Below are 72,089 nucleotides of genomic sequence, written 5' to 3'. Positions count from 1 at the left end.
CTCCTCTACTACCCACCTTCCATGTAATACAGATGATCTCCTCTAACCCCAACTCAAAGCCACCGCTTTCCTGCTCTCCTCCCACTCTCCTCTCCTCCTCTCTCCTGAGTTACAGTCTATCCCCCACTACTCTGTAATTACACAGCTCACGGTCCACGCTGTACCCAGACCTCAGCATTCCTCCCCCGGCCACCAGGACATGAAAGGCTGGGCCCAGCTGGTCTGGTCCATCAGGGAAAATGGATTCCAGATTGTGGTTCCTCCCTGTAAAGAGTGGCAAACGTTTGTTCTTCCGCCACATGAGGGTTAAGAGGGTTACAACACAGCTAGGATAGGCCGCCATTACTGTACTTGTGGACTGACAATCACATCCTGGGGAACCAGCTAAAATGCCACTGAGAGAGTGTGTGTTTGTGTGTGTATATGTGTGTTGGCACCGACACGAGAGAAAGAGTGAAAAAAGGGTGTGTGACGGCTGATATCTCAAGATCTTTCAAAAGGCAAGCCAACACAATTACGAGCCAACCACATTGTAAGGAAATATTTTGCTTACTCACCACTGTAAATCAATTACTGGTAAGAAGCCTTTACAGCTTTCTTTACAACGCTTGTGAAAGTCATGGAATATGAGCAAGGCATAAAGACTTCATTGCTGTAATTGACTCAAAATAGTAAGTATTGCAATGCTTGCAAAGATAAGTGACGAGCCAATCAACTATTACTGTATTGATTACCCAGAAACAATATTCTGTCTCCAACTTATGGAAAACCATGAAAGACATAATAGCAATAGGCAGCCTAATATAAGCCTAATACTGTATTTAATGCAGAATATATAGGTGTGCGTGCGTGTGTATATTACAGATGCCCTGCCATGATAACCTGCTCTGTGTGTCAGAGTTCAGGCTCTCTCTATGCTTTACTTATGTAAACAATCAGAGCGTAGGGTCAGCTGCGGCGGCTCAGGCCACAATGTGGTGGACTACAGGCTCCTTTAGATCAAAGGTCATACTGTATATAGTCAACACAACACCAGGGGTTCCTAAGGTGGGAATGACAGGAAGGAGAGAAAGAGAACTGAGAGAAAGAAGGGATAATGACAAGACGCACAAAGCGGTTGTATTCAGGGTGGGGGTCAGATGAAAGCGACCAGTTGAATGTTCAGCACTTTGCTGTACTTGTGTTCTGAAGTTGAGGGTCGAGTCATGGGTTGAAAGTTCAACACTTGCTGTACTGTAGTGGTTGACATGTTCAACTTTTTATTCCTCGGGGGCCTTTAAGTACAGCAATAGTTAACAATCGTTGGATTTATATACACTGTAGCTCTTTTCAAGAGCTCAAAGCTAAGGGTCCAGAAATTGGTGGAAAGTTACCGTAGAGGGTGACAAGTCCTCGTCTAGACTAATGTTAAGCATCATTTTAAAAAAATGCAGTGGCTAGCATACAGTAATGGTTCAGCAATTGGTTGAAAGTTGAACACTGACTGTACTGTAGTGGGTTGACAAGTCATAGGCCATGCTTCTGTTAAGCATCGTAACAAAATGCCATCAAGCAGGAGCTTACTGTAATGATACAGTGTTTAGTTTGCACCTCATATGTTCTATGACCTCAGTTTGGGACTGTAAATAGACATGCCGGCAAATACTCTGCCCTGTAGACAGGATTGTGTATGTGTACGTGTGCACGCACACTTCAGTGTCTGTCTATGTCTGTCTGTGTCTGAGTGTAATGGATGGCATGTCTTATTTCTCAAGCAGACAAGACGTTTGGGTGCTCAGCAAATTCTCCAGTGTTAAATCAACACTGAGAGTCTTACATTTAACACAGTGTCTATATGGCTCCACACTTTTCAGTATTACATTAACACTGAGAGTCTTACATTTAACACAGTGTCTATATGGCTCCACACTTTTCAGTATTACCTTAACACTGAGAGTCTTACATTTAACACTGTCTATATGGCTCCACACTTTTCAGTATTAAATTAACACTGAGAGTCTTACATTTAACACAGTGTCTATATGGCTCCACACTTTTCAGTGTTAAATTAACACTGAGAGTCTTACTGTCATGTTTTGTCATTGGTTATCATGTCTTGTCTCTGTGCTTCCCTTCTATTCGTTTCCCTCTGCTGGTCTTATTAGGTTCTTTCCCTCTTTCTATCCCTCTCTCTCCCCCTCCCTCTCTCCCTCTCTCGCTCTCTCTCTCTATCGTTCCGTTCCTGCTCCCAGCTGTTCCTCATTCTCCTAACTACCTCATTTACTCTTTTCACACCTGTCCCCTATTTTGCCCTCTGATTAGAGTCCCTATTTCTCCCTCTGTTTTCCGCTTCTGTCCTTGTCGGATCCTTGCTTGATGTTCGCTGTTCTGTGTCCTTGTTCCGCCCTGTCGTGTTTTACCTTCTTCAGATGCTGCGTGTGAGCAGGTGTCAATGTCAGCTACGGCCGGTGCCTTCCCGAAGCGACCTGCAGTCTGTGGTCGCGTCTCCAGTCATTCCTCTCTACTGACGAGTGGATTTCAGTTTTCCTGTTTTTGCATTTGCCTAGATAATATCCAGGATTATCGCTTTTGTTTAAGACTGGAATAAAGACTCTGTTTCCGTTAAGTCGCTTTTGGGTCCTCATTCACCTGCATAACACTTACATTTAACACTGTCTATATGGCTCCACACTTTTCAGTATTAAATTAACACACGGCTTAGTGTAAAGCCTTATTTGCATATTTACTAGAGTGCCTTGAATCTCCAGTGAATTTTCGAGCTACCACCCATGACTGTATTTGTTAGTGACAGAGACATGGTTGTTGCATTCATCCATTTTCAATCCTGTGGCATTCATGAAGTGAGATCCTAAGCGAATATGTCATCATTCAATGAAATTATTTGACAACACATTTCAAAAGGCCTTTTTTGAGGTCATAGTTTTACCCTAATACAGTGGCCTGAAACTCATGGCCACTGGGTTTCTTGCAACACCATTGAAACATCATGCCAGCAAGTCACACAATGCTTTCCTGTAAAGTAATGTGTAATTCCTATTGGATTCCAACCACAGTGGGAATATCTAATATTTTTTATTTGTATTCACCCAAAACCTGCATTCAGAATGACTGCTGGGTTAAGAAGACTCAGATATGAGAATATCTAAAGCAGGGGTGTCAAACTTATTCCATGGATGGCCTAATATTAGTCTGCTGTTTTTTTGTATTTAATTTCATTTAAGACATAGACAACCAGGTGAGGTGAGTTCTTTACTAGTCAGTGACCTTAATTCAGCATTTCCCAAACCCGGACCTCAGGACCCCAATTGGTGCACTTTTTGTTTTTTTGCCCTAACACTACAGCTGCTGATTTAAATGATCAAACTTGATGATTAGTTGATTATTTGAATCAGCTGTGTAGTGCTCTGCCCCAAGGACAGAGTTTGGGAAATTCTGCCTTAATTCATCAATCAAGTACAAGGGAGGTGCGAAAACCTTTACAAGCTGACCAGACCGCACACATGCGCATCCCCGTGCGCCATCGCGCGCATGTTGATTTTATCCCCCCACACCAGACGCGATTTGGGCCCTGTTTCAGAAAGCGGGTTTAGTGAAAACTCAGACTTAGTTGACTCAGAGTTGAAGGAAACTCTGGGTTTTCGGTTTTACAAAGCCAGTTCAGCTTAACTCTGCGTCAAGTTACTATGGCAACAGACTCTGTGAAGCTAACCTGCTCACTGGCAGGTTTTCTTCAACTAACCCTGAGTTTCTCCTCCTCTTCAGCTGAAGCCTACAGACTGAAGGAGGTGTCAGAGATGTCATGTCCTTTTCTTGAAGAGCCAGTTGATATTGAATAAAAAATACTCCACAGAAATCTCAGTCAGGAGAGGGTGATCAGACCCAGCTTGGATGTGTTTTCATACCCTGATGATTATCTGCTTGAGCGTTTACGTTTTTCTGCACATCGATCATTCATCTGAACAACACATCGTGGACATACTCTCAGTTCAGAACAAATTCTTTGTGTTGCTCTTTGTTTTCAAGCCAACGGGAATTTTCTATATAACTTCGGTGATGCTGAGCATATTTCCAAGGCAACTGTCTGTCGGGCTGTCAAATGTGACTCTTGCACTGAAAGGTTGACTGTACACTTTTGTGGTGGTCCCAAGTCACAGACCCACAAGACTCATCAAAGAAGAATTTCACAGAATTGTAGGCATCAGTCTAAGCAATAGTTCATTCATTTAGTATGAAGCTTTGAGACTTGAAGCACGAACCAGTTAAGTTGATATATTTTAGGGTTTCCAGGTGTGATTGGCTGCATAGATGGCACTCATATTCCTATCACAGTTCCTTCAGTAAATGAAGGAGTTTATGTGAATAGGAAGTCTTTCCACAGCATTAATGTGCAGGTAGGCCTACATAATAGCCTTTAGCATTCCAATTGAAAGATACTTCACAATACAGCTACTGCAGCTAATTACTGTTCTGCACTGTGAAGATCATACGCGATGCAGACCACATCATCAGCAAAGTGGAAGCAAATTGGCCTGGGTCTGTGCATGACTCGCAATCTTTTTTGTCAGTGTACACTGAGCACTAGATTTGTCCGTGGTGAGTTAGAAGCACGGTGGCTAGGAAAACAGGAATACCACGTCAGTGACTCAACCCACTCAAGTTAAGCACCCCTCCTAGGAACGGCATGGAAGAGCACCAGTAAGCCAGTGACTCAACCACTGTAATAGGGTTAGAGGCAGAGAATCACAGTGGAGAGAGGGGAACCGGCCAGGCAGAGACCGCAAGGGAGGTTCGTTGCTCCAGTGCCTTTCCATTCACCTTCACACTCCTGGGCCAGATTACACTCAATCATAGGACCTACTGAAGAGATGACTCTTCAATAGAGACATAACTTTTTGATGCACCCATCCCGTTACTGGGATCATTTTCACCAACATCCACTGAATTGCAGAGCGCAAAATTCAAATTAAAATTACTAAAAATATTTCATTTTCATGGAATCACAAGTGCAATATAGCAAAACACAGTTTAGCTTGTTGTTAATCCACCTGGCATTTCAGATTTCAAAAAATCTTTTCGGCGAAAGCATACCAAGTGTTTATGTAAGGACATCTCTCTCAGCAGACAAAACATTACAAACAGCTTGCAGCCAAGTAGATTTGTCGCGAAAGTCAGAAAAGCAATAAAATTAATTGCTTACCTTTGATAATCTTCGGATGTTTGCACTCACGAGACTCCCAGTTACACAATAAAAGTTCCTTTTGTTCCATTAAGATTATTTTTATATCCAAAATACCTCCATTTGGTTGGCACGTTATGTTCAGAAATCCACAGGCTCGAGCGGTCAAGACCGGGCAGACAAAAATTTGAAATAGAGGTCATAGAAACATGTCAAACGTTTTTTATAACCAATCCTCAAGTTGTTTTTACAATATATAATCGATAATATTTCAACCGAGACTGTAGCTTAGTCAATAGGAGAGAGATAGAAAATGTCTGCTCCAAGCTGTTGCGCATGCAAAACGCTGCTGGCACACAGCCATCCAATCACGCGATGTGATCTTTCTCGCTCATTTTTCAAAATAAAAGCCTGAAACTATTTCTAAAGACTGTTCCCACCATGGGGAAGCCATAGGAAAAGGAATCTGGTTGACATCCCTTTAAATGGAGCCAAGTCAGGCAATGGAACAGAGAGCTTTCAGGAAAAACAGCACTTCCGGGTTGGTACAGCTTATATAAATATCTTATGTGAATCCATAACGGCAGACACATTTTGAGGACTGATAAAAAACTATAAATATTTATCTGGCTTCGGTACACTGGCAATGGTGTTTGGCATGGTGGGCTGGGGAAGCAGAGTGCTTATGGCGAATGGCCTTGACCTGTCTGCGTGATAAGATAAGTTGTGTAGGGCTCGTAGACCTCAACAACCAACTATGTGGACCTCTTACAGAAAATCAATGGAACCGCAAGCAATGTTCTCTCAAAAACATTTCAGCACTGAGCATTTCATTTCATATATTGACAATTCTATATTTAGTAACAGAGTGTTTTCCAGACAAGGGTGGCATAAATGGCTACCAGATTGAGTTACTCACTTTGCTAACGTCAGCTGGCTTACGTTAGCTAAAGTTAGTCAAAGATGGAACAAATAGACAAACATGTTTACTCTGCTGAAGGTAGCTTACCAGTCTAGCAGTGACCATGGCATATGTGAACTTGATTGTCAGTGTGTATCCAAAGGTAGCTAGCTATATGATTTAGCTGATGGCGTTCAGAGTTCAATACAGGACCGTAACGTTAGCTAACATAGCTAATTTACCTAGTCCAGCTAACGTTGTGTTACCTCTAGAATAAATAGTAAGAATAATTTTCTGTGTTTTTGTGAAGGGAGAAAAAGATGGTATCGCATCACTTCTCAGCTGTCATCTAAATTGAATCCCCATCCATTCAGCCTGAAAATCTTTGGTCACTGTAAGCATCATTCTTGGTAGCCGCAAACTACTGGCAGCATCTGAGTATAGCTCTGGTAGGTAGAACGGTGAAAGATAACTAATTTTCACGTTTGTTTGTAATTAGCACAGGCAGACAGAACACTACATAGGGCTGATTTTTAAATGTTTTAATTTGATTTATTTAACCTTTATTTAACCAGATAGGCTAGTTGAGAACAAGTTCTCATTTACAACTGCGACCTGGCCAAGATAAAGCAAAGCAGTGCATCACAAACAACACAGAGTTACACTTGGAGTAAACAAACATGCAGTCAATAATAGAATAAAACAAAATTGTAAAAAAAATGATGATGAAAAACATTAGTGAAAATAAAGCATAAAAAATAATTGCCTAGAGAAGTTCTGAGATTGCTGTATGTTGGTTGTTCAAAAGTAAACAATGCCATGAACCAAGTTTGTGGGCACGCCCCATCTACCTAGCGGGGTGATGTCTGCATTCTCTGTGAATAATGGACTTTGTGGTTCACTATCATCAGACGAATACGTAGTCGAAACTTCCCGATTCTACCAGTGAAATGAAAAAGTGCTTGTTCTGGCTTGTGGATTGGACAATTTGGATGTTTATGACAAAAATGTCATGTTACTGATATAATAATGACTATTTGCGGTGGCAGAGCCAGGGTGAAATTCCCCTTGAACATTTTGGTAATTTAGCAGACGCTCTTATCCAGAGAGAATTATAGTCAGTTTATTAAACGTGTAAACAAGAAGATACCAGAGTCACGTTACCATTGTCGAGAATGTTGTACTCAAGTGGTCTACATTTGTTTAAGAAAATACAAAATACCTGTATTATAATTAACAAAATAGGCTACATGAATTGTAGTTCAGGCCAGTAAAATAAACATGACAAAATAGGTATTGAAAGTACTGTAACCACTTTGCTTCCAGTCATATTCTGTACATTTGAGGAATGCTGCATGTTATTGTAGTCAGGTGTTCCAGTAATATGTTGTGCATGTGTGTTAAATACGTTAAATGTTCTGTAAGTCTACAATAATTTACTGGCTACTGTGCTGCCAGTAATTTACTGAAAAGCAGAGAGATGCTGCAAGGAACATGCAACACACACACACACACACACACACACACACACACACACACACACACACACACACACACACACACACACACACACACACACACACACACACACACACACACACACACACACACACACACACACACACACACACACACACACACACACACACACACACACACACACACACACACACACACACACACACACACACGCACACGCACACACCATTTATCCTTACAGTAAAAGGTTTCTCAACATAAAGTTTGCATCACTTGTTGTAATCCTTACAACTAAAGGTTTTACTACACCAAGGTTACATAAGCGTTTTGCGTTCTTGTCTCACAAGCTCTTGTGTTGGGTAGGACCATGCACATATAGTACACCATGTACTGACAGTAGCCTGGAGCTTTCTCTGTCCCAACACACATGCAAGCAGTCCCAGTGCACAGGACATGAAACTAGTCCTGAACTATAAATATGTCCTCCACAGAATTGCCCACATCATGGAGAACACAACATTGTCATTGTATTCTCTCTGGGATGTTCTGTTTCATTGATTTGCAATATCTGTGTGGTTGAGAGAGTGTGTGTTTGTGTTTAGTCTGCATGTGTGTGCAATGACCTAATTAGGTTTATGATATGAGAAATGATGAGGGTGGATCTAAGAGGGCTGTGAGTCAGACAAACAGACAGACAGACAGACAGACAGATAGATAGACAGACTTGGTCAACCATCAGACAGACAGAAAGACAGACAGAAAGACAAACAGAAAGTGACAGAGCTCTCCGGACCTCAGCATTCGGGCGCTGGCTTCCTCCTCTCGTCTCTAGCAATTGACCTGTGTCTGGGGCCTGCTCATAAATTTGCTGATGCTGACAAGAAAGCAAATTGTACACAGCCAACCCTGTACAACACAGGAGGTTGGTGGCACCTTAATTGGGGAGGATAGGCTAGTAGTAAGGCTAGGTCAAAAAAGATGAAAAATTGTGTAACATGAACATATGATGTGAACATGTGAAGTCGGCTGTGCGGGGGGGGGGGGGGGGGGGTCTGGGTCAGTGGCCTGGCGGTAAAAGGTAGCCATGAGGGAGTGTGCGAGAATACGAGTGTGTATGGAGAGGGGGCTGTGTAGGATTGCTCACACCACAAGATAATTAGCTTGAAGGAGTGGTGTGTTTTTTTGGCACATTATCCCTTTATAACCACCACCAATCTCTACCCTCTAGCCATCACCAGCTAGGCTTTCGCCACTCATTCTTAGCAGTAATACCCCACCAACTTTTTTCAGCCTTTTCTTAACACTACCTATTAGCTCCTTGTTTTTTAAAGAAAAACACCTTTTTTGTCCATTAAAATAACAAAAAAATGATCAGAAATACAGTGTAGACATTGTTAATGTTGTAAATGACTATTGTAGCTCGAAACGGCAGATTTTTTTATGGAATGTCTACACAGGCGTACAGAGGCCCAATATTAGCAACCATCACTCCTGTGTTTAAATGGCATGTTGTGTTAGCTAATCCAAGTTTATCATTTTAAAAGGCTAATTGATCATTAGAAAACCCTTCTGCAATTATGTTAGCACAATTGCAGAAGGGAGAGGTACAGTGTGAGGTACCTCACTAGGAGAGGTACAGTATGTATTACTCTTTGCTATAAATGTTGAAAGGTGTTATACAGTAAGGCTACTAAAGTACAATCTCAGCCGGGGCTGACACAAACACCTAGGTTCAGTCTGTCCCGGACTCACAGCCCCCGCCCCCATCACACACACACACACGCACACGCACACGCACACGCACACGCGCACGCGCACACACACACACACACACACACACACACACACACACACACACACACACACACACACACACACACACACACACACACACACACACACACACACACACACACACACACACACACACACACACACACACACACACACACACACACACACACACACACACACACACACACACGCACACACGCACACACGCACACACGCACACACGCACACACGCACACACGCCTAGGCTCAGACTGTCCCTAAATCTCTCATCATGATGGTGATTTGTGACAGGACTGTGTGTACAGTGCAGTACAGTCTGGCCTGGTTAGCAGAACAGTGTTATCCTCCTGTGACGGCCCCCTGGACCTCAGGTAATCAGCCACACACCACAGGGAACACTGTGTCCTGCCCTACAAGTTCACACACAATCCTACAAGCACACACAGTAACACATATAGGAACGCATAGAAACATAAACACAGCACACTGCTGCCTCCCTGTTAACACTAAGCCACTGAGTGTAACACACTGATGTCAGTCATACCCTGACTGGCTGGATGGCTGCTCAGTTCAATAACATACTGTACTGTACTCAACAGTCTAGACACACCCAACCACTCTGTTTTGTTTATGTCTCTCACACAGTACAGTACACCACTGACACACACATGGGCATGAACATACCCATACAAACACAGGGGGATGCACATGAACACAAACACACAACCCCCATTTATTATCATGCATCTTTGATAAACTGTACATTGTATTCGATCAAATAGAGCAAATGTACCAATGTTACTGATTCGTGTTATTAACAATGTGAAGTGCTTGAGCTGTAATGGCTCTGACCTTTGTTTTCCAACAACTATTGCAGTATTAAGAGGTCCTTACAGCATATCCTGGAGATGTTGTTTTCACTTTGACTTGTACCAGTATTAAGGTTCCTACACAACAAATTGGCCAGTGTTATCTCGTGTTGATTTTTCATAGTAACATTTCTAGTGTTGATTCAGGAGTTAAATTCCCTCTGTAAGTGTTAAATAAACACTCATTTGTGTAAAATCCCTAGTGTTGGTGTTAATAGCCAGTGTTTTGCATGTATATTGATTGATTAACGTTATATAAATAACATACATTTTTCTCAACCAATCCAATATGTTACTAGGACTAATTGTAGCTGTTACTAAAATGGTTGTTCCAGTTTAGAGGCTTCATATTTTAGTCCTCCCAACCCTGGCAGTTATTCCAAATGTTGGATGTCCCCACTCTGGCTGGATTACACATCACTTTGCAAGATACTTAATGTGACATGCAGGCCTGATGTGGCATGTTTGTAACTACCCATCCCGGATCCGGGAGCATAATCATCAACTGACACTAATTAGCATAACGCAACGGACATAAATATTACTAGAAATTATTCATATTCATGAAATCACAAGTGAAATATATTGAAACACAGCTTAACCTTTTGTTAATCACCCTGTCATCTCAGATTTTGAAAATATGCTTTACAGCCAAAGCAAGACAAGCATTTGTGTAAGTTTGTCGATAGCCTAGCATAGCATTATGCCTAGCTAGCAGCAGGCAACCTAGTCACGAAAATCAGAAACGCAATCAAATTAAATCGTTAACCTTTGATGACTTCGGATGTTTTCACTCACAAGACTCCCAGTTAGATAGCAAATGTTCCTTTTTTCCAAAAGGATTATTTTTGTAGTCGAAATAACTCGTTCTTAATAATTAGTTCTTCACGTTTGGCTGAGAATTCGACCGGAAATTGCAACAACAACGCCGAAAAATATTCAAAATTAGCTCCATAATATTGACAGAAACATGGCAAAGGTTGTTTATAATCAATCCTCAAGGTGTTTTTCAAATATCTATTCGATAATAGATCAACCGGGACAGATTACTTCTTAGTAGGGAAGAGAGAAACAATTGTCCTTTACGCACAAAACACTCTGAGAGACTTCAGCTGACCACTGACGCAATGTTGACGTTCAGGCTCATTTTTCAAAATAAAAGCCTGAAACTATGTATTCTGACACTAGACACATTAGGGAAGCCATAAAAAAGGAATCTGGTTGATATCTCATTCACTGCTCAATAGGGATGCATGGGAACGCAGAGGTTTCTAAATAAGAGTCACTTCCTGATTGGATTTTTCTCAGGCTTTCGCCTGCAATATCAATTCTGTTATACTCACAGACAATATTTTTACAGTTTTGGAAACTTTAGAGTGTTTTCTATCCTAAACTGTCAATTATATGCATATTATAGCATCTTGTCCTGACAAAATAGCCCGTTTACTTAGGGAACGTTATTTTTCCAAAAATGAAAATACTGCCCCCTAGATTCAAGAAGTTTTAACAATTGGTTTCAGGCCACTGCATCAGCATAAAACTAGGCCCTCAACATAAGGCCTTATATGGCCTGTGAGTTTATCCCTTATTCATCTAATGGGAAAACAATAACATCTCCAAGACGTTGTTTTCCCATAGATGAATAAGGGATACACTCACAGGCTTTGCTACTAACTCAGTTGCACTATGTCCTAGTATGCCAGTTTGTCCTAATGTGTCCTTACTGTTATCTAAGAAAGGGCTTGTCCCAATATGTCCTTTACTGTAGTTTAGATTTATCTAAACGGTGCCCTCAGTTTAAACCACACACATGGTTCAGTGTCTCCTCTTTCTCTCTCTCTGGTTCATTGTGGAAGAGGGGTGCAGTTGTGGTGCTGGCTGGTTCCTGCCAGGAACTTGCTAAGACAAACTCTGTACCCCCTTTAACCGCACACCCTGGATGGCCCTTTGCTCACACACACACACACACACACACACACACACACACACACACACACACACACACACACACACACACACACACACACACACACACACACACACACACACACACACACACACACACACACACACACACACACACACACACACACACACACACACACACACACACACACACACACACACACACACACACACACACACACACACACACAGAGCCCCCCCACCCTCAGTGCATCTCGTATTCATGCCCAGCCGTCTGCCCTTCCTCTCCCCTCCAACACGACCAGGCAGCTCACACCGGAAACTCAGCATTCTTCCTTCAGAAAGAGCTTCCTTTGTCTCCAGAACAGAGAGGCCTTTCTCTGCTCCCAGCCCACTGAAGAGGGAGAAAGAGAAAGAGAGAGAGAGAGAGAGAGAGACGTGACAACAAGAACCAAGACACCAGTCAGAGGATGTTTAAAATATGCAGTTATGCAGGATATTGCAAGGATGCAGGATATTCATTTGGTTACATCATCCTGTGTGAGAGAAATAAAGTGGCATTACTTTTCACACACTCCTTTTTTTCATTTCATTACTTTCAGACAGCCTTTTTTCCTTAAAAGAGCAGCCTTTTGGACTCAGCGAGACGTGAAAACTGCTACAGTGGAGCCTGGATGTCTAGCCATAGCAGAACAAGGAACAAGCAGTGATTCTGTCTCACACAGCAAATTGGCCAATGTTACCTAGTTTTTTTCCCAATCTATATTCTGCATGTACATATGTAACAGTATAACTTTAGACCGTCCCCTCACCCCTAACCGGGCGCGAACCAGGGACCCTCTGCACACATCAACAACTGACACCCACGAAGCATCGTTACCCATCGCTCCACAACAGCCGTGTCCCTTGCAGAGCAAGGGGAACTACTACTTCAAGGTCTCAGAGCAAGTGACGTCACCGATTGAAACGCTATTTAGTGCGCACCACTGCTAACTAAGCTAGCCGTTTCACATCCGTTACACATATACTGATTCATTAATCTTATGCTAGGCCTACTCAAAAAAAAGAACATAAATGACATACATTTTTCTAAACTAATCCAATCTGTACTAAAATAGGTGTCCCAGTTTAGCTGCTTTAGATCACGTTTCAAACTCATTCCACGGAGGGCCGAGTGTCTAACATGCTGACCAGACCGCACTCGTTGCAAAATAGATATACACATACATGTTATTCAATCATTGCACCCACACTGCTTGTGCATGTCAATGAGCTTCTGTGTAGCCAGGCGCTAAAACAGAACTTGTTTCTATTTGTGACACTCAACATGCTGAATGTCCTGCCTCTCCCATCTCCTCATTGTTTCTTAGGAGCGTATCCCCACGTGCCATCTCCTCACTGGTTTTTAGGAGTATATACCCATGTGGGTGATTGAAAGATGAACTGAGGTCCACACTCCAGTCAGTTTTGATAATGCATCTTTAAGTTGGTTGCCAACCGCCATATAAAGTCCAAAGAAGAAGAAGCCTGAAGGAAGAGAGAGTACTAGAAAAAAACTTTACCTGGGGGTTCATTTTCAGAGTAGAGGACCTTGTGCATTTCAGGTAAAATAAGAACCCAATGTTTATATCACAGGACAAATTAGCAAGCAACAGCAAGTTAGCTAGCTAAATTGCCATGGATGTTTAATGCTATTCGACCTGTCCCCAAATTAATATAGTTGGTGCAGAGTTTGTTTTGATATTTCAACCTGCGTGTCCAGGGCAGTTTTTCAGAAAGCAGGTTTAACAAACTGAGTTCAAACCTAAACTCTGGGTTGACTAACTCTGAGCTGTCAAACTCAGGTTTTTGGTTTCAGAACAAGTGATAACAAGTAGTTCAATGAACTCTGAGTTAAGTTAACCCTGAGTAAAGCATGTGCATGAGGAGATAAAAAGCCCTCTTCAATGGAATGCAGATAACATGATTCATCATGACAACAGGAGAAAAAAAGGGCTCAAACCTCCTACTTCTCCCCAGTGGTTAGAAATATTAATGCATGCGTATGCAGAATAAGTACTGTAGGTACATACAAGTGTCTTACATCAGTTAAAAGCTTAACTTCTTCAGGCTAGGATCAATTTTTCCCCACTTCCTGTCTGACTGGCGTGCCAAAAGTAAACCAGCATAGGCCAGGATATGCATGTAATTGGTACCATTGGATAGAAAACACGTTGAAGTTTGTAGAAATGTTAAAATATTGTATGAGACTATAACACAATTGATATGGTAGGAGAAAATCCAAAGAAAAACTAACCTGAATTATTTGTTTTGAGAGCCAATGCTTTTCCAATGGAACGTACAGGGTCATATCCAAATCCAGGTCCCAGATTGCAATTCCTATGGCTTCCACTAGATGTCAACCGTCTTTGTTCAAGGTTTCAGGCTTGTTTCTTCCCAAACAAGGAAGAATTTTGAGTTTTAGTGCTGGGAGTCAGAGTTGTAAATCAGTTTGCGCACGTGACGAAGAGGATGCGCACCTGCTAATTTTGCTTTCCTATTGAACAACTTCTTTTAAATATTAAATATTAGAGTTGAATTTTAGGGTACCTGAGGATTAAATAGAAATGCATTTTGACGTGTTTTAACAAGTGGATTACTCATATCAAAATATTTTGAAGTGGGATGCCGTCCTCAAACAATCGCATGGCATGCATTCGCTGTAAAGCCTATTGTAAATCAGACAATGGAGTTAGATAAACAATACTTTAAGTCATTACCTTATCTCTGTACCCCACAGATACAATAATTATCAGTAAGGTCCCTCATTAGAGAAGTGAATTAGAAACACAGATTAAACCAAAAAGACAAGGGCAGGTTTTCCAATGCCTCGTAAAGAAGGGCACAGCCATTGAATATCCCTTTGAGCATGGTGAAGTTATTATTTACACTTTGGATGGTGTATCAATACATCCAGTCACCTCAAAGATACAGGCATCCTTCCTAACTCAGTTTTTGCTCTAGCACTGCTCAGCCGAATCAAATAATCAAAGCTTGATGACGAGTTAGTTATTTTGATTGGCTGTGTAGTGCTGGGTCAACAACAAAAAAAGTGCACCCAGGGATGGCAGAACCGAGTTTGGGGAAACCCTGCCTAAGCAGAATGCAATCTAAAGCGTGTGTGGTCCAGAGACGAGAACGGTACCATCTATGGCAAAAGCATGGGCTCCTGATAACGACAAAAGCATTCTCCTCACTGCATGTTACAATAGTAAAATTATTTATCACCTGTTAAACTGATTCTACATTGAATATCTATTGTATCTGTAATTGGAGTTGTTCAACTCTAAAATACACTAGACTGTATAAGACAAAGCCCACAAAGAAAAGACAACAGGCAAATGTATATGTGGTCTCAATGTCAATGTGACAGTAGGGCTAGTTCACTCTGCAGTAGGTTGGTTCTCCTCGCAGGTGAGTGAATCAGCACAATTTTTTGGTCAATAGCAGTTGGTTGATTTCTGCGAACAGGACACAGGAGAGCTGAATAGATCATATGAGACAAAACTGAGAGACAATAATTAATCAATTAAATCATCATAGCAAAGGAATGTAGTTTGTGAGGTAGAAAATGAACTTCCTGACAGTCTGAGGCAGGGTGCTCTGAAATCATCTTAGTCCAATGTGGCAATTCTTAGTTGTAGGTATGAATGAAATTAGTGGTTCCTGTCTTGATAGCTCTATTGTAGTTGCACTACTTGTCCTATAAATTTTTGTAGTCTTAAATTATTACTTGAAATAAACTGTTAGTAAAACGATCATTGTCCCAGAATAACATACTAGCTAGTGATACAGCTATCTACTCTTGCTAGCTAGCAACAGCTCTACATATTGTAACTAGCGAGCTAGCTACATTACTAAGGTTGCTTTGTTCAAAGTTGGGAGTCGTTTACAGCTTGCATTGATGGTGTCACGTTTCTATGACTAAATACTTGATAGCAGTTCGTCGGATGGAGATCTCTTTTGAAATGTCACCAGCTGTCTACTACCTTAGATAAGGATAATGTAATTTGCAGACCTATTCAGCAGAGATAGTACCATGGATAGTACACAAGATTTGATTGGTTTACAATTTAGTACTCAGCATCATTTTCCTGTCCAGCTAGCAAACATAAAACTAAGTATTTTGAAAAAATGTGAAAATATGACATTGCCAACAAAGAGAAATGTGTTCAGAATAAATATACACAAAACAGCTCCTCCCTCGACAGAGATCAATCGCCTCAAAAGCTAAAGGAGGTGTTGCTGTGATAAATACGTATGTGTTTACATTTTATCGCTGCTAGGTACACTATCAATTACACCATATGGCATTGACATCCTAATAAAAATCAGCAAATAGACTTTGATCAGTGGTTCCCACACGTTTTATAGTCCTGTACCCCTTCAAACATTCAACCTCCAGCTGTGGACAACACTCTAGCACCAGGGTCTGCACACTCTCAAATGTTGTTATTTGCTATTTGCTACGATACATTTATATAAGAATGAGTGTGAGTTTTTGTCACAACCTGGCTCATAGGAAGTGACAAAGAGCTATTATAGGACCGGGGAACAAATAATAATAATAATAAATAATGTTGCTCTTTATTGAACCATTTACATATAAAACCTTATTTGTTAATCGAAAATTGTGAATAACCCTGACGGCATTGCGTGTACCCCTGGGGGTATTCCAGTTTGGGAATACCTGGCCTAGATAGATATGTGCTTCTATAAAATAAGCATTATACAGCATCCCACAGTAAAGGTAACTGAACTAAATGACTATCGCCCCATAGCACTCACTTCTGTCATCATGAAGTGCTTTGAGAGACTAGTTAAGGGTCATATCACCTCTACCCTACCTGTCACCATAGACCCACTTCAATTTGCTTTACTGTCCCAATAGATCCACAGACGATGCAATTGCCATCACATCACACACTGCCCTATGGACAAGAGGAATACCTACGTAAGAGTGCTGTTCACTAACTATAGCTTAGCATTCAACACCAAAGTACCCTCCAAGCCCATCATTAAGCTCGAGGCCCTGGGTCTGAACTCCGCCCTGTGCAACTGGATTCTGGACTTCCTTATGGGCCACCCCCAGGTGTTGAGGGTAGGATACAACACCTCCACTTTGCTGGTCCTCAACACTGGGGCCCCACAAGGGTGTGTTCTCAGCCCCCTCCTGTACTCCCTGTTCACCCATGACTCCAACTCAATCATCAAGTTTGCCGACGACACATCAGTAGTAGGTTTGATTACCAACAATGACGAGACAGCCTACTGGGAGGAGGTGAGGGCTCTGGGAGTGTGGTGCCAGGACAATAACCTCTCACTCAATGTCAACAAAACAAACAAGATGATCGTGGACTTCAGGAAACAGCAGAGGGAGCACCCCCTATCCACATCGACGGGACTGCAGTGGAGGTGGAAAGCTTGAAGTTCCTCGGCATACACATCATTGACAAAATGAAATGGTCCACCCACACAGACAGTATGGTGAAGAAGGCGCAACAGTGCCTCTTCAACCTCAGGAGGCTGAAGAAATTTGTCTTGGCACCTAAAATCCCCACAAACTTGTACAGATGCACAATTGAGAGCCTCCTGTTGAGCTGTATCAACACTTGGTATGGCAACTGCATCGCCCACACCTCCCTACAGAGGGTGGTGCGGTCTGCCCAATACATCACCGGGGGCAAACTACCTGATGGCACAGGAAGGCCAAAAAGATCACCAAGGACAACAGCCACCCGAGTCACTGCCTGTTCCCCCCCTGCTATCATCCAGAAGGCGAGGTCAGTACAGGTGCACCAAAGCTGGAACCAAGAGACTGAAAAACAGCTTCTATCTCAAGGCCATCAGACTGTTAAATAGCCATCACTCGCACATAGAGGCTGCAGCCTACAGTATATAATTAGACTTGACATCACTGGCCACTTCAATAAATTGAATACTAGTCACTTTAATAATGTTTACATATCTTGCATTACTCATCTCATATATATTTATATATATACACACACTGTATTATATACTATTCTACTGTATTTTAGTCTAATAATCTTAATTCCATTCCTTACTAAGATTTGTGTGTATTGGGTATATGTTGGGAAATTGTTAGATATTACTTGTTAGATATTACTGCACTGTTGAAGCTAGAAACACAAGCTTTTCGCAACACCCACAATAACATCTGCTAAACACATGCATGTGACCAATACAATTTGATTTGATTTGATGAAATCAATATTTTGTCTTGCCAGCTCACCCTCTGAATGGCACACATACACAATCCATGTCTCAATTGTCTCAAGGCTTAAACATCCTTATTTAACCTGTATCCTCCCCTTTATCTACACGGATTGAAGTGGATTTAACAAGTTACATCAATACGAGATCATAGACTGACCAGGTGAATCCAGGTAAAAGCTATGTCATAGAAGGAGGGCTCTTGAGTTGCGCAGTGGTCTAGGGCACTGCATCTCAGTGTGAGGTGTCACTACAGACACCCTGGTTTGAATCCAGGCTGTATCACTCCCAGCTGTGATTGGGAGTCCGATAGGGCGGCGCACAATTGGCCCAGTGTCGTCCAGGTTTGGCCGGTGTAAGCTGTCATTGTAAAAAATAAAAAATGTTCATAACTGACTTGCCCAGTTAAATTTAAAAAAGATCAGGTGTTTTTCCATTTTTGGTCACACTTTATTTGGATAGTGCAGATTTTCCATCTGTAAATGCTCTACAGATGGTCATACTATCAACAAACTATCTGTTGATAAGCAACTGTTTGCTAAGGTTAAGAATAGGTTTAGAATAAGTGTTAGAGTACGGGTTAAGGTTCAGGCTGAAGTTAGGGTAAGGGTTGAGTTTAAGGATAGGATAAGGGTTAAGCTTACGGTTAGAGATGCAGGCAGTAGATAGTTATTTGAAATGTTACTGATAGTCGGGAAAGCATCTACATATAGATGGATTATGCAAATAAAGTGTTATTTAGTTTTTATTTTAGCATGTTCATTCCGTTTGTCATAGACAATATGGTACAAAGAGCCCCTTGTACCATATCTACATGGCCTTATAGTTTTTACCCATTTGAGCGCAGCAGCACATTGTTCTTTCTTGTTTGTCACTATGTGTTCTATAAATCTGAAGAAGGCAGATGTTCTGTAGTGTAACCTTGCACCAAACCATCCTACTAAACAATAGATCCTTCCTCTGTCTCAACCTTTTATGCTCTGAAACGAGCTCACAAAAAGACTCCAAATGATCTGTTAGCATATCAAATTTCAATGGCTCAGAATGTTGCATTTCTGGTGAAGAGGGCAGAAACAGTTTGCTTAGGTTTTTATCATCTAAATCTGTTTTCCATTTCTCTCTCTCGCTATCCCTGTCTTCCTTTCTTATCTCTTCGTGTCCGGCTCTTTCTATCATTCTTTCTCTCTCAGGGAGGAGAGGAGTCAGGCCATAGGAGAGTGGTAGCAGTGCTGTCTCTCCCTAGCTGGCAGGCAGCTGTGATGAGGCCTAATGCATTATTGATCCCTGTCACCCTGGACTACCTGCTGACACACGCACACACACACACACACACACACAGACAGACAGTAGAAAGATTAACTGTCCTCTCCTGACATCCCTCTACAGAGATGACAGAATGCAGCAACATGTCATTACCACACAATAGGAGACGGACATCTGCAGGTTTACTGAGGTACACAGACACATCAGGGGGCCTCCCATTCAATACTATTAGGATACTCTAAGACGAGGACTAGAAAGACCCTTATCGCCAGTCTTTTCACTGCTCATTGGTGGAGTTTGTGGATCTTTACTGTTGTTTCTGAGTCTTTTCTTTACACATAGCACCTGCATTCTTCCTTTCATATCTCAATTCAACCCTCAATGGAAACCTTGTGAAATATACCAGGAGGCTGTTATTAACAGAATGTGTAATTTTGCCTATCCTCTTAACCACCCCTTTTTTTCAAATTCAAAATGAAAATGACATACCCAAATCTAACTTCCTGTTGCCCAGGACCTGAAGCATTTGAAAGGAACCACTTTGAAGTTTGTGGAAATGTGAAATTAATGTAAGAGAATATTACATTTACATTTAAGTCATTTAGCAGACGCTCTTATCCAGCAAGCAACATCAGCTTCATCATAAGAGCTGTTTATGATGTACTTCCATCACCAAAAAATCTACATCAATGGTATGGCGAGGACTCGACCTGCCCCCTCTGCCCAGCTCCAGTGACTCTCAGGCATATAATGACAGGTTGCAAGACCAGCCTCTCACAAGGCCGCTACACCTGGAGGCACAATCAGGTCCTCAAGAGCCTGGCTGCAGCACTTGAGACCAAGAGGAGTGCAACCAATTCATTACCTCCAAAAACAAGCAATCCCGTCAAAACAACAACATTCATCCGGGAGGGACAGAAAAGGCCCAAGTATCTTCCTACAAAGCCAGAAACTGGACACCTAGCTATGGCCCGGGACTGGAAGATGCTTGTCGATATTGGCCAGCAACTCATTTTTCCACCTGAGATTGCTTCTACCAACCTTAGGCCAGACATGGTACTCTGGTCCCCTTCACGAAAGGCTGTGTACATCATAGAGCTCACAGTCCCGTGGGAAAACTCTGTTGAAGAGGCCTACGAACGTAAGAAACTGCGTTACACAGAGTTGGCAGCAGACGCAACTCAGCGTGGCTGGAATGCAAAAGTCTGGCCAGTTGAAGTGGGATGCAGAGGATTCGTGGCTTCTTCCATCATCAGGTTGCTGAAAGAACTTGGAATCCATGGACAGGCTCTGCGGCAGACCGTCAGAGCAGTTTCTCAAGCAGCTGAAAGAGGTAGCCAGTGGATCTGGATCAAACGGAAGGACCCTTGCTGGGCTATAACTTCATGACCCCTCACCCCCACCTGAGAACTCAATTCAGATCCCTCCAAGTTGGGGAGGGCATATGAGGTATGCGGTCAGCTGTATGGCTGGCTCAGAGAAGAGGATGCCCCTGCCTTGCACAGTCCTGTGGGACATCTTAATTGGGCATGGGACACAAGCTAAGGCTTGATCACCCTTTAGCTGGCCACCTTTGATGAGGGTGTTTAGTGATTAAAGGCCGAAACACCCACTGATTCGAAGGCACACTACTGAGGATGTGTCCCAAAAATTGACATCTTACCCCAGTCTAAGAAATAAACCTCCCATGCCACTCTGTCAACATCACGGCAAATCTCATGCGAGTGCATTCCATCTATTGGCACAATGGACAGTTTTTAACATCTCGTCCCGTGTTTTATGATTCTGATTATCTGGACCAGTCCAGTGACTGCTGTGAAAGGACAGCTGACAACATAGGAAAGTCTGTGTGACAGCTTGGAGAGACAGCTGACCGGAGGGAATAGACCCCACTGGGGCTGTCATGGGTTAGCTACCCATGTTGGCAGTCTCCGACGCTGTTTCAGTATGTTGGAGACACCCACTAAGTGCTACTGAAAGTCAACAAAGGAACATACCCCTAGAGCCTGCGAGAGCTGGGGCGCAAGATGGCTCAACGACTGATCACACGGTTACGGACCCAGGAACGGAAACGACTACGAGTAGGAACACAGCACATGAGACAACCATAACAGCAGCAGGACACACACTTCAGGTGTGCAGCTGTGGTTGGGAGAGAGTAACATCGGCAAGGGGGTTAAGGATCCATCAAGGGAGGAAAAGGTGCTTGTTAGAGAAGCAGAGACAGGGACCTCGCATTGACCAGTACTTCTTACGAAGCAGCCAGTCAAATCAGTCGAATGAAGCACAGCGACGGGACGCAAACCAAAGTTCGCAGAGCATCAGCACCCCTGTAACTGAGGAGGATAACACAAGCACAGAAATGCCGGTGGATGAACTCACCCAACCACAGAGACCTCTAAAAGAGGAAAAGATCAAAGGGCACAGACCGAGTGTGAAGTGGCCCAAAGCCGTTGAAAAGAGAGAGTGGGAAACAATCAACAACGACCTGACAAAAATCTTGGAACAACAGGTAGGAAAAGCAGAGAAAAAGCTTGAAAGGATGGGAGACATTATCTACCACTACGGAGAAGAGCGCTTTGGCGTAAACGAAAGGAGAAGTGGCAAGACACCTCCCGCGCCAGCCAAATCTAGGAGACAGCAGGAGATCGAGATACTTGTCAGAGAGAGAAGGCAGCTGAGGAAGCAGTGGAAGAAGGCCTCTGATGCAGAGAGAGAAGGTCTCATGCTACTCCAAGCAGACATTAAATGTCGGCTGGCAACCTTGCGAAGAGCAGAAAACTTAAGGAAACTTCGTAGGAAAAGGAACACTCAAGAACACGGTTCTATAAAAACCCCTTTAAGTTTGTCAAAGATCTCTTCGCAAAGGAAAAGTGCGGAATCCTAAAAACTACAAAGCCTGAACTGGAAGAACATCTGGAAAAGGTCCACCAGGACATGAAAAGGCATGAGCAGATAATCATCCCACATGACATCCCACCTATTCAACCACCAGAATTCAATCTGGACACTGACCCTCCAAAATGGAGGGAAGTAGAGAACGTTGTCCGAAGAGCAAGAGCGGCCTCGGCTCCTGGGCCTAATGGAGTACCATACAAGCTCTACAAGAACGCCCCGGATGTTCTACGCTTTCTTTGGAGGCTCATGAGGATAGTGTGGCAGAAGGAAATAATACCAAAGGCATGGCGAAGGGCTGGTGGTGTGCTAATCCCGAAAGAGAAGGATGCGACAGACATCAGTCAATTCCGACCAATCTCCCTTCTCAACGTCGAAGGGAAGATCTTTTCAGTATAATAGCACAGAGGCTGTCCACTTATCTGGAAAGGAACAAGTACATTGATACATCTGTACAGAAAGCAGGCATTCCTGGTTTCTCTGGTTGCCTGGAACATACTAGTATGATTTGGCACCAGATCCAAACAGCTAAGAAGGACAAGAGAGACCTCTATGTCATCTTCCTCGACTTGGCCAATGCCTTTGGCTCAGTTCCCCATGAACTCCTCTGGGAATCCTTCAACATTTTCCACGTACCAGAACCCATCACTACACTGGTAAAGGCCTATTTCCAAGACCTGCAATTGTGTTTCACAACACCTGACTTCACAACAACATGGCAGCGCTTGGAAGTAGGCATAATGGCAGGCTGTACAATTTCTCCTCTGGCCTTCACTATGGCCATGGAAGTCATCATCAGGGCATCGAGATGGGTGGTCGGTGGTGAGAGAACTAAGGAAGGGCTCCGTCTCCCACCTATCCGAGCATACATGGATGACATGACTACACTGACCACCACTGCAGCATGCACCAGGCGGCTACTTGCAAAACTGCAGGATAACATCAAGTGGGCACGGATGAAAATCAAGCCAAGCAAATCTCGAAGCATCTCCATAGTCAAGGGACAGCTTAAAGATGTGAGGTTCTGCATTGGAGATGACCCGATACCAACGGTGTCTGAGCAACCCATCAAGAGCCTGGGTAGATGGTACAACGAAAGCCTCCGGGATAAAGATCAAGTGCAGCAAGTAAGGCAGGACATCGCCGACGGTCTTGAGAACATCAACAAGACCCTACTGCCTGGGAGGCTCAAGCTCTGGTGCCTACAGTTTGGACTTCTCCCCGGGTAATGTGGCCACTCACCGTCTATGAGGTCCCAATAACAACAGTGGAGAAGATGGAGCGAACCATTACCTCATACGTGAAGAAATGGCTGGGTGTCCCACGATGCCTGAGTAACATCGGCCTCTATGGCAAAGGGGTCCTTGAACTACCTCTTACAAGTCTAACGGAGGAGTACAAGTGCTCTAAAGTAAGACTTCAGATGACATTGAAGGACTCCAAAGACCAGACCATTAGCAAGGCTGCACCTCCCCTACAAACTGGACGGAAATGGACATCATCCAATGCTGTGCAGCAAGCAACATCAGCCCTGAGACACCAAGACATTGTGGGGAATATCCAGCATGGAAGAGGAGGCTTTGGCCTGGCAGCAAGCAAACCAACGTTCCATAAGGCAACAACATCTGAACGCAGGAAGCTGGTGGTCGAGGAGGTGCGAAGACAGGAGGAGACTGCAAGAAGTGCAAAGGCTGTCTCTCTTGCTAAACAAGGGCAATGGACGCGGTGGGAAGGCCTGGAGAGGAGAAAGATCAACTGGAGTGAGCTTTGGCAAATGGAGGCAAGCAACATCAGCTTCATCATAAGAGCTGTTTATGATGTGCTTCCATCACCAAAAAATCTACATCAATGGTATGGCGAGGACTCGACCTGCCCCCTCTGCCCAGCTCCAGCGACTCTCAGGCATATAATGACAGGTTGCAAGACCAGCCTCTCACAAGGCCGCTACACCTGGAGGCACAATCAGGTCCTCAAGAGCCTGGCTGCAGCACTTGAGACCAAGAGGAGTGCAACCAATTCATTACCTCCAAAAACAAGCAATTCCGTCAAAACAACAACATTCATCCGGGAGGGACAGAAAAGGCCCAAGTATCTTCCTACAAAGCCAGAAACTGGACACCTAGCTATGGCCCGGGACTGGAAGATGCTTGTCGATATTGGCCAGCAACTCATTTTTCCACCTGAGATTGCTTCTACCAACCTTAGGCCAGACATGGTACTCTGGTCCCCTTCACGAAAGGCTGTGTACATCATAGAGCTCACAGTCCCGTGGGAAAACTCTGTTGAAGAGGCCTACGAACGTAAGAAACTGCGTTACACAGAGTTGGCAGCAGACGCAACTCAGCGTGGCTGGAATGCAAAAGTCTGGCCAGTTGAAGTGGGATGCAGAGGATTCGTGGCTTCTTCCATCATCAGGTTGCTGAAAGAACTTGGAATCCATGGACAGGCTCTGCGGCAGACCGTCAGAGCAGTTTCTCAAGCAGCTGAAAGAGGTAGCCAGTGGATCTGGATCAAACGGAAGGACCCTTGCTGGGCTATAACTTCATGACCCCTCACCCCCACCTGAGAACTCAATTCAGATCCCTCCAAGTTGGGGAGGGCATATGAGGTATGCGGTCAGCTGTATGGCTGGCTCAGAGAAGAGGACGCCCCTGCCTTGCACAGTCCTGTGGGACATCTTAATTGGGCATGGGACACAAGCTAAGGCTTGATCACCCTTTAGCTGGCCACCTTTGATGAGGGTGTTTAGTGATTAAAGGCCGAAACACCCACTGATTCGAAGGCACACTACTGAGGATGTGTCCCAAAAATTGACATCTTACCCCAGTCTAAGAAATAAACCTCCCATGCCACTCTGTCAACATCACGGCAAATCTCATGCGAGTGCATTCCATCTATTGGCACAATGGACAGTTTTTAACATCTCGTCCCGTGTTTTATGATTCTGATTCAGAGCGACTTACAAATTGGTGCATTCACCTTATGACATCCAGTGGAACAGTCACTTTACAATAGTGCATCTAAATATTAAAGGGGGGGGGGGTGAGAGGGATTACTTATCCTATCCTAGGTATTCCTTAAAGAGGTGGGGTTTCAGGTGTCTCCGGAAGGTGGTGATTGACTCCGCTGTCCTGGCGTCGTGAGGGAGTTTGTTCCACCATTGGGGGGGCCAGAGCAGCGAACAGTTTTGACTGGGCTGAGCGGGAGCTGTACTTCCTCAGTGGTAGGGAGGCGAGCAGGCCAGAGGTGGATGAACGCAGTGCCCTTGTTTGGGTGTAGGACCTGATCAGAGCCTGGAGGTACTGAGGTGCCGTTCCCCTCACAGCTCCGTAGGCAAGCACCATGGTCTTGTAGCGGATGCGAGCTTCAACTGGAAGCCAGTGGAGAGAGCGGAGGAGCGGGGTGACGTGAGAGAACTTGGGAAGGTTGAACACCAGACGGGCTGCGGCGTTCTGGATGAGTTGTAGGGGTTTAATGGCACAGGCAGGGAGCCCAGCCAACAGCGAGTTGCAGTAATCCAGACGGGAGATGACAAGTGCCTGGATTAGGACCTGCGCCGCTTCCTGTGTGAGGCAGGGTCGTACTCTGCGGATGTTGTAGAGCATGAACCTACAGGAACGGGCCACCGCCTTGATGTTAGTTGAGAACGACAGGGTGTTGTCCAGGATCACGCCAAGGCTCTTAGCGCTCTGGGAGGAGGACACAATGGAGTTGTCAACCGTGATGGCGAGATCATGGAACGGGCAGTCCTTCCCCGGGAGGAAGAGCAGCTCCGTCTTGCCGAGGTTCAGCTTGAGGTGGTGATCCGTCATCCACACTGATATGTCTGCCAGACATGCAGAGATGCGATTCACCACCTGGTCATCAGAAGGGGGAAAGGAGAAGATTAATTGTGTGTCGTCTGCATAGCAATGATAGGAGAGACCATGTGAGGTTATGACAGAGCCAAGTGACTTGGTGTATAGCGAGAATAGGAGAGGGCCTAGAACAGAGCCCTGGGGGACACCAGTGGTGAGAGCGCGTGGTGAGGAGACAGATTCTCGCCACGCCACCTGGTAGGAGCGACCTGTCAGTTAGGACGCAATCCAAGCGTGGGCCGCGCCGGAGATGCCCAACTCGGAGAGGGTGGCGAGGAGGATCTGATGGTTCACAGTATCGAAGGCAGCCAATAGATCTAGAAGGATGAGAGCAGAGGAGAGAGAGTTAGCTTTAGCAGTGCGGAGCGCCTCCGTGATACAGAGGAGAGCAGTCTCAGTTGAATGACTAGTCTTGAAACCTGACTGATTTGGATCAAGAACGTCATTCAGAGAGAGATAGCGGGAGAGCTGGCCAAGGACGGCACGTTCAAGAGTTTTGGAGAGAAAAGAAAGAAGGGATACTGGTCTGTAGTTGTTGACATCGGAGGGATCGAGTGTAGGTTTTTTCAGAAGGGGTGCAACTCTCGCTCTCTTGAAGACGGAAGGGACATAGCCAGCGGTCAGGGATGAGTTGATGAGCGAGGTGAGGTAAGGGAGAAGGTCTCCGGAAATGGTCTGGAGAAGAGAGGAGGGGATAGGGTCAAGCGGGCAGGTTGTTGGGCGGCCGGCCGTCACAAGACGCGAGATTTCATCTGGAGAGAGAGGGGAGAAAGAGGTCAGAGCACAGGGTAGGGCAGTGTGAGCAGAACCAGCGGTGTCGTTTGAATATAATATAACACATTAGATCTGTTAAAATATACTACATGTATTTTTTTTGTACCATCATCTTTGAAATGCAAGATAAATGCCATAATGTATTATTCCAGCCCAGGCACAGTTTCGATTTTGGCCACTAGATTGCAGCAGTGAATGTGCAGGTTTGTGTTGCTTGTGTGCCATTTCACTTTTAGTAAATTCCTATCAAGAAAAGAGACACAGAAAGCCCAGCTAATCTAGCTAGGCTGTAGTTTCAAATGAAGGTTGCTAATGGTACCATTGCCCAGTTGCAGTTGTGAAAGATTCAGCAAGCTACTGGCATTACATACCTGCCTAAAAGACTACTGTGGCTCTGTTGGCATAACTTTTTTAGATCACTTTGACACCTTTTCGCAACAGAAGATTCTCTACAGGAATGATGGAGTCCATCCAGATCATCTTGGCTCCTGGACCCTCTCCGCACATTTTAAGGCTGTGTTGAGACAATGACTTATCATTGACCCAAGCCCTGCTCAAATATTCCCTACTGTTGTGTCACTGAGTTGTGGTAGTGCTGCTGCAAATGGACATTGTCCCAAGGGAGTTGACAGCCATAATGTAAGTAACCTATGTTATGTCCCTTTATTGCTCTGTCATTTCTACAGCTATTGTATGCAGTAATCAGTTCTACTGTTAGCACTGAGGCAGTTTGCCCTAGTAGGACATCCATTGTGTGCAGCTCACCCTGCACTATCAGGTCAAACACTCTCATGTCTACCTCTGATAAGCCTCCCAGAAAATAAATAAAAACAATCAAGAATCACAGAAAAGTCCTAAAAATAGCCCACATTAAAATATGTAGCCTCAGAAACGAGGTTTGTGAAATCGATAGCTTGGTAGTATCAGATAACATTCACATACAGACTCTCTGAAATTCACTTAGATTATGCAGTGGTAGCACGACATGGTTTCAACATCTTCAGAAAAGACAGGAAAGAAAATGGTGGAGGTGTTGCAATTTTTGTTCAGATTCATATATTTGTAAAGCTAGAGAGGATCTCATGTCAAATGTGTGATGTGGTAAGGTTGGACCCAGGTGCAGAGAAGAGACCAGACGAGGAATCAGTGGTTAACTTAGGTTGGAGTCATTACAACTTGTTTTTCAACCACTCCACACATTTCAAAACAATAGTTTTGGAATACTACTTCGTGCATGACACAAATAATTTTTCCAACAATTGTTTACAGACAGATTATTTCACTTAGAATTCACTGTATTCACTGTAATTCACTGTATTGCAATTCCGGTGGGTCAGAAGTTTACATACACTAAGTTGACTGTCCCTTTAAACAGCTTGGAAAATTCCAGAAAACGATGTCATGGCTTTAGAAGCTTTTGCTGATTGACATTATTTGAGTCAATTGGAGGTGTAACTGTGGATGTATTTCAAGACCTACCCTTAAACTCAGTGCTTCTTTGCTTGACATCATGGGAAGATGAAAAATAAATCAGCTAAGACCTCAGAAAAAAATTGTAGACCTCCACAAGCCTGGTTGATCCTTGGGAGCAATTTCCAAATGCCTGAAGGTACCATGTTCATCTGTACAAACAATAGTATGCAAGTATAAACACCATGGGACCACGCAGCTTCGACACCGCTCAGGAAGGAGTGTCACGACTTCCGCCGAAGTCGGCCCATCTCCTTGTTCGGCGGTCGACGTCACCAAACTTCTAGCCATAACTGATCCGTTTTTCATTTTCCATTGGTTTTGTCTTGTCTTCCATCACACCTGGTTCAGATCCCATCAATTACATGTTGTGTATTTAACCCTCTGTTTCCCCTCATGTCCTTGTAGGTGATTGTATGCTTGTGCAAGTTATGTGTTGGCACATGACGGGTTTTGTACCCACTTTGATTATTTTATATATTTTGGTTTTTGGAGTTTTTGTTAACTTTTATTAACCTTTCTAGGAACCCCTCGACAACATTCCGCTGAAAAGGCAGCACACGAAATTCAAAAGTATTTTTTATATATATGGAACTTTCACACATTAACAAGTCCAATACAACAAATGAAAGATAAACATCTTGTTAATCTACCCTTCGTGTCCGATTTAAAAAATGCTTTACTGCTAAAGCACAACATATGATTATGTTAGATCACCGCCAAGTAAAAAAAACACAGGCATTTTTCCAGCCAAAGAGAGGAGTCACAAAAAGCAGAAATATAGATGAAATGAATCACTAACCTTTGATGATCTTCATCAGATGACACTCAGGACATTGTGTTACACAATACATGTTTGTTTTGTTCGATAATGTGCATATTTATATCCCAAAATCTCAGCTTACATTTGCGCCTTACGTGCAGTAATATTTTGATTCCAAAATATCCGGTGATTTTGCAGAAATACTCATAATAAACATATATAAAAGATACTAGTGTTATTCACAGAATTAATGATGGACTTCTCCTTAATGCAACAGCTGTGTCAGATTTAAAAAAAACTTTAAGGAAAAATCATAATCTGAGAACGGCGCCCAAAGCCCTAAACAGCCAGAGGAATATCCACCATTTTGGAATCAACAAAGTTAGAAACAACACCATAAATATTCACTTACCTTTGATGATCTTCATCAGAAGGCACTCTCAGGAATCCCAGTTTGACAATTAATGAATGATTTGTTCCATAAAGTTTCATCATTTATGTCCAAATAGACACTTGTTGTTAGCGTGTTCCGCCCAGTAATCTATCTTCATGAGGCGCAGGCACTACATCCAGACAAAAACTAGAAAATTTCTGTTACAGTCCTTTCGAAACATGTCAAACGATGTATGGAATCAATCGTTAGGATGTTTTTAACATAAAACATCAATAATGTTCCAACCGGAGAATTCCTTTGTCTTCAGAAAAAGCACTGGAACGCGAGGTAACTCTGCCGGGAGCTCGCGTCATGAGACCAAGGCTCTCTGCCAGACCACTGACTCAAAGAGGTCTCATGAGCCCCTCCTTTATAGTAGAATCCTCATAAAAGTTTCAAAAGACGGTTGACATCTAGTGGAAGCCCTAGGAAGTGCAACCTCATCCATATCTCAATGTGTATTTGGTAGGCCAAGCTTTGAAAAACTACAAACCTCAGATGTCCCACTTCCTGGTTGGATTTTCCTCAATTTTCGCCTGCCATATGAGTTCTGTTATACTCACAGACATCATTCAAACAGTTTTAGAAACTTCAGAGTGTTTCCTATCCAATACTAATAATAATATATAATTATATATTAGCATCTGGGACAGAGTAGGAGGCAGTTCACTCTGGGCACACTATTCACCCAAAAGTGAAAATGCTGCCCCCTATCCCAAAAAGGTTAAACGACTCCCTTTATGCCAAGTTCATTCTCCTGCGCCTGACTTCCCTGCCACCAACACACACCCATTACAAGAAGATACATTCAGTCTCCTAGAGATGAACATACTTTGGTGTGAATAGTGCAAATTAATCCCAGAGCAACAACAAAGGAACTAGTGAAGATGCTGGAGGAAACAGGTACAAATGTATCTATATCCACAGTAAAATGAGCCCTATATCGACATAATCTGAAAGGCCGCTCAGCAAGGAAGAAGCCACTGCTCCAAAACCGCCATAAAAAAAACAGACTACAGATTGCAACTGCACATGGGGACAAAGATCGTTCTTTTTGTCAAGATGTTCTCTGGTCTGATGAAACAAAAATATAACTGTTTGGCCATAGAGCATGGCGCTTGTAACGCCAGGGTAGTGGGTTCGATCCCCGGGACCACCCATACGTAAAATGTATGCACACATGACTGTAAGTTGCTTTGGATAAAAGCGTCTGCTAAATGGCATATATTATAATGGCCATCATTATGTTAGGAGGAAAAAGGGGGAGGCTTACAAGCCGAAAAACGCCATCCCAACCGTGAAGCACGGGGGTGGAAGCATCATGTTGTGGGGGTGCTTTGCTGCAGGAGGGACTGGTGCACTTCACAAAATAGATGGCAACATGTGGAAGGAAAATGATGTGGATATATTGAAGCAACATCTCAAGACATCAGTCAGGAAGTTAAAGCTTGGTCGCAAATGGGTCTTCCAAATGATTAATGACCCAAGCATGCTTCCAAAGTTGTGGCAAAATGGCTTAAGGACAACAAAGTCAAGGTATTGGAGTGGCCCCCACAAAGCCTTGACCTCAATCCCATCCACAATTTGTGGGCAGAACTGAAAAAGTGTATGCAAGGAAGGAGGCCTACAAATCTGACTCAGTCACACCAGCTCTGTCAGGAGGAATGGGCCAAAATTCACCCAAATTATTGTGGGAAGCTTGCTGAAGGCTACCCGAAACTATTGACCTAAGTTAAACAATTTAAAAGGCAATGCTACCAAATACTAATTGAGTGAATGTAAACTTTCGACCCACTGGGAATATGATGAAATAAATTAAAGCTGAAATAAATCCTTCTCTCTGCTATTATTCTGACATTTCACATTCTTAAAATTAAGTGGTGACCCTAACTAACCTAAAACAGGGAATTTTTACTAGGATTAAATTGTGAGGAATTAATGTATTTTGCTAAGGTGTATGTAAACTTCCGACTTCAACTGTAATTAGTCATGCTATCCCGTGTTATACTGTTTGAAGAATTGTTTGTTATATGCTAGTGTTTTTTCTAACCTGATACAAACTTGTCTTTGTGTGACTTAGTCATAAGACAGGGCGTATAGCTAAGGTCCACTTGGGTACGACAGCAGCATGTGACATCCTATGGGTTTAATATCTACAGAAAGTCACATGTATGGAAACTTGCAGAAAGGATCACATTATAGTGATTTGCTGTTGTGAATGCAGTTAGACGGTTTAGCCCTCGGGCTATCAACCCTGTGCTATCTTAAATTTGCACAGACAACTAATTGCGCACACAAAAATGATGTGCTTCTCTATAAAAGCTGAGAGCCGGCCTTGACTGTGCAACTGTTGAAGTGCATAGTCAGCAAACTGTTGTTTGAAAGAATCTGCAGTCTCTCTTCCCTTTGCTTAGATATTCCACAACACTTCTTCTCGACATCCGCCCTCTACCTTAACTAGGCTTCCGACATGAATTCCATCTCCGTGTGGCACTTCAGGAAACTCATTATCGAGCCCCCCGCTGCTGCCATGCTCCCTTATCAGATCTACTCATGCCATCCTCAACCTTACCTTCCTATTGATGACCCAATCTCGGAGGAGTTTTGAGTCTTTACTGGAGTGGTTGATCTGTTGGAGCGGTTTATGGTATGTCTGTGGCCTTATGTTGGGGGAGGGGAAGGAGTAGGGTCTGGGCTGGCAGCAGCTGGATGGAGATGGCAGTTGTGGTGGCCGCTGCTGTGCTCGTGACTGGCGAAGGGGTTGGTACTGGAGATGAAAACTGGGAACCATGCTGTGGTGGACTGAAAACCAGGGATTGGTTCTGGGTCTGGTACTGGAACAGGAAACTGGGATCTGGCTCTATATAGGGGCAGAAGGACAACCTGATGCGCAAGCAGACACAAGGAAGCCCTAGATCTGGAGGTCAGTGGTGGATCCCCCCTGTGGCCTGCTCACTCCAGGTAAAGGTATGAAGTTTTGTCCCTCCTCTGCACCTCGTCTGGTGGTCTGGTGCTGGAAACTGGGAATTTGGTTGGTTCTGGGACAGGTGTTGGGTCAGTAGAGAGGAGGAAGGACAACCTGAGGAGCAGGCAAACACACAATGGTGGAACTCCCCTGTGGTCTACTCGCTCTGGATGAAGGTTTGATTTTTGGTCCCTCCTCCACACCTCTTCCGGTGCTCTGGTGTTGGCACTGGTGCTCGTGCTGGTACTGGGTATGGTGCTGGAGACTGAGAAATTATTTCTGCTCTGAGTGTATTGTCAGGGTTATGATGATTATTGGGGGAGATCTGGAGTTGGTTGTTCTGTTGCAGAGGTGGATGAGGGCCTTTAGCAGGTTGTTGGTGTTTCTTGGCTGTTCATGGGTCTTGGCCTGCCTCCTCACTGACTGACTGGTGGCCCCCTGTACTGGTGGGGATACAGGAAGGGGTGAAGTTGGATCTGAGAGTCCAGGGTGTCATGTATTGTCATATATTGTCATGTCTTGTCCCTGTGCTTTCTCTTCTATTCGTTTCCCCCTGCTGGTCTTATTATGTTTCTTTCCCTCTCTCTATCCCTCTCTCTCTCTATCCTTCCGTTCCTGCTCCCAGCTGTTCCTCATTCTCCTAACGACCTCGTTTACTCTCTCACACCTGTCCCCTATTTTGCCCTCTGATTAGGTCTCTATTTCTCTCTCGGTTTCTGCCTCTGTCCTTGTCAGATTCTTGTTAGCTGTTTGCTGTGTCCTTGTTCCGTCCTGTCGTGTTTTGCCTTATCATCAGATGCTGCGTGTGAGCAGGTGTCTCTGTCCGCTACGGCCCGCGCCTACCCGAAGGGACCTGCAGTCTGTTGCCGCTTATCCTGCAATTCCCCTCAACAACTAGAGGATTTATGTTTTCCCCGTTTGGACTTTTCCTGTAAAGAATTGAGGATTATGTTATCTCTGTTTGGACTTTAATAAACTCAGTTTCTGTTAAGTCGCTTTTGGGTCCTCACTCACCAGCATAACACAGGGGGTCTGGATTGAGGCTGGCTGGTTTGCTGCTGTGCGCAACCAGTGGCCGTGGGGGGTGGGTTGTATCAAAGGCAGCAGGGAGGAAGGAGGAAGGATCCAGGCCTGTACAGTCTAGGGTGGAGGGATCAGGGGTGGGGAAAGAGTGGGTAGGGAATGCATTGGGGAAAGGTTTTGGAGAGGGAGATGGTTCCTCTGATTTAGTAGGGGGCCTGTGTGCTGGCTTTGGGATTTTGATTCTGGGGTGTTTTTTCTGGCCTCTTACTGGTGTGTTGTTTTGTCTTCCTTTTCCATTTTTAGTTTGTCATTCCCCCATAGGGAAAAATGGTCCTCATCTTTTAAGAATCTTTATCAGACCCACAGATCCAGTGGCATAGCAGGACATTCAGGTGGCTGGCAAATGAGAGGTTGTAAGTCTGTGCAGGACTTATTTATTCATCCCATTTCCCAGCTCCTGCAGCATTTCTTATTGTATCCCTGCACCCTTTGTCTTTGTGTTGGACTCCCACGCTCTACCTCAAGAACTTGTCCCGAACAAACCACAGTCCTCAAATGTTGTTTTAGACGTATGTAACGCAGCTCACTTGCCATCCATGGACCCAGTAATTTTGCACCCTATAGGCAACATCAAAATGCACCAAAATAACCTAGAAATAGGTTAAATTACCAGAGATTCTCACGTGGACAATTATATTAGGCTATTGGTATTACTAGACTTAGTTTGAAGAGATCAGAGTTGGAGATACTTTCAGACAGAGACAAATATGGAGGATCTATATTTTTTTGTAGGAAATGTAGTAAACTGTGGTAAACCTAATCATATTTAGGACGTACAATATTTGGAAAGTAAACTGCTCAATGCTTCTCCGCCCATGCATAGGCTACAGCCTAGGCTACTCTATTTAATTGAGTCCACATGCACACCTGATCTTGCAGGTATGGTTACTGAACTTGAAGCAGCAAGAATGATGACAGCGGACACTTTTTCTTGAGCTACTGTTGCATATAGAATGTACCCTATGTTTTAGCACAACGATTTGCAAGGCAGAGACAAATAAATGGGTATTCAATATTTGTTGAAAATGGAAAGGTGTAATGCTTGCTCACCATTGTAGACTGTGCCCACATTTTCCTTTTCTATGATGATCACATTTTGGGATTGCACCTCAACTCATGTTGGTTGAGCACCCTCCACTTCTTTCCATTATCAAAATGTATGTACAGACATTGTCCTAAACTATAGTCTAATCATATTTAAGTTATATCCTTTGAAAGATAAACTGCCACGTCATTCTCCGCCCAAGCATATTTCATTGAGACCACATCTATTCTATAACTTGCGCCCCCAACTAGGAGAGGAGAGGTGAAGTTGAAGAGGTGAATTGTGTGAAATGCAACAAAGATGTGCTTTTAATACAACAGAGAGGCCTCGACTAACGCATACACATCAGGAAAAGACCGTTTCCAAATAAACTGCGGCACAACAAAAATATTTTAATCCCAAAGATCTCTGTCGGGACCCGCAGCCCTCTAGCGGTGAGTAAAATATATATATATATTTGTACCTTTATTTAACTAGGCAAGTCAGTTAAGAACAAATTCTTATTTACAATGACGGCCTACCGGGGAAGAGAGAGTTAATTGCCTTGTTCAGGGGCAGAACAACTGATTTTTTTTTAACCTTGTCAGCTCGGGGATTTGATCAATTAACCTTTCAGTTTGATCAAGCAACCTTTCGGTTAGTGGCCCAACGCTCTAACCACTAAGCTACCTGCCCACCCCGCAAGTGAGGTTGACTCCCAAGTAATCAGAGTATATGAGTGGAGATGAGCGGTCAGAAATCCCGCTCATGGCTTACAGGGTGGTGCTGCACATCCTTTTCAGCCGCTCCACTAAAAACCATTCCTCGCTCACAGGAAAAAGAACTGCTGCACCAAATTCACTCCATTCTTTACGATCACCATTTAACCAACACCCATATATTTTTGTGACTATCTGGACCTACCATTTGGTTTTGAAGTACTGAAACCAAACCCTAGGATTTGAATGAAAAATATTTCAATAAACAACAATGAATGGTGACGGTAAGAAGCGCTCATCATTTCAAATAGGCTACATGTCTTATTAAACAGCATATAAACGCTATATAGGCCTTGTGTCTGCTGTTTTTTGGTTTCTCCAATCAATTAAGGTGAAAGGAGTAAGTTCCTTACTCATCAGAGACCTTCGTTCCACAATAAAGTGCAAGGGAGGAGCAAAAACCTGCAGATGTGCGGTGGCCCTCCATGGAATGAGTTTGACACGTGGTTTAGGTAATCACATTTTTTCATCTTTTGAACGGTGGCAGTCGTTTTGAATGCAGATTGTGGGAATCCACTCTGGCTTGATTCCAATAGGAGTTAAACATCACTTTGCAAGCCAGCATACTGTGACAACACCCCAACAGGGCGAAGCTCCCTCCACCACCACACTGTCCACCCCTCCTAAATACACACACACACTGCCCCCCGCCCAAAAACGCTCACACACCCTGACCCCCCATAGCACACAACAGAATTCCCCGTCCCTCCCCTCCTCTCCTCCCTGCTTTTCCTGTTTTCCAGCCTCACTCCTCCTGGAAATGTATTTTGGTCATCTGCTGGGTCATTCCATGAAAAAGGTACCTTTTGGACATTCAAACGTTTAAGAACATTAACATCTTGCTTGGAGGATATGTTCAGCCTACTAAAAAACACCTTTTCCCATCTAAGGCATTAAAATCCTATGAACTACGAGCATTTTATCTACACTTGTACCACACTGTCTGTCAACCTTGTTACGGACACATATGTAACTGCCTAACTATGATTTGAAAGCATGCTTAGTTAAAATCCAACATTGTCTCATTGATCAAGTATCAATTGTACAAACAAACTCTATACTATGAAACTGATAAAGTTACCATTGGGCCTCTAACAGAGTTGACGATAAGAGGGTTGAGGTTTTAGGTGAAGATCGGCTATTACTCCTCATGTGGTGAAGGGCATGGGACACCATGGAGTTCATGAAATTAGAAATTATACATATGTTCCAATCATAATGAAAGTTAAATCAAATTCAAGTTTTCCTAACATTAATTGAGTGAACAGGGTTGATGTGCTGAGCTCGACCACCTCATTCAAAGATGATAAAGCAATTATAAATAGACAGAAGACTTACTTCCTTTTCCACCACGGTGATTAGAGGGAAGGAAAAACCTAGTCAGTTGCACAACTGAATGCAGTTCACATCAGAGAGGTGCAGGGGGCTGCCTTGATCAATGTCATCGGGGGAGCAGTTGTTGTTGGGGGTTAACTGCCTTGCTCAAAGACAGGCACATTTTTCCACCTTGGGGATTCTAATTATTTTGGAATGAGATGTTTGACGAGCAGGTGTATGATCTGTTATCCTGTTTCTCCTTCAACAAAAGTGAAATATTTGCCTGTTGGCACCAATGTAATTAGTTAGCTTTCCTTCAATGTTTGCTCTAAAAGATGGCGGAGTAAATGTCGTTTTTTATTAAATCAACAACACCTTTCCTCGAAAATTCAAATGAATAATTATCTTTGATTAAAGTGTCACTGTTGACAACTTTTAGGAATTTCTTCTTCAAAACTAATTGAAACTATTGTAACTATTGAATAATGCTAATACATTAAAGTTCCTTTTTGCAAGAACCTAAAACTGATTTATAGAATTCTCCATTTGGTTTATATTAAAGTGCAATTCATTTAATATAACAGGCTTTTTGGTGCATTATTACTAGTTAAAATATCAAAGGGATGAAAAAGGCAACCATTTTGTGGAACGACCCTGCTTTAGATGACAATACTGGGCCGCCTGCCTGGTTATGACACTGTCGGTGCAGTACCAAAACACTATTACACCCCAATGTCTTTTTCCCAAATGGCACCCTATTCCATTTAATAGTATATAGGGCACTACTTTTGGCCAGAGCCCTGTGCACTACATAGGTTATTGGGTGCCATTTGAGATGCATTCCATGTCTTCTTACAGAGGTTATTGTTGTGTGCAGACATTACTAATGAGAGGCATTACTATCAGTCATTAGGGGACTGAATCAATGTCCTGTTCCCGAGGAGCACTGTCTGTTTTTCAGATGCTCTATTTCTGGATATAGGCCTAATTCACTTTCACACAGAAGAATGGATATCTTCATGTTTACCTCCGACCAGACATCAGTAATAGATTTGTTCTTGTTTGAGATTGAAGACAGAAAGGATACTATCTGCTAAAAAAAGGCTCAAATACTTCTTAGTAAGTACTGAAGCCACTTCTGTTGAAAAAAGCTTGACTTGTGCATTCAAAAAAAAATATCTGCCTGAATGTACTGGAATCTCAGTATAACCCATTAGATCACATAAAATGAGACCAAACTAATCAAAAATCGCACTAATCTACCACCTCCTCCCATTGACACCATGATGTGCTGAATTCTTTTTTTTATTGTTTTTAGCTCCTACATGGTTGAGAAGTCTGTGATGTGCTGACCTCACAACACGCTCCATTTCCTGCTGCCCGTAAGGGCAGGACTCAGGAGTCAGCACCATGGACTTATAGCTCCCAGGACACCTCCCTTCACCTCTCTGCCTTGTCTGGCTATAGTCAGAACATCTCACACTACCTAAACTTCCCCCATAGCTGTCTTTCTTCATATGTCCATAGATCATTCAGTGTGCCTCTTCATCCTGTATGTCTATGGATAATTCAGCGTATATTTAGAAATCATTACATAGGCTACGAGATATCCTGAACATCTATGGATATTCAATGGAGTCATCGGCAACTCTCGATCCACAACACCAATGGACTACCTCCCGAGGTGTCTGTCTCTTCATATGTCCCCTGAGAATAGAGAGTATAACTAGATAACTATATCTATATGCTACAGATATTCAATATAGATCATCTAATGTAAATGGTATGGATATCCAATGGAATCCCATATGTATCCCACGCAGTCATCAGCACATCTCGCACACCTTACTCCATTGGTGGTCCTCATTATGTCCCATTGAGACTTATTTATATATTTTCGCTCAACACAGATGTCCAATATACGGATATCCAGTGGAATTCCCGAGCTACACCTTCCATGTAGCCATCAGCAAATCTGACATTAGTGTCACGCCTTGGTCATTGTATTTTGTGTTTTTGTTATATGTTTGGGTAGGCCAGGGTGTGACATGGGTTTATATGTTGTATTCGTATTGGGGTTTGTATTAATTGGGATTGTGTATGATTAGGGGTGTGTCTAGTTAGGCTTGGCTGCCTGAGGCGATTCTCAATCAGAGTCAGGTGCTTGTCGTTGTCTCTGATTGGGAACCGTATTTAGGTAGCCTGAGTTTGCGTTGTATTTTGTGGGTGTTTGTTCCTGTCTCTGTGTTGTAGTCACCAGATAGGTTGTAATTAGTTTCACGTTTCGTTTGTTGTTTTCTTATTTCAGTTATTTCATGTACCGTTTTCATTCATTAAAGTCATGAGTAACCTACACGCTGCATTTCGGTCTGACTCTCTTCATTCAACAGATGAACGTTGTTACAATTAGATACTTCCAGAGATGGTTATCTTGTGTCCATTGAGAATTCATTCAGAGTATACAGTGCCTTGCAAAACTATTCAGGACCCCTTGGATTTTTTTCACATTTTATTGTGTAACAAAAGTGGGACTAAAACTGACTTAAATGCCATTGTTTGTCAACAATCTACACAAAATACTTTGTAAAATGGAAGAAAAATTAATTTATTTTAATGATTAATAGACATCAAATATAATTGAATACCTCCGAGTCAATACGTCAGAGACATCTTTGGCATTTGTGGTAACTTGACAAGGAATGCCGACACGCAATTCAATATTACTTTCCTTGACTTTCAACCTAATAAATAAAAGATGTACAGCCATGTACAAACGGTACAAACACAGCAAAGTGATACAGTCAACCTGTGGTAGAGTCGCATTGAACAGGTACAACTCTGGGTGATGACATCATCAAAGGGGAAAGGTCACGCTCAAGGCCAATGCCAATAATAAACATGTAGACATGAATAGTATTCATAGTATACTGCAGGTAAGTACAATAACATATTCCATGTAATTATTTATATAGTGTCCACACTTTAACAGCATTGATTACAGCTGTGAGTCTTCTTGGGTAAGTCTATAAGAGCTTCGCACAAATGGACTGTGCAATATTAAAACAATTCTTCAAGCTCTGTCAAGATGTTGGGATCATGGCTAGACAGCCAATTTTCAAGTCTCGCCACAGATTTTCTTGCAGATTTAAGTCAAAACGGTAACACTCAGGAACATTCACTGTCTTCTTGGTAAGCAACTCCAGTGTATATTTGGCCTTGTGTTGTAGGTTATTGTCCTGCTGAAAGGTGAATTCCTCTCCCAGTCTCTGGTGTAAAGCAGATTGAAGCATTTTTTCCAGACTGTGCATTAGTTCCATCCATTTTTTTTCCTGAAAAATTCCCCAGTATTTGCCGATGTCAAGAATACCCATACCATGATGCAGCTACCACCATGCTTTAAAAATAAGGAGGCAGTTACTCAGTGATGTCTTGTATTGTATTTTCCCCAAACATAATGCTTTGCATTTAGTTCAAAAAGTATATTCCTTTTCTGTGTTTTCTTTTTTTGCAGTATTACTTTAATGCCTTGTTTCGGAATATTTTCTGTTGTGTATATTTCTGTTCTTCTTTTCACTTTTTAATTTACAGTGAGCTCTAAATGTATTGGGACAGTGACATTGTTTGTTGTTTTGGCTCTATACTCCAGCACTTCGGATTTTAAATTATACAATGATTATGATGTTGACGTGTCATGGTTCCACCTGTCACCAGAGGGTGGCAGAGACCGTCCTTGAGATATTAACGACTCAGGTGTGTCCAATTTACTCATTATGATTTCCCTTATGATTTCTCAGGCCCACAAACTAGAATATGCATATAATTGTCAGATTAGGTTAGAAAACACTCTATAATAGAACTGATATTGCAGGTGAAAACCTGAGGAAAATCCAACCAGGAAGTGCTGTTTTTCCTGAAAGCTCTCTGTTCCATTGGATGCCTTGCCTCCATTTAAAGGGATATCAGCCAGATTCATTTTCTTATGAATTCCCCATGATGTGAACTGTCTTTAGACATAGTGTCAGGCTTTTATTTTGAAAAATGAGCGAGAAAGATCACATCGCGTCAGTGGATAGCTGGGTGTTCGCAGAGTTTTGCTTGCACAACAGAGTGGGGCAGCCATTGTCCCTCTCCTATTGAAAAAGCGACAGTCCCAGTTGATATATTATCGATTATATATTTTAAAAACAACCTGAGGATTGATTATAAAAAATGTTTGACATGTTTCCGTGGACATTACGGATACTATTTGGACCTTTTGTCTGCGATGTCGTGACCGCTCGAGCCTGTGGATTTCTGAACATAACGCGTCAAACAAATGGAGGTATTTTGGATATAAAATCATCTTTATGGAACAAAAATAACATTTATTGTGTAACTGGGAGTCTCATGAGTGCAAACATCCGAAGATCATCAAAGGTAAGCAATTTCATTTATTGCTTTTCTGACTTTCGTGACCAATCTACTTGTCTTGTAGTGTTTGTAATATTTTGTCTACTGAGATGTTCTTACATAAATGCTTGTTATGCTTTCACCAAAAAGCTATATTGAAATCTGACACGTCAGGTGGATTAACAACAAGCTAAGCTGTGTTTTGCTATATTGCACTTGTGATTTTATGAAAATTAAATATTTTTAGTAATTTAATTTGAATTTGGCACCCTGCAATTCAGCGGGTGTTGATGAAAATGATCCCGCTAAAGGGATGGGTGCATCAATAAGTTAAAATAGGTGTATTTTCTATTGTCCTTTGCAGAAGCTTGAATTGTCTACTATGTGTGGTTGTTTCTTAGTAAAGTATTATGCTAATCCTTAACCACTGATTCCTCGTCTGGGCTCTTCTCTGCACCTGGGTCCAACCTTACCACGTCATATAAAGAGCAGACTGTCCGCTTGTCAAGCCCTGATCTGTTTCACCTGTTCCTGTGATTGTCTCCACCCCCTCCAGGTTTAGTTTATTTTCCCCAGTGTATTTAACCCTGTGTTTCCTGACTCACTGTGTCAGTTCATCTTGTATGTTTACTCAAGTCAACCAGTGTTTTTTTTTCCCGTACTCCTTTTGCTATTCTCCTTTTTCAAGTCCTGACCCTTGCCTGATTCTGGACCTTGTACCCGCCTGCCTGACCATTCTGCCTGCCTTGACCAAAAGCCTGTCTGCCACTCTGTACCTCCTGGACTCTGATCTGGCTTTGACCTTTTTGCATGTCCACGAACATTCTCTTGCCTACCCCTTTGGATTATTAATAAACATTGTAAGACTCCAGCCATCTACCTCCTGTGTCTGCATCTGGGTCTCGCCTTGTGCCTTGACACAGCTTTGAGGATATTTTCATCCATATTGGGTCAACCATTTAGAAATTACAGCCCTTTTGTGCATAGTCCCTCCATTTTAGGGACCAAAAGTATTGCGAAAAATTAAGTCCATATAAATGATTATTTGATTTGTTAAGCCAAATTTTACTCCTGAACTAATTTAGGCTTGCCTAAACAAAGGGATGAATACTTATGCAACCACTGTATTTTTGTTTATCTTTGACAATAGAGTATTTTGTATAGATTGTTGACAAACAGTGACAATTAAATCCATTTTAATCCCACTTTGTAAAACTATGCAATTATAAGAAATCCAAGGAGTCTGCATACATTTGCAAGGCACTGTATATACACTGTACAAAAATATGAACTTAACATGTAAAGTGTTGAAATAAAAGATCCTAGAAATTTTCCAGAAGCACAAAAAAAACATTTATTTCCTATTTCTTTTTGCACAAATTTGTTTTACATCACTGTTAGTGAGCATTTCTCCTTTGCCAAGATAATCCATACACTTGACAGGTGTGGCATATCTAGATGCTGATTAAACAGCATGACCATTACACAGGTGCACCTTGTGCTGGAGACAAAAGGCCACTCCAAAATGTGCACACAATGCAACAGATCAGTGGTCCTTCTGTAGCTCAGTTGGTAGAGCATGGTGCTTGTAACGCCAGGGTAGTGGGTTCGATCCCCGGGACCACCCATACGTAGAATGTATGCACACATGACTGTAAGTCGCTTTGGATAAAAGCGTCTGCTAAATGGCATATATTATTATTATTATATTATTATTATCAGTCTGAGGTTTTGAGAGAGTATACAGTTGGCATGCTGACCGCAGGAATATACTTTTTTTAAACCTTTATTTAACTAGGCAAGTCAGTAAAGAAAAAAATCTTATTTTCAATGATGGCCTAGGAACAGTGGGTTAACTGCCTGTTCAGGGGCAGAATGACAGATTTGTACCTTGGGGGTTTGAACTTGCAACCTTCCAGTTACTAGTCCAACACTCTATCCACTAGGCTACCCTGCCGCCCAGGTTGCCAGAGAATTGATTGTCCATTTCTCTATGATAAGTCACCTCCAACGTCATTTTCGAGAATTTGGCAGTACATCCAACCAGCCTTAAAACCGCAGAACATGTGTATGGAGTTGTGCGGGCGAGCTGATTGCTGATGTCGATGTTATGAACAGAGTGCCCCATGGTGGCGGTGGGGTTACGGTATGGGCAGGCATGAGCTTTGGACAACGAACACAATTGCATTTTATCGATGGCAATTTGAATGCAGATATACCGTAACAATATCCTGATGCCCATTGTCGTGCCATTCATCCGCCGTCATCACCTGATGTCTCAGCACGTTAATGCATGTCACAAGGACCTGTACACAATTCCTGGAACCTGAATATGGCCTAATTCTTTCACAGATTGCATACTTACCAGACGTCACCCATTGAGCATGTTTGGGATGCTCTGGATCGACCTGTACGACAGCCACAATCAACAGCCTTATCAACTCTATGCAAACGAGAAGTGTCGCCCTGCATGAGGCAAATGGTGGTTACACCAGACACTGACTGGTTTTCTGATCCAGACCCCTACTTTTTTTAAAGGTGTCTGTGACCAACAGATGCATATCCATATTCCCAGTGATGTGAAATCCATAGATTAGGTCCTAACAAATGTATTTTAACTGACTGATTTCCTTATGTGAACTGTAACTCAGTAAAATCTTTGACATTTTGACGTTTATACTTTTGTTCAGTATAGATACCATTCAATCTATATAAACGACATAGATATTCAATGGAACTCCCTCACTACATTAGACATCACCAGAGGTGTCTCTTTATTTAGCCATAGTAAGCCCTAGATATCCAAGATACCCAATGGAAGTGTAGCCTACGTAAATAAGCCGTGAATACCTGAAACATGTAACATGGTTTTGAACCTTGGCCTGATTATTTATTTAACCATTAGTTTGGCAGGGAATTCCATTGAGACCAAAGTTCCTTTTGCTATGGAGCCCTGCATCTCAACAATTACACAATCATTTCACAATCAAGGCAGCATAGAAACATAGAAAACACAACCAAAAAATAGAAAACACAATGATGAAAAACAACCGCATTCCTAAGTAAAGAGGTCCTCAAGTCAACCTGAAAAAGTTCATACATAAAACCATGCTTCCACAGAAGTGTCATTCAACCCAGGAGAATGGCAATGACAATAACATCTGTAATGGATTGCATTAATATCGTTATTTTGCTATTCGTTAATGTACTTTAGATTGTATGCACTGATGAGCTGTGTGGGTGTCCAAGGACAAATAAATTACCGACACGGCCATACCATGGGAGTGACCCTACAGTACAGTATGGTATATACTCTGTTGCCTAATAACTGGGTGTTTGTGTTCTACAGATTTCACTGTGGGTGTTTTATCTAGAACCTTATGACTCCCTCCAAACCCACTCACCAACACACTATTGTTGTTCAGAGAGAGAGTGTAAGAAGGTGACAGGGGTCAGGTTGTGAGTTCGCTGGTGTTCCCCCCCACTCCGTCCGGTTGTACTGTGTGTGTGTGTGTGTGTGTGTGTGTGTGTGTGTGTGTGTGTGTGTGTGTGTGTGTGTGTGTGTGTGTGTGTGTGTGTGTGTGTGTGTGTGTGTGTGTGTGTGTGTGTGTGTGTGTGTGTGTGTGTGTGTGTGTGTGTGTGTGTGTGTGTGTGTGTGTGTGTGTGTGTGTGTGTGTGTGCGCCCCTATCCAGCACATGGCACAACTCAGGCATGTATCCTGTTATTACACTGATGAGATGCATATCGCCACTTGTCCTCTCCCCTTCTCTCAGGAATCTAGTGACAAAGAAGCAAACACTTCCTCAATGCCTGTGTTTTTGAACTGGGATTATAAAGTGTCTTACATCATTTAAAAACGTACTGTTAATCCAACCGCGTTGTCAGATTTCAAAAAGATTTCAAAAAGATTTCAAAAAGGCTTTACGGTGAAAGCATCTGAGGACAGCGCCCCACATCAAAATACTTTTTCAACCAACACCGGGTCCACAAAAATAGCGATAAAATAAATCTCTTACCTTTGAAGATCTTCCTCTGTTTGCAATCTCAGGGGTCCCAGCTACACAATGAATGTTCTATAAAGTCCCTTTTTATATCCAAAAAGTAAGTTTAGTTGGTGCCATTGATTTCAGTAATCCACTCCTTCAACATGCATACAAAGGAATCCAAAAAGCTACCGGTAAACTTCGTCCAAACAAGTCAAACAATGTTTCTAGTCCATCCTCAGGTACCCTAATATGTAAATAAACAATAACATTTCAGATGTACAGAATGGTGTTCAATAGAAAAGGAAAATAACGAAGAGCACACCCTCGTTCACGTGCGCCAAAAGTCTACCTGTCCTGATGAGAACACCTTGGATAAACTACACCTACTTTTTCGTTTTTCAAGAAACAAGCCTGAAACCCTGTCTAAAAACTGTTGGCATTGAATGGAAGCCATAGGAACTGCAATCTGGGAACTATTTTTTATATATCCCATAGGCCTGCACTGAAAAGGCCTGTGACCTCAAAAAAACAGTCTAGGTGGATTTTTCTTGGTTTTTCGCTTACCATCTCTGCCTACCAGTTCTGTTATACCCACAGATATTATTTTAACAGTTTTATAAACTCTCCAATGCTACCAATTATATGCATATCCTAGCATCTGGGCCTGAGTAACAGGCAGTTTACTTTCGGCACGTCAGTCATGCAGATAGGCCTTCAGGGGACGTTGTGAGGAAGGAGCCTGTTGAAAGCCCCTCTGGCGAATTACGTCAGTAGACCAGTTGTGATGGCTGGGCGGCGCTCCGTGTCGGCAGTAAAAGGGGTCCAGGGCAATTGGAAAAATAGGTATTGTAGCCCAAGGAGTGGCTGATGGACCTCTTCAGCTAGTCGGAAGATGGGCCTAGCATAAGGCAAGTTCCAGGCTAACTGCTGCTTGCTTCTGGACAGAGACGTTATCCAGGACTAGCCACTCGGATAGCAGCTAGCTAGCTGCGAAGATACAGGTGAAAAGGTTCAGAGCTTGTGGTAGAAATCTGGAGATGTGGAGATTTGGTGGAGAAAAAGCAGTCCTGTATGCTCTGGGTTGAATCGCGCTGTGCAGGTTGGTAGGAGTTGACTGGGCTAAGGTTAGCTGATGACCGCTAGCAGTGGCTAACTGACTACTGGCTAGTGTTCCGGTTCTAAAGTATAGAAAATAGTAGATCCATACAACATTGGGCGAGGAGGGTTGCAGGAGAGTATGTTGAAATTGAGGTAAAAAAAAAAATATATATATATATATGAAATATATACAAAGAAAAATATATATATACATGGGACACAAGACAAAGATGTCTTAACTGCTACGCCAGCTTGGATAGATAAAAACACTATAGTAAATACTAGAGTAATCTCTGCAAAAATAATACATTACTGGCCATAGAGAGGCTTTTTATTCTCTATTTTGGTTAGGCCAGGGTGTGACTAGGGTGGGCATGTCCTTTGTTCTATGTTTTGTAATTCTATGTCTTGACCTGGTATGGTTCTCAATCAGAGACAGCTGTCTATTGTTGTCTCTGATTGAGAACCATACTTAGGTACCCTTTTCCCCCACCTGTTTTGTGAGAAGTTAACTTTGTCTTTGTTCAGGGCACATAGCCCAAAGCTTCACGGTTTGGTTTTTGTTCTTCATTTGTCGGCGTCATTTTGAATAAAGAAAAAATTTACGCTTACCATGCAGCACCTTGGTCCAGTCCTTCAGCCAGCCGTGACAATTACACTACAGTCGGCAAGAACTGTACAATAAATACTACAGTGTACTACAATCCAAAAACACTACAGGAAATACTACAGTATACTACAATCCTCAAAAACACTACATTAATTACTATAGTATGTACTACAGTTATTTTACTACAGTTAACTAAGTACTACAGTAAATACTACGGTATTCACTAAATAATACAGTATTCACTATAGTGTTTTTTCATACTTTAGTTTGCAAAAACACTACAGTAGTACACAATAGTATTTATACAGTATTTTATTCATGAGGATATCCCTGAGCCATCAGTCATTCTAAATGTTCTAGTAAGGTATTATTAGAATGGGTAGAATGTGATTAAGGATTACGATCTTTCAGGAATGTTATTATTTTGTCAGCACCTCCACTTTTTATGCCTTTTCAAGGAAACTAGAAACAGCAGGATGGTCATGGCGTCTGTCTGTCTCTCTGTAGGCCTGGAAGTTCCACAAAATAATGAGGAAAATAAGAGGAAACATAAAATAGCCATAGTATATTTTCCAGGAACCATAGACAACATGACAGTTAGGGAGAAAACCAGGAATAATTTCGAAATCCACATTGTTCAAATGACAGAAAAAAGATAGGATCACCTTTATTCCGTCAAAATACTTACAGAAACTATGAAATAACTATTTTTCAGGCCAAGGCTTCAATATATTCACCCAATGATAAATATACTTCCAAACTGTAAAACCCAGATAAGTTCTGGCTAGTCAAACATTTCGAGGAAACCGATTACCTACAAAAAATATGTTATGGAACTTAAACAACTGAAGTGAGGAGTACTACCTTCATATAAGTAATGCAAATGCTTTTGTAAGGTATACTTACAAAATACCTTTTGTAATGTATACTTAAATTGAACTCCCCAACTAAGCTACACCTCAAATAATTTCCCAGCATGCTTTACCTTTTTGATTGAATTGTAAAATGAACACTGCAAATCATGCTGATTTGCAAAGCGATGTGTAATTCCTTTTCAAATCAGTTGAAATTTGTATTCAAATGCAACCTGCATTCATAATGACTGCCAGGGTTAAGAACAGTGGGAAGAAACTACCTAAGCCATTGAAACCGGGACAACCATTTCATTAACGGATGTAAAAATTCAATGATTGGATTAGTTTAGAGAAAATACAAATGTATTTGTGTAGCATAACATTTAATCAATCCATCACCCAATGTACATGCAAACACAGATATTAAAAATGTATCTTTTTAAAATCGACCTGCAGTAGAATGTGGTGGTATAAATAGTTAATTTGCTATCGTGTCTTTAAAACATTTAGTTGGTGTGACTTCTCATTTAGTTTTGAGTCAGTATCACAAACATTTCATGTAATAATGTTTTTTCTTTCACTTTGACTACAACTTACTAGAAGTATTCAGGTTATTCTTTGTATAAAATGCAGAATGGTTTTGATTTCACAATCATGTTGTTTAAGGCTAAGGAGGCACTGGTTATGTCCAATCAGTGTCATGCAACTGATCATATGCACAAACACGCACACACACACACACACACACACACACACACACACACACACACACACACACACACACACACACACACACACACACACACACACACACACACACACACACACACACACACACACACACACACACACACAGGCACTCACATGCAAGCAAGCAAGCACACACGCATTTTATAGTTCCGTTGTTTCAGTAAGAGGAAGTGCTGTAACAAGGCTGTGGGCTGTGGGGTGGGCCAAGACCTAGACTGAGGGTAGAGTTTACAGAAAAGGCCTGTCATGCTATAACACTCATTAAAATGGATTACATGCAAATATATACTGCACACATAGCACGTGCTCTGCATCCGTTCTGGCACTGGGAGATACACACATTGGCGCAGTGGTCTAATGTACTTAAGTAGAAATATTTTAAAGTACTACTTAAGTTGATTTTTGGGGTATCTGTACTTTAATTTACTATTTATTAAAAGGGCACAAGGCGAGACCCAGATGCAGACCCGGGAGGCAGGTAGGCAAGGCAGGTAGGCAAACAGGTAGGCAAGAGATTGGTCATGGAAAGGCAAAAGGTCAAAACCAGTTCAGAGTCCAGGAGGTAGAGTGTGGCAGAATGGTCAGGTAGGTGGGTACAGAGTCCAGAAAACAGGCAAGGGTCAAAACCAGGAGGACAAGAAAAAGAGAATAGAAAAGGTAGGAGCACGGGAAAAACACGCCGGTTGACTTGGAACTTACAAGACAAACTGGCACAGAGAGACAGGAAACACAGGGATAACAAGCGACACCTGGAGGGGGTGGAGACAATAACAAGGACAGGTGAAACTGATCAGGGTGTGACATTTATATTTTTCACTACATTCTGAAAGAATATTATGTACTTTTTACTCCATGCATACCCAAAAGTATTCGTTACCTTTTGAATGCTTAGCCGGACAGGAAAATTCTCAAATTCACACACTTATCAAGAGAACATCCCTGGTCATCCCTACTGCCTCTGAACTAGCAGACCCACTAAATACATGCTTCGTTTGTAAATGATGTCTGAGTGTTGGAGTGTTCCCCCGGGTATCTGTAAATATAAGGAATTTGAAAGGATTTATACTAGGATTATATAAAAAAAATGTAAACAAGAAAATGGTGCCATCTGGTTTGCTAAATATAAGGAATTTGAATTGATTTATACTTCACCTTTACTTTTGATAGTTAAGTATATTTTAGCAATTACATTTGCTTTTGATACTTAAGTATATTTAAAACCAAATACTTTTAGACTTGTACTCAAGTAGTATTTTACTGGGTGACTTTCACTTTTACTTGAATCATTTTCTATTTAGGTATCTTTACTTTTACCACCACTGCACACACATATATATGAAAACATGCAGGCATGCATGGGCACACACACATGGATGAAGGCAGGCAGGCAGGCAAACAGGCAGGAGCGCGCGCGCGCACACACACACACACACACACACACACACACACACACACACACACACACACACACACACACACACACACACACACACACACACACACACACACACACACACACACACACACACACACACACACACACACACACACACACACACACACACACACACACACACACACACACAACTGAGAAGACAGCTATCAAAAGTTGCCAGAGGTAGAATGGCCTGCCTCAGATGACAGATTGATTTGCCCACAGTATAACTTTCAATGTAACAATTGAACCATAGTGCAATGCCCGACAGTGATGGGCCAAGTGTATGGGAAAACACTCTTGCATCAGAGGCATGGTCTTTCCTCTACTGACACATTTAGACAAAAATATATCTATTGTGCAAATGTTTGAATACAAATAACATCAATACAAATTGTCTACTTTTTCAGCCAAAACAACAGTTCATTATAGGTTAGTGGTGAAATGTAAAACATCTCTGATGCAACACACACACACACAAACACACACACACCCCTATTTGGAGCTGGCCAGCACTGATCTGATCTGTGGTAGACAGACATACTACGTGTCCACAGGGTCGTCATGGTAGCAGGAGCCAAAATAAAGCAGCCGTTGTGACAGCAGCAGTCCCGTCAGCAACCTCCAATGTAGAGAGACGTTTGCACACACACACACACACACACACACACACACACACACACACACACACACACACACACACACACACACACACACACACACACACACACACACACACACACACACACACACACACACACACACACACACACACACACACACACACACACACATAACTGAGAAGACAGCTATCAAAAGTTGCCAGAGGTGGAATGGCCTGCCTCAGATGACAGATTGATTTGCCCATAGTATAACTTTCAATGTAACAATTGAACTATAGTCCCAATGCCCGGCAGTGATGGGCCAAGTGTATGGGAAAACACTCTTGCATCAGAGGCATGGTCTTTCCTCTACTGACACATTTAGACAAAAATATATCTATTGTGCAAATGTTTGAATACAAATAACATCAATACAAATTGTCTACTTTTTCAGCCAAAACAACAGTTCATTATAGGTTAGTGGTGAAATGTAAAACATCTCTGATGCAACACACACACACACACACACACACAAACACACACACACCCCTATTTGGAGCTGGCCAGCACTGATCTGATCTGAGGTAGACAGACACACTACGTGTCCCACAGGGTCGTCATGGTAGCAGGAGCCAAAATAAAGCAGCTGTTGTGACAGCAGCAGTCCCGTCAGCAGCCTCCAATGTAGAGAGACATTCACACACACACACACACACACACACACACACACACACACACACACACACACACACACACACACACACACACACACACACACACACACACACACACACACACACACACACACACACACACACACACACACACACACACACACACACACACACACACACACACACACTCTCTCTTTCTTTTCGAGTCCAGAGCCTGCTGGAATAGACACAAAACGAGGCGAGTGTTCATGGAGAAAGGAGGAGGTGGAGGAGTGTGTATCCTGAACTGACCCTTTCTATTTATGGTGGTCCAGAGTGGACATATTTAGCAGCAGCTGCGCTGCTGGCACCCACCCATACACCCAGTGCATTTCCCAGCTCTCTACCCAGCCTCCCTAACGCTTTCACTCTGCCCAGCTCAGGAATGAACATTAGCTCCCTCGTTATAGCCCTCGCACTTCCCTTCATCTAGTCTCTGCCAGAGTGGAAGAATTTTGTGTGTATCTTGCTGCACATAGAGCCCCATGGAGAGAATGTAGCCTCTTCTGTTCTGCCTCATAGAATGATAATAATCTAGAAACATTAGAATGCTTTAACCACAGAATTAGAATTGAATGGAAAGACATCTAAATTCTAATTATAGTGTTCTAACACCCTTCTGAGTGATGCAGAGTCCAATCCAGGCCTGACGGGAGAGATAATAGGATGGGATCTTCAGTCCACAAACAAATGGTGTATATTTAATTCTGAAAGTGTAAAATGTACACTCTTTTCAGTGCATGAGTCACACTGTATTTACGTTAAACACTTTTGAAAGTGTTAAAGATTTAAATATGTTGCAGTGTTCCCCATTTAACTAGTATATTGTTCAAAGGACCTTGATTGTTGTTGTTGCATAGTTTGTAGAGCAAATATTCCCAAACTGGGGTACGTGCAATACCGTCGGGGGTACGCCAAATAAAAATTAGATTTTTTATTTTTTTATTCACAATTTCAAACAGTACATTTATATTTCCAACGGGCTATACTTTTGGGTGATGGATCGTGTGCGCTGAGAGTCGGGAAGCAAGTTCAGGGAGTGAGTGTTTTAATAAATAAGCATAACGTAGAACAAAACACGAAAACACGAACAACAGACATGACACTGGAACAGAAACAATAACTCCTGGAGAAGGAACCAAAGGGAGTGACATATATATGGAAGGTAATCAGGGAGGTGATGGAGTCCAGGTGAGTCTGAAGACGAGCAGGTGTGCATAACGATGGTGACAGGTGTGCGCCATACCGAGCGCCTGGTGACCTAGAGGCTGGAGAGGGAGCACAGGTGACAGGTGAGGTTTTTCTCTCGCCTGAGTAGCTTTGTTTCAATGCCCAAAATATAATTAAACCATCTAGTGTTCAGAAAAATTACAACACAATGTCAAATATAGGTAGCCTCGTCAAATAATTAACATCCAATCACGTTAACCATTACTCTCTCGTGGGAAACTTCACTCTTGCACAGATATTTAGAAACTAAACATGACAATTTGAAAAATAAGCCACGAAAGTTTTTTGAGAGAGAATAAAGACGACTTTCCAGTTGTAAGACATGTATAAAAGCAGTAGATATCAATAATAAGAAGGGGCTAGAAGTCACTATTACTCGAGACACTAGTAAGTCTCAAGTCACATGGTCCGAGTCGTGTATTCTAAGAGCGAGTCGAGTCGAGTCAAAAACTTTTCAAGTCAAGTCTCATGACAAGTAATATAATGGATCTATAGTGACAAGAAAATGTTAGTGAACCCTTTGGAATTACCTGGATTTCTGCATAAATTGGTCATAAAATTTGATCTGATCTTTGTCACAACAATAGACACACAGTCTGCTTAAACTAATAACACACAACTTATTGTATTTATTGTCTATATTGAATACATAATTAAAACATTTCATAGTGTACACTAGGTTGGAAAAAGTATGTGAACCCCTAGGCTTCTCCAAAAGCTAATTGGAGTCAGGAGTCTGCTAACCTGGAGTCCAATCAATGAGACGAGATTGGAGATGTTGGTTAGACCTGCCTAGCCCTATAAAAAACACTCACTATTCACAAGAAGCATTACCTGATGTGAACCATGCCTCGAACAAAAGAGATCGCAGAAGACCTAAGAATTGTTGACTTGCAAAAAGGTGGAAAGGGTTACAAAAGTATCTCTAAAAGCCTTGATGCTCATCAGTCCACGGTAAGACAAAATTGTCTATAAATTGAGAAAGTTCAGCACTGTTGCTACTCTCCCTAGGAGTGGCCGTAATGTAAAGATGACTGCAAGAGCACAGGGAAGAATGCTCAATGAGGTTAAGAAGAATCAGCTAAGAGTGTCGGCTAAAGACTTACAAAAATCTCTGGAACATGTTAGCATCTCTGTTGACGAGTTTACAATATGTAAAACACTAAACAAGAATGGTGTTAATGGGAGGACACCACGAAAGAAGCCACTGCTGTACAAAAAAAGATTACAGCACGTCTGCAGTTTGTTAAAGTGCACCTGGATTTTCCACAGCACTACTGGCATAACATTCTGTGGACAGGATGTGATTATAATCGAAGAGAATTCTCTTGGAAGATAATGCGGTCTACATTTGATTGTGAGGAATTCTAAATCAGGTGAACAGAAGGATTTGAGTTCCTGTATGTTTCCTTCATCACACCATGTCCCGTTAGTCATGAGGCATACGCCCCCGCCACTCTTCTTACCAGATAGATGTTTGTTTCTGTCGGCGCGATGCGTGGAGAAACCCGTTGGCTGCACCGTCCTGGATAGCGTTTTCCCAGTAAGCCATGTTTCCGTAAAGCAGAGAACGTTGCAGTCTCTGATGTCCCTCTGGAATGCCACCCTTGCTCGGATTTCATCAACCTTGTTGTCAAGAGACTGGACATTGGCAAGAAGAATACTGGGAAGTGGTGCGCGATGTGCCCTTTTTCGGAGTCTGACCAGAACACCGCCGCGTTTCCCTCTTTTTCGGAGTCATTTCCTTGGGTCGCTGCATGCGATCCATTCCGTTGTCCTGTTTGTAAGGCAGAACACAGGATCCGCGTCGCGGAAAACATATTCTTGGTCGTACTGATGGTGAGTTGACGCTGATCTTATATTCAGTAGTTCTTCTCGACTGTATGTAATGAAACCTAAGATGACCTGGGGTACTAATGTAAGAAATAACACGTAAAAAAACAAAAAACTGCATAGTTTCCTAGTAACGCGAAGCGAGGCGGCCATCTCAGTCGGCGCCGGAAGTACATTATTTAACTCTTTGCAAACTGGAAAACATTTATCCGAAGGCTGCATTCATTGTAGCTGGGGATTTTAACAAAGCCAATCTGAAAACAAGACTCCCTAAATTTTATCAGCATATCGATTGCGCAACCAGGGGTGGTAAAACCTTGGATCATTGTTACTCTAACTTCCGCGACGCATATAAGGCCCTGCCCCGCCCCCCTTTCGGAAAAGCTGACCACGACTCCATTTTGCTGATCCCTGCCTACAGACAGAAATTAAAACAAGAGGCTCCCACGCTGAGGTCTGTCCAACGCTGGTCAGACCAAGCTGACTCTACACTCCAAGACTGCTTCCATCACGTGGACTGGGACATGTTTCGTATTGCGTCAGATGGGAATATTGACGAATACGCCGATTCGGTGTGCGAGTTCATTAGAACGTGCGTCGAAGATGTCGTTCCCATAGCAACGATAAAAACATTCCCTAACCAGAAACCGTGGATTGATGGCAGCATTCGCGTGAAACTGAAAGCGCGAACCACTGCTTTTAATCAGGGCAAGGTGTCTGGCAACATGACTGAATACAAACAGTGCAGCTATTCCCTCCGTAAGGCTATCAAACAAGCTAAGCGTCAGTACAGAGACAAAGTGGAATCTCAATTCAATGGCTCAGACACAAGAGGCATGTGGCAGGGTCTACAGTCAATCACGGACTACAAGATGAAATCCAGCCCAGTCACGGACCAGGATGTCTTGCTCCCAGGCAGACTAAATAACTTTTTTGCCCGCTTTGAGGACAATACAGTGCCACTGACACGGCCTGCAACGGAAACATGCGGTCTCTCCTTCACTGCAGCCGAGGTGAGTAAGACATTTAAACGTGTTAACCCTCGCAAGGCTGCAGGCCCAGACGGCATCCCCAGCCGCGCCCTCAGAGCATGCGCAGACCAGCTGGCCGGTGTGTTTACGGACATATTCAATCAATTCCTATACCAGTCTGCTGTTCCCACATGCTTCAAGAGGGCCACCATTGTTCCTGTTCCCAAGAAAGCTAAGGTAACTGAGCTAAACGACTACCGCCCCGTAGCACTCACTTCCGTCATCATGAAGTGCTTTGAGAGACTAGTCAAGGACCATATCACCTCCACCCTACCTGACACCCTAGACCCACTCCAATTTGCTTACCGCCCAAATAGGTCCACAGACGATGCAATCTCAACCACACTGCACACTGCCCTAACCCACCTGGACAAGAGGAATACCTATGTGAGAATGCTGTTCATCGACTACAGCTCGGCATTCAACACCATAGTACCCTCCAAGCTCGTCATCAAGCTCGAGACCCTGGGTCTCGACCCCGCCCTGTGCAACTGGGTACTGGACTTCCTGACGTGCCGCCCCCAGGTGGTGAGGGTAGGCAACAACATCTCCTCCCCGCTGATCCTCAACACGGGGGCCCCACAAGGGTGCGTTCTGAGCCCTCTCCTGTACTCCCTGTTCACCCACGACTGCGTGGCCACGCACGCCTCCAACTCAATCATCAAGTTTGCGGACGACACAACAGTGGTAGGCTTGATTACCAACAACGACGAGATGGCCTACAGGGAGGAGGTGAGGGCCCTCGGAGTGTGGTGTCAGGAAAATAACCTCACACTCAACGTCAACAAAACTAAGGAGATGATTGTGGACTTCAGGAAACAGCAGAGGGAACACCCCCTATCCACATCGATGGAACAGTAGTGGAGAGGGTAGCTAGTTTTAAGTTCCTCGGCATACACATCACAGACAAACTGAATTGGTCCACTCACACTGACAGCGTCGTGAAGAAGGCGCAGCAGCGCCTATTCAACCTCAGGAGGCTGAAGAAATTCGGCTTGTCACCAAAAGCACTCACAAACTTCTACAGATGCACAATCGAGAGCATCCTGGCGGGCTGTATCACCGCCTGGTACGGCAACTGCTCCGCCCTCAACCGTAAGGCTCTCCAGAGGGTAGTGAGGACTGCACAACGCATCACCGGGGGCAAACTACCTGCCCTCCAGGACACCTACACCGTCCGTTGTTAAAAGGAAAGCCATAAAGATCATCAAGGACATCAACCACCCGAACCACTGCCTGTTCACCCCGCTATCATCCAGAAGGCGAGGTCAGTACAGGTGCATCAAAGCTGGGACCGAGAGACTGAAAAACAGCTTCTATCTCAAGGCCATCAGACTGTTAAACAGCCACCACTAACATTGAGTGGCTGCTGCCAACACACTGTCATTGACACTGACCCAACTCCAGCCATTTTAGTAAAGGGAATTGATGGGAAATGATGTAAATATATCACTAGCCACTTTAAACAATGCTACCTTATATAATGTTACTTACCCTACATTATTCATCTCATATGCATATGTATATACTGTACTCTACATCATCGACTGCATCCTTATGTAACACATGTATCACTAGCCACTTTAACTATGCCACTTTGTTTACTTTGTCTACACACTCATCTCATATGTATATACTGTACTCGATACCATCTACTGTATGCTGCTCTGTACCATCACTCATTCATATATCCTTATGTACATGTTCCTTATCCCCTTACACTGTGTATAAGACAGTAGTTTTGGAATTGTTAGTTAGATTACTTGTTGGTTATCACTGCATTGTCGGAACTAGAAGCACAAGCATTTCGCTACACTCGCATTAACATCTGCTAAGCATGTGTATGTGACAAATAACATTTGATTTGATTTGATTTGAATTGTTTGCAAGGAACACACAACACTATGTGTAGAGAAAAAAAGGCACAGCACACCAACATCAACAACTTATCCCAACTGTAAAGTATGGTGGAGGGGGCATCATGGTTTGGGTTGCTTTGCTGCCTCAGGACCTGGACAGCTTGCTATTGTCGATGGAAAAATGAAGTTTAACTAGACATTTTGCAGGAGAATGTAAGACTATCTGCCAATTGAAGCGCAACAGAAGTTGGGTGATGCAACAGGACACCGACCCAAAACACAGAAGTAAATCAACAACAGAATGGCTTCAACAAAATAAAATACGCCTTCTGGAGCGGCCCAGTCAGAGTCCTGACCTCAACCCGATTGAGATGCTGTGGCATGACCTCAAGAGATCGGTTCACATCGGACATCCCAAGAATGAAACAGTTTTGCAAAGAGGAATGGTCCAAAATTCTTCCTGACCGTTGTGCAGGTCTGATCCGCAACTACAGGAAAGGTTTGGTTGAGGTTATTGCTGCCAAATTCACACCCTGCACTGTGAATGTTTACACAGTGTTCAATAAGACATTGTCCCGAAGCCACTACTGCATTGTCTTCGCTGTGTTCTTAGGGTTGTTGTCCTGTTGGAAGGTGAACCATCACCCCGGTCTGAGGTCTTGAGTGCTCTGGAGCAGGTATTCATTAAAGATCTCTCTGCACGTCTTTCCCTCGATCATGACTAGTCTCCCAGTCCCTGCCGCACAAAAGAAATGGCCTCTCTATCAGGCTTAATCTGTCCTATCTGAACGGATACTGGTACAGGGCAAGACTGTACAGCTTCCCCTTGAGAAACCAAATCGAATCTGTCTAACAGGAACTCAAACAGGTAGGCCTAAATAATATAAGTACTTATAAGTACTAAAATGAAGTATCAAAGACTGAGGCGTATATGGTGTGTAGTGTCAATCATTTATGATACTCAACAGAAAAAACTAAAGTGAATGTGGTTCTACAATCTACACTTACATTGGTACATTCGTCTTAATCAGACTTCATTATTCCGAATTATGTTTTAACACTGTTATGCAGGTGAATGAGGACCCAAAAGCGACTTGGCGAAAACAGAGTCTTTAATCCAGTAAAGGAAATATGCAATACTCCTAGACAAATCGGAGCGGTAAATAAAGCATAAAAAACAATTCCACTCGTAATGACGAGAACAGACTGGAGACTCGATCATAAACTGTAGGTTGCCTCGGGAAGGCACTTGACCGTAGCAGACTCAGACACCTGCTCACCACGCAGCATCTGAGGGAAACACGACACGACAGGGCGATACAAAGACACAGCACGGTGAACAATATACAGGGATCCGACAGGACAGAAACGGAAAACAAGGGGAGAAATAGGGACTCTAATCAGGGGAAAAAATAGGGAACAGGAGTGGAAAGACTAAATGATTGATTAGGGGAATAGGAACAGCTGGGAGCAGGAACGGAACAATAGAGAGAAGAGAGAGAGGGAGGGAGAGAGAAAAGAGGGAACGAACCTAAAAAGACCAGCAGGGGGAAAACGAACAGAAGGAAAAGCAAAATGACAAGACAATATAAGACAAAACATGACAGTACCCCCCCACTCACCGAGCGCCTCCTGGCGCACTCGAGGAGGAATCCTGGCGGCAACGGAGGAAATCATCAATCAGTGAACGGTCCAGCACGTCCCGAGACGGAACCCAACTCCTCTCCTCAGGACCGTAACCCTCCCAATCCACTAAGTATTGGTGACCCCGTCCCCGAGAACGCATGTCCATGATCCTACGTACCTTGTAAATAGGTGCGCTCTCGACAAGGACGGGAGGGGGAGGGAAGACGAACGGGGTGCGAAGAAAGGGCTTGACACAGGAGACATGGAAGACAGGATGGACGCGACGAAGATGTCGCAGAAGAAGCAGTCGCACAGCGACAGGATTGACGACCTGGGAGACACGGAACGGACCAATGAACCGCGGAGTCAACTTACGAGAAGCTGTCGTAAGAGGAAGGTTGCGAGTGGAAAGCCACACTCTCTGGCCGCAACAATACCTTGGACTCTTAATCCTACGTTTATTGGCGGCTCTCACAGTCTGTGCCCTGTAACGGCAAAGTGCAGACCTCACCCTCCTCCAGGTGCGCTCACAACGTTGGACAAACGCTTGAGCGGAGGGAACGCTGGACTCGGCAAGCTGGGATGAGAACAGAGGAGGCTGGTAACCCAGACTACTCTGAAACGGAGATAACCCGGTAGCAGACGAAGGAAGCGAGTTGTGAGCGTATTCTGCCCAGGGGAGCTGTTCTGCCCAAGACGCAGGGTTTCTGAAAGAAAGGCTGCGTAGTATGCGACCAATCGTCTGATTGGCCCTCTCTGCTTGACCGTTAGACTGGGGATGAAACCCGGAAGAGAGACTGACGGACGCACCAATCAAACGACAGAACTCCCTCCAAAACTGTGACGTGAATTGCGGACCTCTGTCTGAAACGGCGTCTAACGGGAGGCCATGAATTCTGAACACATTCTCGATGATGATTTGTGCCGTCTCCTTAGCGGAAGGAAGTTTAGCGAGGGGAATGAAATGTGCCGCCTTAGAGAACCTATCGACAACCGTAAGAATCACAGTCTTCCCCGCAGACAAAGGCAGACCGGTAATGAAGTCTAGGGCGATGTGAGACCATGGTCGAGAAGGAATGGGAAGCGGTCTGAGACGACCGGCAGGAGGAGAGTTACCTGACTTAGTCTGCGCGCAGTCCGAACAAGCAGCCACGAAACGGCGTGTGTCACGCTCCTGAGTCGGCCACCAAAAGCGCTGGCGAATAGAAGCAAGAGTGCCTCGAACGCCGGGATGACCAGCTAACTTGGCAGAGTGAGCCCACTGAAGAACAGCCAGACGAGTAGAAACAGGAACGAAAAGAAGGTTACTAGGACAAGCGCGCGGCGACGCAGTGTGCGTGAGTGCTTGCTTAACCTGTCTTTCAATTCCCCAGACTGTCAACCCGACAACACGCCCATAAGGAAGAATCCCCTCGGGATCAGTAGAAGCCACAGAAGAACTAAAAAGACGGGATAAGGCATCAGGCTTGGTGTTCTTGCTACCCGGACGGTAAGAAATCACAAACTCGAAACGAGCGAAAAACAACGCCCAACGAGCTTGACGAGCATTAAGTCGTTGGCAGAACGGATGTACTCAAGGTTCTTATGGTCTGTCCAAACGACAAAAGGAACGGTCGCCCCCTCCAACCACTGTCGCCATTCGCCTAGGGCTAAGCGGATGGCGAGCAGTTCGCGGTTACCCACATCATAGTTGCGTTCAGATGGCGACAGGCGATGAGAAAAATAAGCGCAAGGATGAACCTTATCGTCAGACTGGAAGCGCTGGGATAGAATGGCTCCCACGCCTACCTCTGAAGCATCAACCTCGACAATGAATTGTCTAGTGACGTCAGGAGTAACGAGGATAGGAGTGGACGTAAAACGTTCTTTTAGAAGATCAAAAGCTCCCTGGGCGGAACCGGACCACTTAAAACACGTCTTGACAGAAGTAAGAGCTGTGAGAGGGGCAGCAACTTGACCGAAATTACGAATGAAACGCCGATAGAAATTAGCGAAACCTAGAAAGCGCTGCAACTCGACACGTGACCTTGGAACGGGCCAATCACTGACAGCTTGGACCTTAGCGGAATCCATCTGAATGCCTTCAGCGGAAATAACGGAACCGAGAAAAGTAACGGAGGAGACATGAAAAGAGCACTTCTCAGCCTTCACGTAGAGACAATTCTCTAAAAGGCGCTGGAGAACACGTCGAACGTGCTGAACATGAATCTCGAGTGACGGTGAAAAAATCAGGATATCGTCAAGGTAGACAAAAACAAAGATGTTCAGCATGTCTCTCAGAACATCATTAACTAATGCCTGAAAAACAGCTGGCGCATTGGCGAGACCAAACGGCAGAACCCGGTACTCAAAATGCCCTAACGGAGTGTTAAACGCCGTTTTCCACTCGTCCCCCTCTCTGATGCGCACGAGATGGTAAGCGTTACGAAGGTCCAACTTAGTAAAGCACCTGGCTCCCTGCAGAATCTCGAAAGCTGATGACATAAGGGGAAGCGGATAACGATTCTTAACCGTTATGTCATTCAGCCCTCGATAATCCACGCAGGGGCGCAGAGTACCGTCCTTCTTCTTAACAAAAAAAAACCCCGCCCCGGCCGGAGAGGAAGAAGGCACTATGGTACCGGCGTCAAGAGACACAGACAAATAATCCTCGAGAGCCTTACGTTCGGGAGCCGACAGAGATTATAGTCTACCCCAAGGAGGAGTGGTCCCCGGAAGGAGATCAATACTACAATCATACGACCGGTGAGGAGGAAGGGAGTTGGCTCGGGACCGACTGAAGACCGTGCGCAGATCATGATATTCCTCCGGCACTCCTGTCAAATCGCCAGGTTCCTCCTGAGAAGTGAGGACAGAAGAAACGGGAGGGATGGCAGACATTAAACACTTCACATGACAAGAAACGTTCCAGGATAGGATAGAATTACTAGACCAATTAATAGAAGGATTATGACATACTAGCCAGGGATGACCCAAAACAACAGGTGTAAAAGGTGAACGAAAAATCAAAAAAGAAATAGTCTCACTGTGGTTACCAGATACTGTGAGGGTTAAAGGTAGTGTCTCAAATCTGATACTGGGAAGATGACTACCATCTAAGGCGAACATGGGCGTAGGCTTGTCTAACTGTCTGAAAGGAATGTCATGTTTCCGAGCCCATGCTTCGTCCATGAAACAACCCTCAGCCCCAGAGTCTATCAAGGCACTGCATGTAGCACCCGAACCGGTCCAGCGTAGATGGACCGACATAGTAGTACAGGATCTAGATGGAGAGACCTGAGTAGTAGCGCTCACCAGTAGCCCTCCGCTTACTGATGAGCTCTGGCTTTACTGGACATGAATTGACAAAATGTCCAGCAAGTCCGCAATAGAGGCACAGGCGGTTGGTGATCCTCCGTTCCCTCTCCTTAGTCGAGATGCGAATACCTCCCAGCTGCATGGGCTCAGTCTCTGAGCCAGAGGAGGGAGATGGTTGCGATGCGGAGCAGGGAAACACCGTTGACGCGAGCTCTCTACCACGAGCCTGGTGACGAAGATCTACCCGTCGTTCTATGCGGATGGCGAGAGCAATCAAAGAGTCCACACTGGAAGGAACCTCCCGGGAGAGAATCTCATCTTTAACCACTGCGTGGAGTCCCTCCAGAAAACAAGCGAGCAGCGCCGGCTCGTTCCAGTCACTAGAGGCAGCAAGAGTGCGAAACTCTATAGAGTAATCCGTTATGGATCGATCACCTTGGCATAGGGAAGCCAGGGCCCTAGAAGCCTCCCTACCAAAAACTGAACGGTCAAAAACCCGAATCATCTCCTCTTTAAAGTTCTGGTAATTGTTAGAACAATCAGCCCTTGCCTCCCAGATAGCTGTGCCCCACTCTCGAGCCCGGCCAGTAAGGAGTGATATGACGTAAGCAACCCGAGCTCTCTCTCTAGAGTATGTGTTGGGTTGGAGAGAGAACACAATATCACACTGGGTGAGAAAGGAGCGGCACTCCGTGGGCTGCCCGGAGTAACAAGGTAACCCTAGGTTCCGGAGGCTCGGCAGACCAGGAAGACCAGGAAGTAACAGGTGGCACGAGACGAAGACTCTGGAACTGTCCAGAGAGGTCGGAAACCTGAGCGGCCAGGTTCTCCACGGCATGACGAGCAGCAGACAATTCCTGCTCGTGTCTGCCGAGCATGGCTCCTTGGATCTCGACGGCAGTGTTACGAGCGTCTGTAGTCGCTGGGTCCATTCTTTGGTCGGATCCTTCTGTTATGCAGGTGAATGAGGACCCAAAAGCGACTTGGCGAAAACAGAGTCTTTAATCCAGTAAAGGAAATATGCAATACTCCTAGACAAATCGGAGCGGTAAATAAAGCATAAAAAACAATTCCACTCGTAATGACGAGAACAGACTGGAGACTCGATCATAAACTGTAGGTTGCCTCGGGAAGGCACTTGACCGTAGCAGACTCAGACACCTGCTCACCACGCAGCATCTGAGGGAAACACGACACGACAGGGCGATACAAAGACACAGCACGGTGAACAATATACAGGGATCCGACAGGACAGAAACGGAAAACAAGGGGAGAAATAGGGACTCTAATCAGGGGAAAAGATAGGGAACAGGAGTGGAAAGACTAAATGATTGATTAGGGGAATAGGAACAGCTGGGAGCAGGAACGGAACGATAGAGAGAAGAGAGAGAGGGAGGGAGAGAGAAAAGAGGGAACGAACCTAAAAAGACCAGCAGGGGGAAAACGAACAGAAGGAAAAGCAAAATGACAAGACAATATAAGACAAAACATGACAAACACAATGCATACATTGAATAATCATTTTCTCTTATTCGACATTCTGACTGCAAAGCGTGGTGGCAGGCCACATAGCCTATTTCTATGCACACTGAGGCACACGTGTTCCTATTACGCACAACAAAAATGACTGCGACATAGGACACAGACACACAAGAACTTCAAACCCGGAAAAAGGGAAAAATCAACCATACATTGAATTAAACAAACAGAGCTTCTACCTTATCTTGTCTTGCAAACATTCACGTGCACTGTAGACATGAATTGTGTACGTGTAGCATTCAGAGGGTGAATGGGCAAGACAAAAGACTTCAGTGCCTTTGGACAGCGTATGGTAACAGGTGCCAGGCGTACTGGTTTGAGTGTGGCACGAATAGTAACTCTGCTAGGTTTTTCATGCTCAAAAGTTTCCTGTGTGTGTCAAGAATGGTCCACCACCCAAAGGACATCCAGCCAATATCAGGCCAGTGGTCGAAAAACGGGTCATTGATGAAAGAGGGCAAAGGAGGGTGACACAAATTATGCAGAGCAACAAAACGGGCTACAGTTAGTCAACTGACAGTCCAGCACAACATTGGTGCCCAAAGACCCATAATAAAATGCACAACGTGTTGTACCTTGACACAAATGGGGTATGGCAACCAACCAATATGTTAGCTAGCTGGCTATGGCTGTACAACACTGTAACTCTTCCAATTCAGGCTTTTGCTTTTATTAATATTGCTACCGGGGCCTGCAGGTGTATCTGCTAAACTGCTTGCTGTACACTGTACTGTCTCATATAGCCTTCCCAACTGTGGAAGTCATTCTGAATACAGGTTGTGGGTGACTTACCCAACATTCCCAGTTTTTATTTTATTTTTTAAAACCTGGTTAAAGGATTTTGGATTTCCTGCTTCCATTTACAAGAAACTTCCAAACAAGATTTCTTCATAACATGGGAATTTTTGGAAAGGTATCAACATTTTTCAACCTTACCTGCAAGTCACATTATGCTGGCTTGCAACATGATGTGTAATTCCTATTGAAATCCAACCAGAGTTAGGCTATCCAACAATTGAAATTGTTATTCACCTGCCTTCAAAATGACTGCAATGAAGGCCCTACAGTATATTAGGGTAAAACTAGGCCCTCAAAATAAGGCCTTATGAAATAGTTATGGTAATTTGTCAAATAAATACAGTGCCAGTCAAAAGTTTGGACACACCTTCTCATTCAAGGGTTTTTCTTATTTTTACTATTTTCTACATTGTAGAATAATCATATGGAATCATGTAGTAACCAACAAAGTGTTACACAAATTTAAATATATTCGAGATTCTTAAAAGTAGCCACCCTTTGCCTTGATGACAGCTTTGCACACTCTTGGAATTCTCTTAACCAGCTTCATGAGGTAGTCACCCAGAATGCATTTCAATTAACAGGTGTGCCTTGTTAAAATTTCATTTGTGGAATTTGTTTCCTTCTTAACACATTTGAGCCAATTAGTCGTATTGTGACAAGGTAGGAGTGGTATACAGAAGATAGGCCAATTTGGTAAAAGACCAAGAACATATTATGGCAAGAACAGCTCAAATAAGCAAAAACAAATGTCAGTCCGTCGTTACTTTAAGACATGAAGGTCAGTCAATGCGGAACATTTCTAGAACTTTGAAAGTTTCTTCAAGTGAAGTCGCAAAAACCATCAAGCGCTATCATGAAACTGGCTCTCATGAGAACCACCACCGGAAAGGAAGGCCCAAAGTTACCTCTGCTGCAGAAGATATGTTCATTAGAGTTAACTGCACCTTAGATTGTAGCCCAAATAAATTCTTCACAGAGTTCAAGTAACAGACACATCTCAACATCAACTGTTCAGAAGAGTAGGTGAACGGATTATCTCTGCATGTGTGGATCCCACCATGAAGACTGGAGGAGGAGGTGTGATGGTGTCGGGGTGCTTTGCTGGTGACACTGTCAGTGATTCATTTAGAATTCAAGGCACATCCCATCTGGTATGTGCTTAGTGGGACTAACATTTGTTTTTCAACAGGACAATGACCCAAAACACACCTCCAGGCTGTGTAAGGGCTATTTGACCAAGGAGAATGATGGAGTGCTGCATCAGATGACCTGGCCTCCACAGTCACCTGAGCTCAACCCAATTGAGTTTGGGATGAGTTGGACCGCAGACTGAAGGAAAAGCAGCCAGCAAGTGCTCGGCATATGTGGGAATTACTTAAAGAATTTTGGAAAAGCATTCTTCCTGAAGCTGGTTAAGAGAATGCCAAGAGTGTGCAAAGCTGTCATCAGGGCAAATGTGGCTACTTTGAAAAAATCTCAAGTATAACATATTTTGATTTGTTTAACACTTGTTTGTTTTCTACATGATTCCACATGTGTTATTTCATAGTTTTGATGTCTTCACTAGATAGAACGCTGATCTATCGGTAAGTCTAAATTATGGCAATTAATGGAGGCGTTTTCAGTCTGAGAGCCTCTCCTCTGGCACTAGAGTCCTGCATCAGGCAACACCAAAAACTGTCGGTGGTCCTGGAGTTAAATAAGAACTTGGGGGAATTTCACTTGACATGTGGACGGTGGGCTTATGGTTTCTCTCCCTCTAAAAACCGAAATAAATCATTCCAAATAACAAACTGGCTTTATTTACAAATTAGTACGAATGTCTCACCCCATTTTCAAGAATGGCCTGTTTCCCTTTATTCAGATTACAATCTCTTACTTTCGATTATTTGAAATGAAATCATCTCCAGAATATTGTCATTTTTTAAACAAGCCATAGAAAGTTGGTTGCAATTTCAGTTAAAAAAAGAAGGAACTTGTCTGTCGGTCCTGGTTAAAGTAAATTGTGATAAATAAAAATATATGCCAGTTTCATTTAAGGACCAAAAAATTGACAGCTGTGCCATATAGATTGCAAAATCAATGGGAAGAGTTTTTCGAGGTACTGATTCCATGGCAAATGCTGACACGCAATTTTCCATTTTTATGACCTACTGCAGTTTAACCTTATGAATTAATGATTATATTGAAGATAGAAGCAGCCTCTTAATTAATTCCGAGAGCCGATCTGTTATCCAATGATTATTATTAATTTTTGAATTAACCCTACATTATAATTATATAAAAGACCCTTAGAAATACTCACACCCTAGCTAAAAATGTTTTAAATAAAAAAATCTGCTCGTGTGTGTTCAATTACTTATGACATTGTGGTTACAATGAATAATATAACAAGCATTATTGGCATTGTTTTTAGATTGTGCGTTTTTATTGACAGTAATGATAGACAGCTGGAGACATTTTGAAAACATGTTTACAAACACTAGTTTTTCACAAGTGTACTGTAGCAGACAATGTGCAAACAATGTTTCCATGATGGCTATTAGCAGGACAATAGACTCTACAGACATCGATTTATTTACAAAATGGTAGTTTAATAGCGCAGCTAATGTAGGTGTGAAAATCCCCCCAACTTGCTATGTAATCAATGTTTATTTCAATTACATTTTAGTTGCAATTCCCCCCCATCTCCACGACCACGGGTAAAACCTTGCTGCGATGATCAATGTATTTGTTGCATCGTTGTATCATGAATTTCAAAAGCCAAAACATCTTGATGGCTTTGACCAGTTCATCTTTGCATGTAGGCTTGGCAGAGTTATGGATGAATGTTTCCAGTTGATGCCAAACAAGTTAGATCAGGTTTAAAATCAGGAAACCTACATGTAGAGATTACAAAAATATTTGTGGATATACTGTCGGCCTACCGTAGGCGACATGAGTCTCACCAGTGTTGAGTAATATGCTGTTAAAAGTGTTTTTAGGTCTTATTGAACATTTATTTTACTACATAAACGTATTTACTACATAAAGGTACTCTACTCGCGTCTTGACCCAGTTTATGCCTTCATTTGCAATGCAAACACGGGCGACAGTATTTAGAGAATACATTTTGTTTTGCAATTTAGCCTTACACCCAATATTAGGTACAATACTAGAAATATACTTGTAAATAGGTGTAAACATAACAAAATATTGCTATAATTCTACATTAAAAGAAACAATGTGGTCCCAGAAACACCTCTCTGACATAGGGTTCAGCAAATCTCTTGATGATTTCTTCCTCAAAGAAATATCGAGCCATGATACCTGAAAAGGGAGGCAACGGTGTTATGCAGGTGAATGAGGACCCAAAAGCGACTTGGCGAAAACAGAGTCTTTATTCCAGTAAAGGAAATAGGCAAAACTCCTAGACAAATCGGAGCAGAAAACAAAGCATAAAAAACTAATTCCACTCGTAGTGACGAGGACAGACTGGAGACTCGACCATAAACTGTAGGTTGCCTCGGGAAGGCACCGACCGTAGCAGACTCAGACACCTGCTCACACGCAGCATCTGAGGGAAACAAGACACGACAGGGCGAGACAAAGACACAGCACGGTGAACAATATACAAGGATCCGCCAGGACAGAAACGGAAAACAAGGGGAGAAATAGGGACTCTAATCAGAGGACAAGATAGGGAACAGGTGTGGAAAGACTAAATGAGTGAGTAGGAGAATAGGAACAGCTGGGAGCAGGAACGGAACGATAGAGAGAGGAGAGAGAGGGAGGGGGAGAGAGAGGGATAGAAAAAGGGAACGAACCTAATAAGACCAGCAGGGGGAAACGAACAGAAGGGAAAGCATAATGACAAGACAATATAAGACAAAACATGACAAACGGTGAATTATTGTGGAACACATAGCAGTCCGTGAACTGTATGCTACAATATTTTATGTAACTTTTGTTTTGTAAATAGCTAAACTCGCCATCAAAAATCAAATAGGGGCCTGGTCCCTGGAGAGAAATTGCCCCCCACACATGGAGTTTGATGGGATGCTTTGAACTCGGCATGCTTGAGGCAGGCAAAAACTATCATACACAGGAGGATTAAATTGCGGGGAAAACAGAGCTCCGACTAGAAATCTGTCACAAAGCAAACAATACTCCCCCCCCCCAATGATGGGGTGCAAAGAACGGAACTAAATAGTGTGTGATAAAGACATACAGGTGTGTGAACAGGTGATCAGAATTTGTGTGAGCTGGAAAGTGAGCTGCGTTCAGGGGATCTACATGTTTGAGAGTGTGAGTTGGAAGCAGACGTTACATTGCAGCAAAAGGTGGCTCTACTGTCACGATCGTTGCTGGAAGGATTGGAGCAAGGCGCAGCGTGCGCAGAGTTCCACATGTTTAATAAATGAAACTCACCAAAACAATACAGAACAAACTAAGGGCGAAGTAAATGCAGTGCTCAACAGTAACTACACAAAAACCAGATCCCACAACAAACAGGTGGTAAAAGGCTGCCTAAATATGATCCCCAATCAGAGACAACGATAGACAGCCAGGCCAACATAGAAATACAAAACTAGAGTACCCACCCTAGTCACACCCTGACCTAACCAAATTAGAGAATAAATGGCTCTCTAAGGTCAGGGTGTGACAGCACCCCCCCCCCCCCAAAGGTGTGGACTCCGGCAGCAAAACCTGACTCTATAGGGGAGGGTCCGGGTGTGCATCTAGCCCCGGTGGCGGCTCCGGTGCGGGACGTAGACCCTGCTCACGGATCCGTCAGCTCCGGTGGCGGCTCTGATTCGGGGATAGTCACCACATGCTCTGGACCGTGGCTCGTCGCCGGTGGAACCGGACCGTGGCTTGTCGCCAGAGGAACAGGACCGTGGATCATCGCCGGACTGTGGATCGTTGCCGGGGACTCCAGACCATGGTTGTCGCCGGAGGAACCGGACCGTGGATCGACGCCAGAGGAACCAGACCGTGGATCATCGCCGGAAGCTCCGGACTGTGGATCGCCGCTGGGGACTCCGGACCGTGGATCGTCACCGGGGACTCCGGACCGTGGATCGTCACCGGGGACTCCAGACCGTGGATCGTCACCGGGGACTCCGGACCGTGGATCGTCACCGGGGACTCCGGACCGTGGATCGTCATTGGAAGATCTGGTCTGGGAACCCTCGCAGGAGGCTCTGGACTGCGAACCCTCGCAGGAGGCTCCGGACTGGGAACCCTCGCCGGAGGCTCCGGACCGGAGACCATCGCCGGATGCTCTGGACTGGGGAGGCGCACTGGAGGCCTGATGCGTGGCACCAGACTGGTGACGCGCACTTCAGGGCGAGTGCGGGGAGCAGGCACAGGACATACCTGACTGGGAAGGTGCACTTGAGGGAGAGTGCGAGGAGGAGGCACAGTACGTACTCGGCTGTGGAGGCGCACTTGAGGGAGAGTGTGAGGAGCAGGCACAGGACGTACCGGAGAGGGGACACACACTTAAGGGTGACTGCGAGGAGGAGACACAGGACATACCGGACTTAGGAGGCGCACTGGAGGTCTTATGCGTGGGACCAGCACAGATTGCACCGGACTGGTGACACGCTCCTCCAAACGCCTGCGTTGCTGCATACTCCTCGCCAACTCCATTCTCAGGTATCACTCATCGCACTGTTCCATCGACTCCCAGAAGGGTTCTGGTACTCCCCTTGGGTTGACCGACCACCTCTCTATCTCCTCCCAGGTTGTGTCTGGTGACCACACCTCGGCAACCACACCACTGTATGATTTTTTTTTCTTACAGAGTCTTGTCATAAGTCCGCCCAAGTTTCTTCAACTGTCTTCTGACTGTATTAGAGAGATGTTGATGCTGTGCGGTGATGCCAGTGAGTCGATGGTTTGAATAATTTTGCTGGAAATGGAATACCACGGAAGATGCTGTGGTTGATGGTGAATATTAAAAACAGCCAAATGCATTTGTGAATTCAATCACATCATTGTTTAATTATTTATGGCCCCTTTCTTTTCTCCGTGCTGGAGTTCTTCTAAGAATAACGTAAGGTAATGAAGGCAAAAAATGGTTGCTTACTGGAACACCCAAAGTCATCCAAATGTTATATTAGAATTTGAAGCAATAGCCGACCCGCGTGTGGTCAACTATTTCAGCACCGTTTCACGCTCCTCTGAGACAAGCATGGGGACTGGTCTTGATAGATCAATGTTAGGATTATTTCGCTCTTCACTCGCAGTCACTTCGTAGCCTACTCCCGGCCGGTCAAGTTGTATAGCACCAACTTTTGAAAGCCAGCCACCTCTTCCCCCCCCAGCCCGCCATGTCAACAATACTTTTTCTCTCTTTCTTATTTTCCTATTTTCTTCTCGCTAAATTAAAGGTACTGTAGTTGCCCAGATACTTCCCACCTTCCCTCAGCTATACGTCCATGGCTATTCCTATAACATCTGCCTCTTACTAATCTTTGTTTTAGTGTTACTTAAAACAGGCGCTGTCGGACTGATGTATACTTATTTTTTTCTTGGAATAGAAAGACCATAATATTATTCCAATTAATTAAGCAAAAAAATGTTGTTCTTACATAAAAAAAGGTTTTAAATTCTCTATTATAATATAATTCTCCAATATTATAAAACAGTTAAATGCTTCTCAAAGATACCCTCTGCTGGTCAAACTAGCACTAACTGGCATTAATGTCAACAATGGGTGACACTTAAAAAAATGTGCCATAGAATTCTGTGGCAGCCCACAAGCTGTGCTGCAGTACGAAGCAGCTTTTTAAAGGAAAAACGACTGTATATACAGGGGATACCGGTACCGAGTCAATGTGCGGGGTACAGGTTAGTCTAGGTAATTTGTGCATATAGTTAGGGGTAATGTGACTATGCATAGATAATAAACAGCGATTAGCAGCAGTGTAACAATAAATGGGGGGTGGTCAATGTAACTAGACCGGGAGGCCACTTAGTCATCAGCTCTGGTAAAGGGACACTGTGTACGTTATCCATAATGTCCTCTGGTCTCTATCTATTAGTGCAATGGGGCATCAGGAATCACAGTGGGCCATCGAGGGGAACCATAAATATTTTACAACGTGCCAAACCTCTCTCAGTCAGCGACTAATAGCAAGCCATCCTGATCACAGCATGGGGCTTAGCTGATGGGGCCACCACCAAAGAACTGTCCTCCAAAAATCAGGGAGTTGTGGCAATTTCCTCTGATTGGGTTTTCAGATCAGAGTGGTTTATCAAATCAAATCCGATTTTATTGGACACATACAAGTGATTAGCAGATTTTATTGCGGGTGTAGTGAAATGCTTGTAATGATTTAAAAAATATGCCCGAAGGGAGAAGAAAGAGAGTGGACTGTATTTTATAGACAGGATATGAG

The sequence above is a fragment of the Oncorhynchus gorbuscha genome, linkage group LG14 (genome assembly GCF_021184085.1).
Source record: "Oncorhynchus gorbuscha isolate QuinsamMale2020 ecotype Even-year linkage group LG14, OgorEven_v1.0, whole genome shotgun sequence".
NCBI lineage: Eukaryota > Metazoa > Chordata > Actinopteri > Salmoniformes > Salmonidae > Oncorhynchus > Oncorhynchus gorbuscha.
Note: the sequence above shows the minus strand (reverse complement) of the source record.